This window comes from Macaca fascicularis, chromosome 1 (genome assembly GCF_037993035.2).
Source record: "Macaca fascicularis isolate 582-1 chromosome 1, T2T-MFA8v1.1".
In the NCBI taxonomy this organism is placed as follows: domain Eukaryota; kingdom Metazoa; phylum Chordata; class Mammalia; order Primates; family Cercopithecidae; genus Macaca; species Macaca fascicularis.
In genome coordinates, this window is record NC_088375.1 from 149,420,835 (window position 1) to 149,484,622 (window position 63,788).

A 63,788-nucleotide genomic window follows, 5' to 3' on the forward strand; every position below is an offset into this window, starting at 1 on the left:
CAGAAATGTTAGTTTTGCATCACTAGATTCTATACGGGAAGAGATCAGGGAGGGATCAGGGAGCTCTGCCCCAGTCAGCAGCTATCCAAAGAAATGGAATGCCAGTTAGTATCAAGTATATATAGTAGGTTTGAGAAAGACTGAAGTCAGCCCATAGGAACTAGTTAGAAATTCAAAGCACAGGAATTAGAAAAGTTGAATATATGTATCCTTGGCCTTGGTCTTGTGGCTTTCATTGGTCAATGGAATGCAGCAGAAATGACATGCCAGTTCCATGCCTAAGCCTTTAGAGGCATGTCACAGGTAGCCACTGCTCCTTCAGCCAGGCAGCAGAGTGAGGCATGTGTAGCCAAGCTGACCTGTAGTCTGATAGCAGAGCTGCCCCAACTGATCTGCAGACCCATTAGCAAAAAGTACATATTCATTGTTGTATGCCCCTTATATTTTGTGGTTGCTTTTATTATACAGTTATTATTGCACCAATAGCTGACTAATTTACCTTTCTTCTTATCTGTTACTTCAATGGCATGAGGAGCCCAAAATTACCAGGTGATAGTTTCAAATTACAATTCAATGAGATATTTTTGTGTTCCTTGATGGATGCATTGTTTTCATGGGGATTAAGGCCTCTAAGCCAACAGAGCACAAAGTTTCAGGGACAGGAAGCACAAATTCTGTGAGAGAGTTGAGACATGATAATGAGAAGAAACCTCTACCCCCTAATGCTACACTTTGATTCTGGGACTCCTATATTGTTGCTACTGTGATCCCATATCGGTTGCTGATACAAAGCACATACTGCATTTTGTAAAATAGAACATTATCCTTTCACAGGAGGTTGTCTCCCAGTTGGCACCATAACTAAGCCTTCAGGAGGTCATTCAACCATTGCTTACTTTTTTTTCCTTTTGAGACAAGGTCTCGCGCTGTTACCCAGGCTGGAGTGCAGTGGCACGATCTTGGCTCACTGCAGCCTCCGCCTCCCAGGCGTAAGCAATCCTTTCCTCCTCAGCCTCCTGAGTAGCTGGGCCCACAGGCGCACACCACTGCACCCAGCTACTTTCCACCATTTCTAGCAGGTTATCTGCTTCTGGGTGATGGGATAAGTGTTAAGACCATGAAATCTGAGCACATATCCTATGCTATCTGTCTTTTATTGAATTCCTTGAACAGAATCAAAGTTATGACAGAGAATAAGGCATTCTGTAAAGTCCACAGATGATGGTACTGGCAGATGTGCTGTAGGAAGGAAAAGCAAATTTATATTATGAATATGTTTCTAGTCCAGGGAGAACAAATTCCCTCCATGTTGGAAGGGATCCAGAACCATCAACCTGCTACCAAGGTGCTAGGCTCCTCCATATGAAGGCAGCTGTTCTATAGTCTCAGTCTATGGACTATGGACTATAGTCTATGGACTAGGCTGAGGGCAGATTAGACTCTCAGCAGTTGTTAACCAGGTCAGTCTTGTTAAGAAGAAAAACATGCACTTCATTCTACCAAATACTTTCACTGAAGAAATGAAGGAGGAGCAATGGAAGTGGTAAATATTTAGGTAAACATAGTAAACTAGTATTTACCTTTTAAGTTCCTCAAAATATATTTGATGGCTGAAAGGAAAACTTCTGAGGCTGGGCACGGTGGCTCATGCCTGTAATCCCAGCACTTTGGGAGGCCGAGGTGGGCGGATCACCTGAAGTCAGGAGTTTGAGACCTGCCTGGACAACATGGTGAAACGCTATCTCTACTAAAAGTACAAAAATTAGCCGGGCGTGATGGTGGGTGCCTGTAATCCCAGGTATTTGGGAGGCTGAGGCAGGAGAATCACTTGAACCCAGGAGGCGGAGGTTGCAGTGAGCTGAGATTGTGCCATTGCACTCCAGCCTGGGTGGCAAAAGAGAAACTCCACCTCAAAAAAAAAAAAAAAAAAAAGCAAAATTTTAACATTCTCTGACAGGGTTTCAATATACATAGATATAAGATAAGACTATTATAAAGCCGGGAGGGTAAGAGGACCGGTATGTTGGGAGGTTTCTATATTCTACTTGAAGTGGTAAAATACTGATTTTAAGTGGACTGTGGAAAGTTAAGTATGTATATTATTCCCCAAACTAATTTAAAAAAAAAAACTGCATAAAGAGATAGAGTCCAAATTGCCATAAATCAAAATGGAGTATGAAAAATTATTCAAAAACCCCAAAGAATAGAGAAAACAGGAAACAATAACAGAGAGAGAACACACAGAAAACAAATAATAAAAGGGTAGACCTAAATCCAAACATATCAATAATTTTTTTTTTTCTTTTTTTTTTTTTTGAGACAGAATCTTCCTCTGCTGCCCAGGCTGGAGTGAAGTGGTGTGATCACAGCTAACTGCAGTCTCTGCCTCCTGGGCTCAACTGATCCTCCCACCTCAGCCTCCTGAGTAACTGGGGCAACAGGCACAAGCCACAATGCCCAGCTAAGTTTTGTATTTTTTGTAGAGACAGAGTTTCACCATGTTGCCCACACTGGTCTCAAATTCCTGGGCTCAAGTGATCCACCTGCCTCTGCCTCCCAAAGTGTTGGGATTACAGGCGTGAGCCACCACCCCTGGATGAAACATATCAATAATTTTACTACATTTGAATGGATTGCACACTCCAATCAAATTTATTTCTAGTGTCATTTCTCTTTTAGCTGAAGAACTTTATTTAAAGTTCTTTTAGAGCTGGTCTACTGGCAATGAATTATCTTAGTTTTCCTTCCTCTGAGAATATTTTTATTTCACTTTATTCCCGAAAGAGAGCTAGGACAGTATATAATTCTGAGTTTCCAGCTCTTTTCTTTCAACATTTCCTTCCAATCTCCAAGACTCAAATCTGCAGTCATTGAAATCACTGTCCCTCTTATAGGTATGCATCATTTTTTTCTAGCTGCTTTTAAGATTATTTTTCTTCGTCTTTAGTTTTTAGTAAGTTGATTATAATTTCTGGGCATGGATTTCTTTGGCTTTATCTTGTTCAGAGTTCACTGAATTTTTTAAAATCTCTATGTTTATGTCTTCTGCTAAACTTGTGAAGTTTTCAGTCATTATGTCTTCAAATATTTTTTCAGTACCATACTCTTTTTCCTTTTGGAACTCTAATTACATATGTTAGCCTTTGTTTTTTGTTTTGTTGTTGTTGTTGTTGCTGTTTGAGACAGGGTCTCACTCTGTCACTCAGGCTGGAGTGCAGTGGTATGATCACAGCTCACTGCAGCCTCAACCTCCAAGGCTCAAGTGATCCTCCTGCCTCCTGAGCAGCTGGGACTACAGGCACACACCACCATATCCAGCAAATATTTGTATTTTTTCTAGAGATGAGGTTTTCCATGTTGCTCAGGCTGGGAAAGTTAGACTTTTTTTTAGTAACTCACAGGTCCCTAAGGCTGCATTCATTTTTTAAAAGGTATTTTTTTCTCTGTTGTTCAGATTAAAAGCTTTCTCTCTCTCTTTTTTCTTTCTTTCTCTTTCTTTTCTTTCTTTCTTTCCTTTCTTTTTCTTTCTTTCTCTCTCTCTCTTTCCTTTATTTCTTTCTTTTCCTTTCTCTCTCTCCTTCCTTCCTTTTCTTTCTTTACTTTCTTTTTCTTTCTCTCTCTTTCCTTTATTTCTTTCTTTTCCTTTCTCTTTCTCCTTCCTTCCTTCCTTTTCTTTCTTTCTTTCTTTCTTTTTCTTTCTTTCTTTCTTTCTTTCTTTCTTTCTTTCTTTCTTTCTTTCTTTCTTTCTTTCTTTCTTTCTTTCTTTTTCTTTCTTTCTTTCTCTTTTTTTTTCTTTTTCTCTCTTTTTGTTTTTTTTGGACAAAGGTCTCATTATGTTGCCCAGGATGGTCACAAGCTCCTGAGCTTAAATGAGCCTCCCACTTCAGCCTTCCAAAGTGCTGGAATTACAGATGTGAGTCACTGTGCCCAGCCCAGATTGGAAAATTTATATTGACATATCTTTAAGTTCATTGATTCTTTCCTCTGTCATTTCCATCTTTTTTTTTTTTTTTTTTTTTTTTTTTTGAGCCTATTGAGTAAAGGTTTTTGTTTTGTTTTGTTTTGTTTTTTTTGTTTTTTGTTTTTTTTTGGCCATTGTACTTTTCAATTCTAATATTTTCATTTGGTTCTTCTTTATATCTTTTTTTTCCTGAGACTTTCTATTTTTCCATTTGTTTTAAGAGTGTTCACAAGTGTTTGGTAAAGCATTTATATAATAGCTGTTTTAAAGTCTGTCAGATAATTCCAACATCTGTGTTATGTTTGTATTGGTGTCTATTATCATTTCCCAGGCAAGTTAAGATTTTCCTGGTTCCTTGTACTCCAAGTAATTTTTAAATTATTATTATTTGTAGAGATGAGGTCTTGCTATGGTGCCCAGGCTAGTCTTGAACTCCTAACCTCAAGTGACCTCCCACTTAAGTCTTCCAAAGTGCTGGGATTACAGGTATGAGCCATCATGCCTGACTACCTCCAAGTAATTTTGGATTGTCTCTTGGACATATTGAATACCATATTCTGAATCTCTGGGTCTTATTTACATTCTATGGTGAATGTTGATTTTTTTTGGTTTGTTTTTTCAGCAGACAATTAACCTGGTTAGGTTAAGGCTGCAAGTTTCAACCCACTTTCTGTGAGCTGTGGTTCTAATGTCAGCTCAGCTTTTTAAGCCTCTGTTGTGCTATTCAGATCTGTCCCACATATAGGTTATCTGGTGGCCATTTTGGGCCCTGGATGGTGGCACGTTTGTTAGTTTGGTTTTCAAAGTCTTTGGTGTGCTCATTAGAATCAGATTCATGTTTGCAGAGCTCGCTGATGAGTTCAGGAATTCATAATCCATCTCCCCAGTTTCTATAGTTCTTTCCAGTCCCCTGGTGCTCCCTGTTTTTGTTTTTTGGCTACCAAGCTGAGGCTTTAGTTACCCATCTCTGCTGCACCCTCCTATAACTGTGCTTGCATACAGGGCCAAGTAGCAGAAGGATGAAGAGAGAGAAAAAAAAGGCAATGGGGGCCTGCTCCACTCTCTTGGGGCCACAGTTCCACCATTCAGAGACAAAGGTTCCCTTCTCTTAGAGTGTTGGTTCCTGCAGGCTCCTATTGTGGTCCCCACCATCACCCCTACAAGACTGCTTGAGAATTGGAACCCAAGACAGCAGAGAGAAAAAAAAACCCCGAGGACTTCTGTACTTTCTCTGAGCATTAGGAGTTCCTATCCAGCTCTGTAACAGAAACCTAGAGGGTTTCTCCTGGAGCTCTCCCTTTTTGGGCCCCAGTGCCCACTTCCAGGTTTAAGGTTGCATTGCATTCAGGTCAAGAGATACTGGAAGAAAAAGAAAAAAAGAAGTAAACTCATCATCATTTTGGTCATCCATTGACTTCTAATCTTCCACAATCCACCTGCTACTATTCACTTTCAGAGTCTTCAAATAGGTGTGGTGCTGCATGCATTATGTCCACATTTTATAATTAGAAATGTAACACTCAAAACCCAGAACCAGAACACCCAAAACCTTGGTTTGCTTTTTGGCTTTGCAGTTATTTTATATTGTATTTGTTATGACTGCATTCTGGGGAGAAGTATCCAGACTTGTGGGTGTATGTTCGCTTTTTATTAAGAAATTTTATCTGAAAAAGAATAAATTTTGTTTCTCCTTGTCTATAATATGTTTCTCTTGTTTCTCCTTGTCTATAATATGTGAACCAAATATAACTGTGATTCATGTATTAAATACGCATTTATTTAATTTACTTCTAGGGTAAACAGAGACATAAAACTTCTCATGCCTCGGGGCAGTCTTGACTCAGGCATTGAACTCTGTTACAAGCTTTGTTCCCTTTTTATTTGAACAATCTTCAGGCACTTAATTATGAGGTTGCTGACTGGCGTGCATGGTGAAAAAAAAGTTTTCAGGTTAGTGAGCCTATTCTACATTTAAAGAAAAACATTTACCACCAATGTAATTTCACAGAGATCCTGGTAGAAATGACATTCCTACTGGGTCATTTGATGTTTTCATTGTAAAATAAGTTTTTAACTTTTTTCTTCCTCACATGTTACATCCAATATACTAGCAAGTACCAATGCTGTTTACAATAAAATATCACACTCTAAGATAATTGTTGTGTATTACCAGAATATTATTTTAGTACTACTTATCAAGTTGAAATATTGAAAAACATGGTTTCCAGCAACTACTCTTCACATGAAGTTGAAAACAATTCCATTTTAATAATTGTGGCTGTGGGAGTGGTTACATGAGATTTTTCTTCTTGTTTATCTTTGCTTTTCTATGTTTTTAAGTTATCTTTTTTTTAAAAGAAAGCATCACTTTCATCAGAAAAAACATGCTTTACAAATGAGGATACTTGTACTAGAAGCTTGGACAACTAGGGTTGCATCCTCCTCAAACCTGAATAAACATGACTAAAATGGCTTGTCCCTTCTGGGTCTCAGCTATCTCATCTGAATGTGGTTACGATCATCTCTATTCTGCTTATTTATTTCCAAAGGTTTTAGGTAAGAATCAGACTAAGAGGTAAAGTAAAAACAGTTTACTACTCATAAAATTCTGTGCAAATATGAGGTTCCTGCTGATACTGAGATTATAATGATGCAAAATAAGGCAAGAGGGAAGTTTTATCATTACCATAGACCTTAACCCTTTTCGTAATTAGGCTAATGGTAGATTATTTAAAATTATGATATTATGCATTCCTTTCTTCTGGAAACAATTTTTGTGTGTTGTTCCCTGAAGATCAGAGGTCGAACGCTGGCAACCAGCACGTGTGTTTGGTTGACCCACCCAGAGTTAGCCTATGTAGTATATTTTAAAATGTGAAACTCACTTCCTTAGCCAAAGTGGGGAAGAAAGGAACACAGGAAAAGGGTGAGGGAATGATTCTTTGTAGTTCTCCATTCTTTCAGCTGAGAAAGTACTTACTCTTTTTTACTAAGTCCTCTGGTTATGTCTAGATTTGAACACTCATTGACAGGACCTACCTGGCCCCAGCAGGCACTGAGTTTGGAACCCTGTTGTAGATGTGTAAAATCAAGTTGTCTTTGCATGAATTCTACATTAGATTTTTCTTTTCAGAGCAATTACTGAGCTTCTATAGGGTACTGACCTCTCCAGTGACCATCACAGTGTTGCTGATGACTCTACAGGCTCCTCTTATCTCTTAATTAAGAAGCCACTGTATTTATTTGTTTAATATGTAGACTTGAGGACTCTATTAAAAAACTAGAATATAGCAAGTGAAAGCATTTCTGACAGTGATTATGCAATGAAACATAGCTTTCAAGCTGCTCTTCTCTTGGAAAATTGTCATGTTTCTTTCTTTCTTTTTTTTTTTTTTTTTTTTCTTGAGACAGAGTCTTGCTCCGTTGCCCAGGCTGGAGTGCAGTGGTGCCAGTGCATCCAAGAACACCTGGGCTCAACTAGTGATTCCCCCAGCCACAGCCTCCCAAGTAGCTGGGACTGCAGGTGCACACCAAAATGCTAATGTGTTTGTTTGTTTGTTTTATGTTGTGTAGGGACAGAGTCTCGCTACGTTTGCTAGGCTGGTCTTGAACTCCTGGGCTCAAGCTGTCCTGCCTTGGCCTCTCAAAGTGGTGGGATTACAGGCATGAGCCACTGCACCTGGCCTATGCTTCATCTCAAATGAGTCAGAGATGGTGATTTTGTCTACTCTGATGACAAAATAGATAGTTCTATTCGTCATCTTGAATTCAGTGTTAGTGTGTGAAATAACTTTGTTAACTCTTGGATGACTTGTTTAGTAAAAATGCTAAGAAGGTGACAGGAACGTGACTCGAGACTGATGTCCAGACTTTAAAAGATAGGAAGAGGCATGCAGTGGCTGGGCCCAATGGATTCAATGAATAACACATGATGTCAGCCTTCAAGGAAAGTATACTAATGCAGAAAAGAATTTGACAATTACTGTCTTGTCTTGTGATGAGTAATTGGAGGGAGAACTCTTCAGAGCAAAGAAACTATCCTAAATTCCTGATGTGATTTATCAGTATTTATCTCAAATATACAAAAAAGCGAAATCTATCACTGCTTTGATAACCTTTTAAAAACATGTTACCTTAAAAACTTGCTTGTTTTGAAAGAATATACTTTCTTTTTTTTTGAGACAGAGTCTCGCTCTGTTGCCCAGGCTGGAGTGCAATAACACAATTTTGGTTCACTGAAACCTCTGCCTCCTGGGTTCAAGTGATTCTCCTGCCTCAGCCTCCCGAGTAGCTGGGATTACAGGCGCCTGCCACCATGCCCAGCTATTTTTTTTTTATTTTTAATAGAGACGGGGTTTCACCAGGTTAGCCAGGACTGTCTTGAACTCCTGACCTAAGAATTCACTTGAAATACGTTTCTTGGAATGTATCGTTTCTACACTGAATGGACTTATCTGGCCTTGTATACACTATGTCTCACTTTCTTGTGTGTGCCATAATTGCGTGCATGCACTACACTTTAAAACAGCAACTGAGGGCCGGGCATGGTGGCTCACACCTGTAATCCCAGCACTTTGGGAAGCCGAGGCGGGCGGATCATGAGGTCAGAAGGTTGAGACCATTCTGGCTAACATGGTGAAACCCCATCTCTACTAAAAATACAAAAAATTAGCCAGGCGTGGTGGCAGGTGCCTGTAGTCCCAGCTACTCGAGAGGCTGAGGCAGGAGAATGGCGTGAACCAGTTGCAGTGAGCCGAGATCGCGCCACTGCACACCAGCCTGGACAACAGAGTGAAACTCCATCTCAAAACAAAAACAAAAACAAAAACACCAAAAAACAGCAACTGGGATAAAATCGAGGTGTTTCTACAGTAAAATTATAGAGTCATTAATAATTGTATGTGTTCTTATGAAAATGAGGCTGGTAGGAAAATAACTGATTTTTTATGGTAAAAATAATCCAGCTTCCTCTGGACCACCAAAAACAGTTAATAAATATGTGTGTACCTACAGTTCCCTCTTTACATATAATTGAATTGTTGGAAGATAATTTTAATCAGGAAAGAAGTTAACGGGTAGTTTTGGTTTGTGTTTTTCCCCTTAATTGGTTTTCTGCTGTTTCTAAAATGTTACATAATATATAGCTCCTTACCCTCTACCTTAGGGAAAATTGTCCAGTAAAAGAATACAAAAGGCTAAAGATGTGTTTACTTACCTATATTTTTCAGTGTAATTATGGTTTTTCCAGGTAATTTTTTGCTTATAAGGGTAATGTTCTTTGGTTTTGTTTACATGAAAGAACCATGAGTTTCCAGCAGGAAATGAAAGTAGGCTGTTATTTCTAAATGCTGAAAAACGTTTTTGTTTTCTTGGTGGAAGTGAGAGATTGAGGGGGCCAGAAGTCTTGTTTAATTTTGTAAGTCTGTATATGAATTCTTTGGTAGTTGATAGAGAAAAGTGAACTTTAAGAAGTCATTTGTATTCATTTGTTGAGTAGATAATTGGTCCTCCATATCTGTGGGTTCTGCATCCATGAATTCAACCAACCTCAGATTTAAAATATTTTCAAAAAAATTTCCACAAAGTTCCAAAAACCAAAACTCAAATTTGCCATCCACTGAGTACTGTGTTGAATCCACTTGAATGAAGTGATACGTAGGCATTGTATTAGGTATTATAAGTAATCTGGAGATGATTTATAGTAGACAGAAGGATGTGCCTAGGTTACATGAAAATGCTATGCCATTTTATATAAGGGATTTGAGCATCTGTGAATTTTGGTATCTGAGTGGGATTCTAGAACCAATCCACCCAGGATACTGAACGAAAAACTCTATAGAATCAAAGGTTTTATGAAAAACCAGCATTTGGAAATGTGACAGTATTTCTGACAACAATTACCCAATGAAGTATCTTTCAAGCTATTTGTATCTCCAATATTCTCTTAAAAGTTCCAATAAAACATTTTCTTTTTTGTTAAGATTTTCCATGAATATTAGTTGGGAGGAGAGCTAATGACAAAAAGGCAGGGAGTTTCGCCAGCCTGGCCAATGTGGTGAAACCCTGTCTCTACTACTCTACTAGAAAAATACAAAAATCGGCTGGGTGTGGTGGCAGGCACCTATAGTCCTAGCTACTCAAGAGGTTGAAGCAGGAGAATTGCTTGAACCCTGGAGGCAGAAGTTGCAGTGAGCCGACATCGTGCCACTGCACTCCAGCCTGGGTAAGAGAGCGAGACTCCATCTCAAAATACTACTACTACTACTACTACTACTACTACTACTACTACTACTACTAATAATAATAATGCAAGAAAATAGTCCTCTTTTTAAAAATTGAGATAAAATTTGCATACTATAAAATTCACCATGTTAAAGTCTAGCATATTGACAAGTTTGTGCAATAATTGTCACAATCTAATTCCAGAGCATTTTCATCACGCTAGGAAGAAACCCCATGTCCTTTAGAAATCATTCATTATTTCCTTCTTCCCCCAGCCTTGAGCAGCTACTAATCTACTTTCTGCCTCTACGGATGTGCCGATCTGGACAGTTCATATAAATGGAATCATACTATGTGATCTTTTGTGTCTGGCCTCTTTCACTTAGTGTAATGTTTTTGTTTTTTATTTTTTTGAGACAGGGTCTTGCTCTGTCATCCAGGCTGGAGGGCAGTGGCACAATCTAGCCTCACTGAAGCCTCAACCACCGACACTCAGGTGATCCTCCCACCTCAGCCTCCCGAGTAGCTGGGACTACAGGCACAGGCCATATCTCTAGCTAATTCTTTGTATTTTTTATAAAGACAGAATCCCACTATGTTGCCAAGGTTGGTCTCGAACTTCACTTGCCTTGGCCTCGAAAAATGCTGGGATTACAGGCGTGAGCCACCAGGCTTGGCTGGAACATAATGTTTTCAAGGTTCATCTACCTTGATTGTTACCTCTTTTAATTTTCTTAACAACACCCTGTGAAACAATGGCAAACCAATTTTACCATGAAGGAAATGGAAACATATATTTACTTGTTCTTGGGCACAACAATCACACTTTCATTCAACAAACATATATGGGGCACCTATGCCTGACAGAAATATTCTGCAAAGTGAGGTTCTGGCATTTAGAAGGTGGCAATACCACAAATAAATGGACATCCAATATAATGTTAAATAGTAATAAGTATAATAAAGAAAAATAAAGCAAAATGAGGTGGCTAGGAAATGCAAAGGGTATTATTTTAGATGGTGGGGGAGTCAGGGAAGGTCTCTCTGAGGAGATAACATTTGAAATGAGACCTGAATGGAAGGAGGTAGTAGGTCATGAAGAAATCATTTCAGGCAGAGGAAACAGCAGATGCAAAGGTCTTGAGGCAGGAGTGCATTTAGTGAGCAATGAGGAAGCCAGTGTGAATGGATGGCAGTGAGAGGAGAGGGGTGAGGAGAGAGGTAGAAGCAGCCAGAGATTTGGCCTCGGTTAGGGGCAGGGGCAGCCCTATTGTAACAGGGCAGCAGGCACATGGCAGAGTATCAGAGTACAGATAAAACATGCTGGTAGAGCTGGTGGTGGAAGGATAAGGAAACTCTCTCCTGAGTGTCTATCTCAGTGTAACAAGAAGAAGAGTGATAACTGAGAGTGAGGAGAGGGTGGTGGTGTCAGAAACTTGAGAAGAGAGTGAATGGACCAGGGATATTTGGTGAAGTTATCTAGCAACACCTGGGGACTCTTTGTGATGTGATTTTCTTCAGCCACATTTAAGCCTTCCAAGTGCCAATGCAGAGTATGAAGGAAAATCAGTTTCAACCAGGGCTGAGGTTGTGCCAAGTGAGTAGGACAATGGGAGAGACAACAGGCTGGGTGCAGTGGCTCACGCCTGTAATTCCAGCATTTTGGGAGGCAGAAGAGGGAGGATCACTTGAGGACAGAAGTTCGAGACCAACCTGGGATATATAGTGAGACCCCATCTCTACAAAAAGGCAAAACGAAGACTTCTATCAAGAGGGACAACAGAGCATGGTGATATATGCAAGGGAGTGATTCCACAAGGACCATGCAATCTCAACAGAGAAAGCAGGGAGGAAAGGACAGAAGGGGAATGATAAAGACTGTAGGTTAGTGGGATGGAGTTAATGGAGTCTGACTGCCAGAGGGAGGGAGCTGGAAAATAGGAAGTGATATTTTGAGAGTTTGTAGTTATTGGTTATGACAAAGTCTAAAGTAAGACTCTAGGACGGTGTGGCTGAGGTGGGTGGAGGTTAAGATTATTAGAGAAGAGAAACTTAAGAAAATAAGAGACCAGGGTACTGGATGGACCCTTTTGTGAATAATGAAATCACCAAGAGGATGACAAGAAAAATGGTGAAGAAAAGGAAATAATGAGGGAGACACTAGAATGAATGGAGGGAAGTTCGTGGATAACTACAAAAAGCAGATGACTATAAACAGCAAAAAGCAGTAGTATCGTTTAATGTCATGTATTTCAAAAGAGCTGCAGACTTTTAGAAAAGGGGAATAATGGTCTGGAATTAGCAAAGATGAGCAAGAGTTCATTTCCCTGATCAGTGGTTTTGGTGTATATGACTGATAAAGTTAGGATTTAAACTAGTTCTGTCTGATTTCCAGTCATTTCCATTATACCACCTCAGGTCTGGATTGGAATTATAGTTCTTGGACCTAGATTTCAACATTCTCTTACCATCTCTGCATTTGGCTGCCCTCAAAGTTGTGTTGCTTTAAACAGTTGCCAGGATCTATTATAAAAGTCTGATTCATGTTAAGATTTTAAAAATATATTCTGGAAAATTTCAAACATGTACAGAAAACAATCCCCCATGTAGCCATCACCCAATTTCAACACTTACCAGCCCAAAACTCACCCTCATTCTTCCACATCCTCAGTCTCCTTCCTCTGCAATTACTTTGAAAAAAATCCCTGGCTTTATATCTTATCATCCATATTTCAACATTTACCTCTAAAAGATAAAGTGCTATTTGTCAAAAAAATCACATCTAAAATTACAATAATTCTTCAATATAATCAAATATCGAGTTCAAATCTTCCTGTTTTTTTTAAACAGATGTTTGTTCAGATCAGACTCCAAATAAAGTCCATTCACTACAATTGGTTAATATGTTGAAGAAACTGTGGCCTTCGTCCTGTAGCTTCCCACAGTCTGGGTTTTGTTGATTGCATCCCCATGGTGTTATTTAACATGCTTCTTTGTTTTCTATAATTCCTGGAAATTGGTAATCAAATCTTGAGACTGGTCAGACACAGGTTTTATTTTTCTAAGAACTCTAACATGAATAAAATCATAGGTGGTGGTGTATACTTGATCAGAGGTCAGGTCAGGTTGTCTGTCTCTGTGATGTTAGAAGCCACTGGTGATTTTTGCCTAGATCCATTATTTCAAAATGGCAACCTTGTATCAATTTTTCTTCATTTATTAGATTGACAACTTTGAAACAGAGCAAGTTCCCTTCATGAACTAATTTGTTACCCTGAAGTCCAATGATGTGATTTAGGAAAGGGCAGCCTACACTTTCCCTTTTCTCACTGCCTATTTACTTTGGAAACAGGCTTATCTGAGTGCATATTTTGTCTTTAATGTATTTAAAGCTTGTCCTATGTTTAAAACCAAAGTGCATTTCAGAATGCACTTTTGCACTGTGGTGTAATATGAATAGATTTATCATTAAATGGAAATAAAGGATTTAGTTCTAACACCCTTGAGTTGGACTGTACTGAGAAGCATTAAAATGTTTAACAAGCAGCTTCCCAATGTTCAGATGCATTTCACAAAAGCTCATAAACTATTAAACTCTTTTCTGAAAGGTGACCAACTAAATAATTTATAAAAACAAAGGTTCAAGCCAGTGCAAGGATTATTACATCAACTGTCTAGTCTCTTTTTCTATTCAAAGAAATAACACAGGAGTGTAGTATCTATGGAATCAGACAGATGGGATTTGAATTCTTCTTTACTTGCTATGGTGAGCTTGGGCAAGTTACTCTATAATCCCAAATATATTAATATAATAAGAGATTCTGAAATATCAGTGACTATTCTAAAGCATACATTTCTAAAACATCAGAAATACATGTGCATTTAGCAAAAGCAAAAGTCTCTTTTTTACAACTTTGTTTTTCTTTGCATTTTGAGGCAGAGTGTTGTTCTGTCACCCAGGCTGCAGTGCAGTGGCACCATCTTGGCTCACTGCAACCTCTACCTCCTGGGCTCAAGTGAATCTCGTGACTCGCCCTCCTAAGTAGCTGGGGTTACAGGTGTGAGCCATCACGCCCAGCTAATTTTTGTAATTTTAGTAGAGATACGGTTTCTATGCTGGCCAGGCTGGTCTCGAACTCCCAGCTTCAAGTGATCCACCCACCTTAGCCTCCCAAAGAGCTGGGATTACAGGCATGAGTCACCAGACCCAGCCTATCTTTTTTATTACTTTGGTTGGGGTGGGGATGGGTTAAGCAATATTGCAAACTGCCAGATATTATTAATTATGAAACAGTAAAAATTGCTGTACTGAGAACATGTCATCCTTGATTCTCAGTGCAGTGTTAGTGTGGTCAGCTTTAGACTGAAGTACATTTTACTTCATACTAACGGAGTTGCATGGCAGACCAGGGAGGTCTACTCCAGGGCATCCCTTTAAGGCAGTTTAGGGAGAGAGTACTAGACAAATGGTAGAGCTAAATTTGCCTTTGGTTCTGCTAAGAGTATAATGGAAGACTGAACATCAGTGAGACAGATATGCACTCTAAATTGACTAGAAAACAACCATAACACAACTAAACACTTCCCTTCCATTACTGTTAAATCTAGCCCTCTGCCTCAACTTGCCCTGCTTTTTTCCCCCTTCTCCCAGATTGAGTCAGTGCTACTACATCCTTAGTTTAGATCCCTGCCTTACTGGAGCCCTGTTATCTCATAGTTGTTGTATCTTTTGTGACAGTGCCAACACATAGTTGTTAATTCATGGGGCATCAAAATGATTTCCAAGTCACTAAGAAACAAACATAAACACTGAAAAATGATTCCCATCCCCTAATTTTCATGGGAATCTATGAATTAGAAAGATATGAAAATTGAGATAAGTAGGGGAACAGTATACAAATTGTTAAAAAAGATTTTACAAAGTATAGTTTATGTTCATATCTTGTCATTACCTTAATTATATTAGGCATAATATAAGTTTTGTGGGCACTGTCTCTTTAGAATTACATTTTTACCAACTTTTTATTGATGTGTAATGCACATACAGAAAAGTGGAATTTACATTATTAAGGTCTTTAAATAGTGTCACATGGCCATGACTGCCTTATTAATTTCTGTTGTGATGCAAAATATGATTAAAATTGTGAATTCATGTGTTAGAACATTCTCAACTTTAAAGTAGCATTAAGTTCAGTTGTGGTATGCTGCATCAAACTTAGTTCTGAGTAACGCCTAGAACAATGCACAGTATTTTATATTGGCCAATAACCAATGTTTTATAACTCCTGAACAAGTGGATAAACTGAATTCAGTATGAAGTTCAATCTAGATCTTCAAGGTTATATTTTTCTACTCATATATATCTATCTGCATATAGATATATATGCAGCGAATAGTGTTCTTAACAACTATGTTAACTACAAAGAATAAAAAGATTTTGCAACAGAGTTGGAATGGAAACAATTTCTGAGATAGAGATCAAATTGTGTTTAGAGAACCATTATTGGCAACTTTGCTATCGGTCATTTCCTGTGGGAATATTTCACTGGGACATAGTTTTATGCTCTGACTATTCATTAAATAGCCTGGGGCCCATGGAATGAAAATATTGTAGAACTATAAATATCAATATATGCAAATTATAGTGTAACATTTCATCACATTTCATTGCATTTTCTTAGATACGAATTAAGATTATTTAACAAACTGTGTCTCTTACTCATCGCAGAAAGAATTTTAAAACAACACTAATATAGCATGGTCTAGTGGAGAGTTAGGCAATAGACTGGAACTAAAGCCACTTGTTCTAAATTAAAATTGATACTAATTCAAAAATGTTTATTCATCATGTACAATATATAAGATGCTAAATTTATACTCCTGTAAAGAATATAAAAGTCAATTATAAACAGTTTCCACCCTTAGGGAGTTTATGAATTTTCTTGTGAAGGAGAAAGAGCATGTATACAAATTGTATAAAACAAAAAACAGTAACTATACTATGAGTGGGTGGGAGTAAAGTACTATTGAAGTTTAGAAGAACTTGAGTTCCTGTCTGGAGATCCAAGATGACTTCATAAAGAATGTGGTTGAGCCAAGTTTTATTATTTTATTTTTATTTTTTTGAGACAGAGTCTCCCTCAGTCATCCAGGCTGGAATGAAGGGGCGTGATCTCGGTTCACTACAGCTTCAACCTCACAGGTTCAAGCGATCCTCCCACCGCGGCCTCTAGAGTAGCTAGGACCAGAGGTGCACACCACCACATCTGGCCCTTTTTTTTGTTTGTTTTGTTTTTGTTTTCGTTTCTCATAGAGACCAGGTTGTGCCATGTTGTCCAGACTGGTCTTGAACTCCTGGGCTCAAGCAATCTGCCCATCTCGGCCTCTCAAAGTGCTAAGATTACAGGCATGAGCCACCCCATCTGTCCTAGAACAGAGTTTTATAGAGTGGGTAAGATTTCTGCAAATCTTCTCTCTTATCTGCAAATCTCAGATGCAGATACAATTATTCCAGGAAGCGGAGACTAGGTACTAATAAAAGTAGTATAGTCAAAGCACATTCAGAGATTGGAGCCGTTGGACAACAAAACTGACATAGGAAAATATACTGCAGCTGGGAATAAGGTAAATTAAGGCAAAATTACTTCATTTTATTCAGTAATGCAAGCATTTATTTCTTCAACAAATTTTTCTTAAGTATTTGAGTATCTACTAAGTGCAGGTACTGTGCTAGGTGTTAGTACATTTGTAACTCAGAAAAAGGCCCTTTCTACTATGTAAACACTAAAAAAAGTAACTCAAATCAGGGATGATAGCACGACTGATTCTTGTCAATCACTGAATCAATTAATCTCTGGCAATGAGGGGTACTTTAGTTTGCAACTGCTACCCAGAACCTGGAATTTAATGTTTTTGGGAGATGGCTGGTATTTCCAGATTACACTGTGTCTCAATTTCAATTCAATTGCTTCTCAACTCACTATTTAAATTAAAATGAAGTGTTAGCTTTTTTATATCAGAAAGCTGCAAACCTGATAGTCTTGTAGGTAGGGTGATGGGGGACATTATGTTCGTGGCTTCATTTTACAAGTTTTGGCTGATGTAAGAATTAATTTTGTTAGTATGCATTAATTGAAAGAAATAAGGAAAAACAGATTTAAAAGCGACATCGGTGGGTGGGTTTTGCTTTGTTTTTAATAAAAGGACTCTTATAGAAAAGGAATCGCTGCAAATTTCTTTTAAATAGCTAGCTCTCTGGGCAATTAAAATGATTGATACATTTCTAGAACACACACACCGAGATACACCTGCACTCATACTTTGTCCGTCAAAACAATCTTTGTTTTCTCTCAAGCTAGGACTTGCTATGCCTAAGACACACCTCGTGCAGGGGTGGCGGTGAAGGTGCTGGGGTGACAGCCAGGAGGGCACTTTCCCTTTCTCCGGCTCCCTAACCAAAACTTTGCAGGCACCAGCCCAGACTCATGTTCCCGCTCGTTCTTCTTTCCTCTGCCTCAACTCTCTCCGCACCCTTCGCGCTCTGTGCGCCCACCCCTGCTTCCGTCGGTCAGCTTCAGCCGACCTACTACCCACCTCCCGGCCTGCGACCTCAGCCTCCACCTGCACCACTCGCCCACCCCGGGAACCCACCTCTGCGGCCCCCGGCCTGCGCGTCCCGTCGCGGCCCGGGGCTCCGGGGCCCTCCCCCACGCCTTCCCGCGGCAGAGTTATGCCAAGTATGTGAGGAGCCGGCGAGGGCCAGCGCCGGTCATGGGGAGCCGCCGCCGCCTCCGCCTCCGCGAGCGCGGTTTTCTCCGCAGCGGGTCTCCGACCTCTCCCCACGGCTGGGGTGAGCCTCGCGGCTAAGGCAGAGGAGATGGCGGACCCTCTGAGGAGGACGCTGTCCAGGCTCCGGGGAAGGCGGGGTCCCCGCGGCGCCGGGGGGCTAGGGCTCCGGGCAGCAGCGGCAGCTGCGGTGGCGGCCTCTTCGGCAGCCGCAGGAGACGCCTGGGGTGCCGCAGACACCCCCCAACGTGAGCACGCCGGGGGAGCCGGGCCGAGCCTACAGCAGCCCCCGCCGTCACCTGCGGCGTGGGGTCCCGGCGCGCGGGTCCCCAGAGGGCACCCGGAGCAGTCGGGGGCCCTCGGGACTCGGCCGCGCTGCGGGCAGGAGGCCGCCCCCTGGAGCCATGCCTCTCTGCACGCCCCCGAGGGCTCCGAGGGCAGCGGAGAGGAGGAAGTGGACGAGGACGAAGACGACTACGACGCCGACTACTACGAAAACCTGCCCGGCGGCTCGCAGCCTGCGCCCGAGCCTGAGGGGGCGGAGGCGGAACGGCGTCCCCCGCCTCCCCCAGCGGCGGGCTCCTCCCTGGGGGCGGAGGGCGGCCGCCTGGAGACAGGCAGGCTGCGGACCCAGTTGCGAGAGGCCTATTATCTGCTGATCCAGGCCATGCACGACCTGCCCCCTGACTCGGGCGCGCGGCGGGGCGGCGGGGGCTTGGCGGATCACGGCTTCCCCGCGGGAGCCCGGGCTCCGGGCCAGCCGCCTTCCCGCGGCGCTGCGGACCGCCGAGCCTGTCCCCGAGACGGGGAGAGGCGAGGCGGCGGACGGCCTCTGCAGCAGGTGTCCCCGCCCCGGTCGCCTCAGAGGGAGTCGGGGGGAGGCCAGCTGCGGACTCCTCGGATGCGGCTGTCCTGCAGCAGAAGCCTCGAGAGCCTCCGGGTGGGTGCCAAGCCGCTTCCCTTCCAGCGGTGGCCAAGCGACAGCTGGATCAGGTGCGGCGGGCACGGGGACTGGGACGAGCCCCCGCCACGTGGAGGCAGGATGGACGGCTGGAGTGGGGACCGCGCCCGGGCGGCTGCACCCACCGGCCTCCAGCCTCCAGGCTCCAAGGACCACGGCTGCTCCTCGGGAAGCCCTTTCAGGGATCCAGCGGGGTCCTCTGTGATACGCAGCGGCAAAGGAGACCGCCGGGAAGGCCCCTCCTTCCTCAAGCCGCCTGCAGTGACAGTCAAGAAGCTGCAGAAGTGGATGTACAAAGGGCGTCTGCTGTCCCTGGGAATGAAGGGTCGTGCCCGTGGGACGGCCCCCAAAGTCACAGGAACGCAGGCAGCCTCCCCAAATGTGGGCGCTTTGAAAGTGCGTGAAAACAGTGTCCTGTCGGTGCCCCCAGACCAAAGGATTACGCTGACAGGTAGGATACTTTGCGATCAAATAGCTAGCACCGCGAGCTTTACTGTTTATCGACTGGGCTTCTGTCTTAAAAGCCAAGAAAAAGGTATGTTTTTGCAGACAGGTACGTTACCGGGCCAAAGTAAGTGTCATGTAAGTGGCAGCTTAAAGTAATTTCGAGGTTACTTAATATAATGCATTTACTCGTTTTGCTTTTTGTTTTGTTTTTTAATCAGACAGTGGCATGAAGAATTGGGGTTGTGTTTCTTCTCGAAAAACCAGTGTGCCTATTCCCTAAGTATTAGTGAATGAGTAAAGGTTAAGTTTAACACACTTTTAGTAGGTTTACAGATGGGAGGTACTGTCTTGATTTTTTATTCTTTGTAGCTCTAGGCAAATCCATAGACTTTTGTGGAGTTTGTGAATTTGAATTTGATTCAACGTAGATTTTATAGGCTTCATAAACTGTCATTTTACTCATTACAACTTTTTTTTGTCTGGCCCAGGCACGCACACACATGCATACATACACACAACCAAAACCCCAAACAAATCAAACAAAAAAAACCTACTATAAGTAGAATTTTTTAGTCAGGTAGTATTTCATATACACCATCTCTCCACCTGCCTACCTTCACCAAAGAAACCCCAACAAAGTAAGTAATCTTTTTATTGTGAAAAATCAAGGACACTAACATTTTCATCAAAAGAAAAATGTCCCTCAGGTACTTTTTTTTGTTTTAAAAGCAGTCATTTGCAAACTTAAAATCTATTTATATGAGAAGTAAATTAGTTTTTTAAAAAGTATATTGATCCTTATAATAGGATTATGCTCCCTATTTTGTATGTGCATGATTTTTAACTATCACTGAAGGTTTAGGTTATCAGTGCTAGAAACCTGTGAATTATGTTGTAAATATCAAAATATCTTTCCTGAAAGGAGTATAATATCTTCAAAGTGAGCCAAAACAACATGGTCTTTTGAATACTCTTACATATAAAAATTTTTAGTGAGCATAAAGACTTATAAGTCAGGAATAATTTTGAAAACCTTAAATTCTGAAATGTAAAAGGTATTCACAGTACTTGGCTGTTTCTCTGTTAGTAATTACAAATCATACAGGACTGGATTTATACACATTAACTTTGTTTAACCAATAAACACACAACAGTGGGGAGAAACAAAGTTCACAAAACTTCTTATCAAACAATGAAGACAAATCAAATGATTCATTCAAAGTGTGTGCCAACTTGCAAAGTTTTTTCCTGTCTATACAGCGCTAATACATACCTGTCAAATTTTATTCTCAAGGTTAAATATTCCATTTCACTTGAACAAGAGGATAGTAGAATATAAATTCTTTAAGAGAGGTGTACTTTATACTAAGTTCATATTCAACATGCATTTCCAGGAGTAAAGTAATTTGTAATCATTTATTATATTTTATTGCCACAATATTTATACCTCCTCGACTTTGGCTTAGTTTTAACTCTTGGTACCATAGTTGAATTTCATCCATAACAAAAAAGAGTCAAATATTTTTCACCCTTTTGTTGCAGTGCTAAAACATTTACCATGTGATGGCTTTTAATGCCCTCAGTAGTAAACATTCAAGGATTTTTAAAGTAATAAATATAGTTCCTTTAAGAATGAATTTGATTTTTGCATTAAGCAACTAAATGAAACTGCTTAGAAATTAAAATGAAACAGAATTATATGATAGTATTTTAGATATTTTATGAGAAATCTAAGCCAAAGCTACCATAATCTCTGGTTTAAACAACTCTCAGATGTTCCTTCCTTTTAAATCACTAATTCATCTTTCAGGAGAGATGAAAATAATTTGTGCAGTGTTTACGTATCTAGTATAGATTTGGAGAGCTTTTTAAAAAATTATTTTTAATAAAGTGTAGTTGGTCTTATTAAGACCATTCTGGATACATTAGGTGGTTCTCATATAATTTTTATAGCCCCAAAATGGAGATATGCTGTCATTTAATAACAACAACAAGAAAAAGAACAGAGAGATTAAGCAGTTTGCCCAAGATCACTCAATTGGTACCTGTATATGGATTCAGACTACTATGTGGATTCAAACTCAAGGTGTCATGAGTTTGAAAAAAGCCCCTATTTATATAAGATCAGAGACTCGAGAGTTCTTTAAAGGTCTGATCCAATTAATTCTATTAAATTGCTTGGATTGAGGATATGGGTGAATTTCAACAAGGCATAAGGGGTAAGTAACTTCCTCAAAGTTGCAAAGAAGATGGGAGACTCTTAGGCTAGGTTTAAGGATATTTTAAAAAGTAATTGCTGTATCCATTTTAAACTTTTACCTTTAAATATTTACTTATTTCAAATTGATGTTACTTGACTTCTACTTTTAAATCACGTTTTCTGCAAAACTTACTTGGAGCGGTCTAGATGAACCAGTACATTCTTGTTTATGTAAAGATGTTAAATATCCGAAATGGTTTATAGCACATTTTTCTGTACAATATTATTCATAGGACATTTTCTGTCAAAATAAAATTATATTTAGAATTTGTAATACCGAATAATTATTCAGTGAAATGGAGATACTTAATCTATATAGGTATTGTGAAAATTTTTGAGACTATATGACAAATGGAAACACAAATGATTTTCTATTTTGATTTCTGGCTCCTACTAAGAACTTTTGATAGTATTATAATGCCAAATGATTTGATGCAGTTAAGTATGTAGTGTTCACAGATTGGCCGATTTGTTCTTAATTGAGATGATGATTTAAGAAATCTAAAGTCATTACACATAGTAAAAATTGTCAAGTTTCTGCAAGCCTTAAAATTACAAAGGAATCTTAATGTGTTTGCCAACTATACATCATTATAAATCTTTATAAATAAGTTTTAATTAGCATATCGTTTTCAGAAACAAATTCAAAAGCACCTTTTATTGCTTTAAAAAATAATTAGCCTACTTTGACTCCACTTTTCCTGCTACATGGTCTGTGAAAGAAAAAACTTGACTGTATTACTTAGTATTTTGTCTAAAATTTTTAGACAATTATTTTAAGGTAGTATTAATTAGTTTGGTATGATCTTTAACCATCTTAAAGTGAAGTTGACACTATGACTTGATTCCCACCTACTTTTCTCAAGTATTTGTAAACTCTGATTTTTTTATCTTTATGAATTATATAATCTTTATGAGTTTTTCCAACAACTTTTTTCTGTATTGGCCCACTTCAAGATGGGTAGCAATAGGTATATAGTTTTTTTTCAGTCGTCTAGTTTTAAATCTCTGCCTGAGAGATTCTGCTGTTGTGGTGCTAGAAAGCAAGTGCAGTTGCTTTTTTTTTTTTTTTTTTTTTCTTTCCTTTTTTCTGGAAGAGTGCCATGGAACATTGGAGTTGCTGGTGGCTGGAAAACTTTGAGAATTACAAATTCAGCAGAAAATAGTGGTGTGTTGATTTGAAAGTCCTACATTTCTAGACCAGTGGCTCCCAAGAAATGTTGTGTTTATTTTTTAAGAAGGCTGTTTGCTAGACCTTTGCCACTCAAAAATGTGGTTCACTGTTTTAGAGCAGTGCTTTTCAAACTTAGTGTCCATATGAATTCCCTGGAAATTTTGTTGAAATGCAGATTCTATAGGTGTAGGGTGGCTGAGATTCTGCTTCTAGTGTAGATGCTGCTTTCTGGTGGACAATACTTTTGAATAGTAAGCTTCTAGAGCTCTCACATCCCTGAAGTTTTTTTTAAAAAAATTCTACCTTATTCTGATACTTGGTACTTAAACTACCTCTATTAGAGCAAAGCAGTTGGGCTCTTTTTGCTTCAGTTTTATGTATATGAATTAATGTACTTACTACTTATATATTACAAATTTGAGCAGTTCCCTCCATATTGGTCTCATCTTGCACTAACAAATATTAGTGAGATTTTGGAATCTGCAAGAGAGGAGGCCATATAGTACAATGGTTAACAGAATAGAGATTCTGGGTTTCTGGTCAGACTACCACTTACCAGACTTGTGACCTTGGATAAGTTACTCAACCTTGTGTAGCCTCAGTCCTCAGGTTGCTGTGAGGATGAAAAAAGATAATCCATTTGGTACTGTACCTGGTACTTACTTATTATCAAGGGGAAGGCAACCAGGCTTTGTGAGAATGCTGCTTTGCCTCAGATCATTAGGATTCTAGATGGAGAGTGAAAAGATCGAAGTTGAGGAGTACTGCCTTAGGAGCACTGGGAATTGAGCTAGAGGACACCTTTTTGGGGTATTTATTTATTCTGCTCATCTTTTGTGCTTCTTTCTCTTGCTGCTCCCTGTTACTTTTGTGGAACTGAAAACAGTCTCAGAGTTTTCTTCTCTACTTTCCCCTCTCAAAAGCTAACACACAGCTTTTTTTTTTTCTTTAGGGTTTTTATTGCTAGTCACAAGGGAAGAAAAATAAAAGAAAAAAGATGTTTCTTTCCTTTTCATTCTATCCCTCTCCCCCTTTAGATTTGTCCAGGAAAGATAAAGATACACACACACATAAACACAAACAGAAACTTAAGACTTAAGTTTATTCTAGTAATTTCATTTGGACTGCCAAGTTTGTAAGCAGGGGATACTTGTACTCATTTAGAAACAGGATTTTAATAAATATTAAAATGTTTAATGCTTTTAAAACATAGATTAAAACATCTAATACAGTGTTCATAAGATACTTTTATTTGGGATTTTTAAAAAGATGTAAGGAAAAGCAGGAGATTATTTCTGCAGAATTTTTAAAATGATGAAAGATGTCTCTAGAGAGACATCACTAGAGAGATCTAGTACCTAGAGAGACATCTTTCATCATTTAAAATTTTTTTTTTTTTTTTTTTTTTTAGATGGAGTGTAGCTCTGTCACCCAGGCTGGTGTGCAGTGGTGTGATCTTGGCTCACTGCAAGCTCCCCCTCTCGGGTTCACACCATTCTCCTGCCTCAGCCTCCCGAGTGGCTGGGACTACAGGCGCCCATCACCATGCCCGGCTAATTTTTTGTATTTTTAGTAGAGACAGGGTTTCACGGTGTTAGCCAGGATGGTCTCGATCTGCTAACCTCGTGATCCATCCGCCTATGCCTCCCAAGGTACTGGGATTACAGGCATGAGCCACCGTGCCTGGCCAGTACTACACATTTTCAGTGAGGGTTGAAATATACAATTTATTGGAAAATTTGCTGATGCATTTGAGCTGGGCGCACTAGTTAAATGTTCAGTAATAGTAAGTAATCTAGATTTATTATGAAATAATAGTTGAGAAAACAGATTTGACTTGGGTAGTTCACCACTGTGTGGAATATTTTTCTGAGTGAAAAACTTTTAATTGCCACTTCTGTTTTCTCTTACAGATTCAAAGTAAAACAACTTTAATTAGAATCTGAAAATTATCTCATAACATGCATAGTTGCAAGAGACTAAGGACTTTTTTGCCTTGTAACTTTGCATACTTATTTTTATATTTTTACTTGGACCTTCTTTCTTTTTTTTTTTGAGACGGAGTCTCGCTCTGTCGCCCGGGCTAGAGTGCAGTGGCCGGATCTCAGCTCACTGCAAGCTCCATCTCCTGGGTTCACGCCATTCTCCTGCCTCAGCCTCCCGAGTAGCTAGGACTACAGGTGCCTGCCACCTCGCCCGGCTAGTTTTTTTTTTTGTATTTTTTAGTAGAGACGGGGTTTCACCATGTTAGCCAGGATGGTCTCGATCTCCTGACCTCGTGATCCGCCCATCTCGGCCTCCCAAAGTGCTGGGATTACAGGCTTGAGCCACGCGCCTGGCTGGACCTTCTTTCAATGTGTGTGTGTGTGTGTGTGTGTGTGTGTGTGTGTGTGTGTAATGTATATGTTATATTTTTATATATATAATATATTTTATTATATATTGTATATATTTTACATATAATATATAGGCAACAGTGAGACCCTGTCTCTTCAAAAAAATTTATAATTTGTAAATAATATATATTTTACATATATATGAAGCTAAAACTCCTAAATTTATGCTAATATGGTTAAACATTAATTATTGCATTAAATGGGAGGGAAGATTGCAAATAGCTTTCCATATCTATGAATTTACATTCATATGGATCCATTTAATTTAAGTGAGATAAAAATGTTTTAAATAATTTATAAATAATTGCTCAAGTAAAGTTTATTATCTTGAATAATGTGTTGATTAATTCAGTTTAATAAATTTATTTGGCCTTTGTAATATTATATATTTATAATACATAACATAAATTGTAATAACGTGCCATTTATCTATAAGTTTAAAGTTCAGCATCATTTATTTTAAAATATTCGGCAATAGCAGAGTGAATGGATTCAAGCTTTTGTGGTTTGTAATTTCATTGAAAATAGTGGCTAGACATGGTGGCTCACATCATAATTCCAGCACTTTGGAGGCGGGGAAGCAGTAGGATCACGTGAGCCTGGGAGTTCCAGACCAGCCTAGGCAACATAGTGAGACCCTGTCTCTACCAAAAGAAAAAAAATTAGTCAGTTGTGGTGGTGCAAGCCTGTAGTCCTAGCTTCTGGGGTGGCTGAGGTGGGAGGATCACTTGAACCTGGGAGGTTGAGGTTGCCGCAAGCCATAATAGTGCCACTGTGCTCCAGCGTGGATGACAGAGTGAGACCCCATCTAGTAAAAAAAAAAAATTCCTTTTAATATTATACTTTCATTAAATGATTATATCAATGGAAGTATCAACTTGCTTAAATATGGGATACTGGTAGCTTTATTTTTCTCATTGCAGTTCCTTGCAAAGTAGTAGAAGCACGTTTAAAGACTCATTTATAGTGTACGTCGGAAAACTACACTAAGACTTAAAATAATGAATGTGTCTAGCTATATAAAAATTTGGAATTTCTAAGAGATGTCTGAGAAAAAGATAAAATAAGATGTGGCTCATAGCCATTATGAGTAATGTAATTTTATACTGTTTGCTTCAAATTTAAATTGGGTCAAACTATAATATCCTGTGATGGTCTGAAATACTGTCAAGTAATACTGGATTTGAACTTAAATGTGAAATAGATTTAGATTTCAGTGCACCTGGCAAAATCATGTGATCACTGAAAACCCAGAAAGCCCAGTGAATGCTGAGTATGTTTTGATTTTTCAGTTGTTAATTTTAAGTGTAATGGAGATAGAACCAAAGAAAGACTCTTGAATTTCCCTTATAGTAGGCTAGGTATATCACCACAAACTTTGGAGTCAGAATGAGTTTGAGTGCTGCCTTTCCCATTTACCAACAAGGTGCTCTTGAAGAAGTTATTTGACGTTTTTGAATAGAACTTTATAGTTTTTCAAGTATTTTGAACATTATTTCACTTAGTCCTTACCAGCAACCACTTTAATTTATAAGATAAATTGAGATGAATACCCCCATGTTCAGAGAGGGTTGCCTGCTTCTGTACTGTTTGTGGGTAGCATGGTATGGGTAGCATGGTGTGGTTTGTGGGTAGCATGGTGAACGGAGCATGGGTTTTAAGGTTAGATAGGCTTAAATTTGAATCCTGGGCTAGCGGCTTGACCATATTTCTCTTATTCTTTGAGGCTGATGATGGTAATCATACCTGTTTCATAGGATTGTTCTAGAGGTTAAATGAGGTTGGGGGCCTCCTTACTGCTTTCTCTCTCATGCCTGCCGCATAATAGTCACTCATTTGTGGAGTAAATCAATGCCTGGCATAGTAGGTATTCATGGGAGCTTCTTTCCCTTCTGATTTCTAGTCTAATTCCTGCATCTGGAATTGAATGTGACTTGCAATTTGTGTTTAAGATTTATTTATTTATTTATTACAAATCTGCTTGTTTGGGTACATGTTTAGGATTTTTTTGAAAGAAAAATTAATTAATTTTTATTTTTTTTTTTTAAGAGACAGGGTCTCACTCTGTTGCCCAGGCTAGAGCACAATCATAGCTCACAGTGGCACAATCATAGCTCACTGCAGCCTCACATTCCTGGGCTCAGGCAGTCTTCCCAACTTAGCCTGCAAAGTAGCTAGGATGACAGGTGTGTGCCACCACACCTGGCTAATTTTTAAATTTGTTGTAGAGATAGGGTCTTGCCATGTTGCCCAGGCTGGACATTCAGATTTTGCCATGTTGCCCAGGCTGGACATTTAGATTTCTTTAGAAGGGAGGTTATTGAAAACCTTGATTACACATAAATCTGATTTTTTGGTTGTTATTAAGCTCCTTGTAGCTTAGTGTGTTTTATCACTCTATTTTTAGACCATTATTATTTTTATTTTTTAATTTTTTTAAGAGATGGAGTCTCGCTGTGTTGCCCAGGCTAGAGTGCAGTGGCGCGATCTCAACTCTCTGCAAGCTTGGCCTCCCGGGTTCACGCCATTCTCCTGCCTCAGCCTCCCAAGTAGCTGGGACTACAGGTGCCCGTCACCACGCCTGGCTAATTTTTATATTTTTAAAGTAGAAATGGGGTTTCACCGTGTTAGCCAGGATGGTCTCGATCTCCTGACTTTGTGATCTGCCTACCTCGGCCTCCCAAAGTACTGGGATTGTAGGTGTGAGCCACCGCGCCCGGCCTAGACCATTATATTTTACTTGCTGTGCCAATAAGATGAGTTGACCATATAATTCCATAATTTAGAAACCTGAGATGATCTTAGATTTTTACAAATGTGGTTTTAATTATGTATGGTGAATTATTATTCTGATGATAGTTATATACTTAGCTTATGGATTGTCATTGAAGCCTGCTTTACAACTCTGGAAACACAAAATATTTTCCTCTTTATATGAAATTAATGTTATGTATACATTTGTAGAGTCTTACTTAAGATATGCATATATCTAAGCATTTGAGGTCTCCCATTGGACTATGAATTTCTTTTTTTTTTTGAGACAGAGTCTCACTCTGTTGCCCAGGCTGGAGTGCAGTGGTGGGATCTCAGCTCACCATAACCTCCGCCTCCTGGGTTCAAGCTATTCTCCTGCCTCAGCCTCCTGAGTAGCTGGGACTACAGGCGCGTGCCACCATGACCAGCTAATTTTCGTATTTTTAATAGAAACGGGGTTTCACTACGTTGGTCAGGCTGGTCTCAAACTCCTGACCTCGTGATCCACCCACCTGGGCCTCCCAAAGTGCTGGGATTACAGGCATGAGCCATCGTGCAGGGCTTGGACTGTGAATTTCTTAAGGGAAGGGATTGTTTTGTTCATTCTTATTTCCCTGCTGCTTAAGTTTGTGCCTGGCCAAAAGAAATAATAGCTGTGTAGTGCATATTGTGAGACAGCATACCTGCTTCTAATCTGGGGTCTTCTGAAGGGATTTTTGTTTTTAGTTCTGCCCTAGATATTTAGAACTTAAACCCTACATAAAGTGCTATTGTGTTATATGGATAGGAAGCCAATGTTATGTTGACATTTTAATGTCAGTAAGGCATACTTTGTTAGGTTTGAAAGTTAATCTTTGTGTGAAAAGGTAGGAGGAATATTATATTTTTAAGGACTTCTGGTCCTTGTAATAATGAATGGAAACGTATTCAAATATTGATTAGAGGTATGCTATGTATAAAGCATTCTATATAAGCTTTTTATAAGGTATGTTTTACTTAGGGTAAGGCTTTGTTAGCACTGTAGTTTTTAAAAAGGCAGTCTTCGAGTTTGTATATCCTTTTTCTTAGAATTCTTTGACACATACTAGCAGTTTGATTTCTAAATAATATAAATCATATTTATATGTAAAATTCAATTTTTTTCTAGTTCAATTTTAGTCTCTGTGATTGTTGTTACTTTTTGTTTAAAAAAATTTTTTTAAATAACTGGGCTGAAGTGACGTGTCTTTCTGATATACCAGACATTGTATTCTACCTTCTATTCTATCTTTGCAACAGATTTATTTGAAAATGCCTATGGGTCTTCAATGAAGAGAAGAGAACTTGAAGATCTGAAGGATAATATTGAATTCAGAGGTCATAAGCCACTTAACAGCATCACTGTTTCAAAGAAACGCAATTGGCTATATCAGAGTACTCTGAGATCTCTTAATCTGGAAGAAGAAAATAAGAAATGCCAAGATAGAAGTCATTTATCCATCTCACCTGTGTCTCTACCTAAACATCAGCTATCACAGTCTTTCCTCAAATCATCTAAAGAGTACTGTACATATGTGGTATGTAACGCTAGAAACTCTTCATTATCGAAAAACTGTGCTTTAGATTTTAATGAGGAAAATGATGCAGATGATGAAGGAGAAATATGGTACAACCCCATTCCTGAGGATGATGACCTTGGTATGTCAAGTGCCTTGAGGTTTGGTGAGGTTGACTCTGCTGTTCTGAAGCTCCCTGCTGTCAATTTAAGCATGTTGTCTGGCAGTGACCTGATGAAAGCAGAACAGCATACTGAAGACTCGCTGTGCTCTTCCGAACATACAGGTGATATTCAGAGCACATGGTCAAATGGAATGAATCCTATGGATCCTGCCCGTTCCACAGAATTTGTGCAGCAGTACAAGCAAAGGCTAGGACACAAGACACAAGAAGGTATAATGGTAGAGGACAGTCCTATGTTGAAATCTTTTGCAGGTAAAAATGATCATATATCTGTCTTTTCTTTCTTCTTCCATTTTTCAATTATTTGATAGTAGCTAAAACTAAATATAAAAGATGTTTGTTATACTTTTTCTTGTGAATATATTTTCATGAAAATAAAACTTAAAAAGGTTTATAAACATTTTAACGTACATGCTGGTTTAATTATTACTATCACAGACTTGATCTTTGTTTTATTTTATTTTTTAAGAAAAGGTCTCACTGTGCCACCCAGGCTAGAGTGCAGTGGCACAATCATGGCACACCGCAGCCTTGATGTCCAGGCTCAGGTGATCCTCCCACCATAGCCTCCTGAGTAGCTAGGACTATAGGTGCCTGCCACCATGCCCAGACAATTTTTGTATTCTTTTGTAGAGACAGGGTTTTGCTTTGTTGACCAGGCTGGTCTAGAACTCCTGACCTCAAGCCATCCACCCACCTTGGCCTCCCAAAGTGCTGGGATTATAAGCGTGAACCATTGTGCCTGGCCACAGACTTGACTTTATAGTCCAGTGTGCTTTAATATGCCAATCCTTTGAGATAGTAATTGCTTGTCTATTAGTTGGAAGCAAGAAATCATAGGGAGTTGAAGAAAAAGTAAGTCTTATTTTGCTTCATTCATTCATTCATTCATTCATTTACACCTGGCCTGGCTGCAGCTGAAAAGTTTTATTTTTAGTGTATCAGTGGTCATTAGTTTGTGTTTGTTATGCCTAAGTTTCCTCATGAGCAAAAGAAAGAGAGAAGAGAGAAAGAAATGAGAAGTAGAAGGCCCTTGCAAATAGGTGCTACAGTAGTTATGGAACTGAAAAATGAAGTAATTGAAGTTTTATGTAGATTAAGTTGACCCATGTGAAAATAAGTGCTACAGTAGTTATGGAACTGAAAAAATGAAATAATTGAAGTTTTATGTATATTAGGTTAACCCATTTGAAATTGCAGATATTCAAAAGTTTTTGATCTGCAAAAATTGCCTTTAATTTTCTGATATGCTTCTTTTAGTCCCTGACACAGTACGCAGGAAACAGAACGTAAGGCACATTTGCTTGCAAATATCAAGTGTAGAATAGAAAGCAGTTCTGTTTTATATCAAGTCATTTTAATTTACAGAATTTCAAATGATGCAGAATATTTAAAGATGTGGGGTATAGGAGATGCTGTCAGTGCTTTGTCTTATATCCCTTGGGTTTTATTACTTACTTTTTAAATGGGAGAAGCTTATTTCCAGCCACCAACATCTTCATCTCTGCTTAAGGACTTTCTCTGAAGTCTTAGAGAATCTCTCTGCAGGGCAGCCTGGGCGTGCCTCTCAACCAGTGCCTGACAAGTGCTGGTATAGAACCACCTCAGCTCCCTCAACCCTTGGGCAGAATAATTCTGAGTTCATATTCTATGTTGTTTTCCAGAGTTTTCTCATGAGGTCAAGCTCCAGTTGCCCATAGTGATAGCAGGCTTAATAATTCAGCTTGAATTTTCCGCTGAATTTTCTCAACTCCCTCGCTGTCGTTTCTGTATTTTGCAAATAAACTACTTACATTTGAAACCTTTTCTCAGGGACATAGAAAGGTAGAGTAAATGTATATTAAGAGAAAAAGCAAGTTCCAAAACAATGTGTACTATATGATGGCAATTTTGAAAGAAAAGCTGAAAGCTATCCTGGAAATGTTAAGTGTTTTTTTGTTTATTTGTTTTTATTTTTTTCTGAGTGTTGAGATTGAAGGTAATTAAATTTTTTCTTTGTGCATTTCTAATTATAGGATAATTCTCCAGAGCGAATGTGTGCTTCTTTTGTAGTCCGGACCAGGAGATAAATAAATACTATATAAAATAGTAATTTGGAATGCAGATTGTGATCCGGGTGGAGTGATAGGGAAGGCTATAGTATCACAGTGATGGATATGGAATAGTTCAGAGAAGGCAAGAGAGTGTAAGGATAAAAGCAAAGATAGAAAGTTGGTGTTCATGAAGTGACACACACCTTGATTTAAGTGACTATCCTTAAACTTTTTTTTTTTTAATGTTTGTGGCAAATTGTGAACCCGGAAAGACTAACATTTTTTTAAAAAAATATAACTTAAAAGTATGGTATATCTGCTTTTCTTACTATCTCCTTTTTTACTGTCATTCTTCTCATATATATATAATTAAAATATATTTATAATTATAAAATAAATATTATAAATATTAAATATTTCATTTAATATTGTAAAATATATGATTATAATATATAATTAAAATATTTTTTGGTCAAAAATCCTAAATTGACCAAAGGAAATATATAGACAGTTTATTTATAAGTTGTCTTTTTTTGTTGTTTTATTTTGGTGGAAAAACCATTACCTAAAGTGATCTGTTTCTTAGCAATATTGGCAGAAAGCTCTTGAGAAATTGGCAAAGAAAATGGTTGAATTTCAAAATAATTTTTGATCAGAGAATTGGAAAGCTAATTCATCCTAATACAATTATGACTTGTTTTTTCCTGATTAACTTCCAGATATATATATATATATATATATATATATTTTTTTTTTTTTAAAGACAGGGTTTTGCCGTGTTTTGCAGGGTGGAGCACAATGACACAATCACGGCTTGCTAGCCTCCCAGCCTGGGAAACACTGGACCTTCCCGGCTCAACCAGTCTTCCCACCTTGGCTTCCCTAGTAGCTGGGACTATAGCTCACCACCACACCTGCTAATTTTTTTGTATCTTTGGAGACATGGGGTTTTGCCATGTTGTCCAGGCTGGTCTTGAACTCCCATCTGCCTCAGCCTCCCAAAGTAATGGGATAACAGTGAGCCACCATGACATATATGTATCTTTTATGTAGTTGCAATCATAGTGGACTTTATTTTTTATTTTTGCTATTTTTACTTGGTATCTTCATCTTGCATTGTTACATGTAGAGTAGTATTGTTTCTCAAGCATTGTAGTACAGTATTTAGCTGGGTTGATGTGCCCTAATCTATTTGACTGTTTCCTTAATGTTAGGTGTTGATAGATTGTTTCCGGTGCTGTTGCAGTGATCTTCATAATAATATTTTTTACTTCATTCAGAACAATTACCAGGATCATTACTTGGTGTTTATGGCTAGTAATTATTATTGTTAATTTCTATATTGCATTTTCTACAAAGTTTGCCAGTTTACAAGGCAACTAACAATTGGTTATTCATTTATTCACTAAATATTGAGTTCCTGCTATGTACCAGTTACTGTTCTAGGTGCTGAAGGAGTATGCCAGTTTCACTCGACTCTAGCCTAGTTCATAAATTTATATTTAAAGATTTTTACTTTGTACCTTCTTTTTAAAGATAGTATGTGATTTGATTAGTATAGTTGTAGTTTAATTTTAAGCGACTGTGGAATTTGGTAATATTTTGGCTCTTGGGGTTTATAAAAACAAAGCATTTGGTTTTAATAAATTCAGTCTTATCTGCAGTAGAAGTTGCTATCATGTATAGTATTTCATTTTAATAATTAGTTAAGGACTTCAGTAGAAATTACTTACAATATGTTAAAAAGAGTCAAATTTTTTAATGTGATAATGTATTTAATCTAAAGCAATTTAATATATTGGATAGCTTTTCTAGGCTGTGATAAAATAGACAGATTGATGTTTATAGACTAAAGCAGGACCCTGATTAACTCTAGAATGTTTCAGACTATTAAGCCAGTAGAATTGTACTATAATTTTAGTACAAGGGGATGCTTTATCCAGTTTATCAAACACTCCATTTTCTATTATCTTCTTACTAGAAAAGCCCTGTAGGCATACTTAAAATAGGTTTTTCTCTATAAAGAAACTACTTATTTGTCATTGGGACACATAGGGGTGGAGGGAGAATATTAGTAATTTTTAAAGAAAGATCATTTGTTGATTTTTAAAATGAATAAATACTTTTTCTCATTTTAATTGTGAAATATTGTGTTACATACATTAGTTTTTGATGTGAGGTTATTAGATCTTTCTCTATAAGGAATAGACAAAGTATGAAAAATTAACTTCAATTTTAAATAATTGGGATAATGCAGTATTCTGCTTGAGTATCACGATGGAAGTTGAGCTGAACTTCTAATGAAATCTCCCCATTAAGATGAATAAGAGAAGAATTTCTGCCTATGTGGGAGCTTGTTTAGTTGATGGTTTATAAAATAAGAATAAAAGTAGAAATCAAAACATACTGCTTTATAATATATTTTTCTTTCTTTCTTTTTTTTTCAAGGTTCAGGGATCCTGGCTGCTACAAATAGTACTGAATTGGGAATTATAGAACCATCTTCTCCAAATCCGAGCCCTGTGAAAAAAGGCAGTTCAATTAATTGGTCTTTGCCAGATAAAATAAAATCTCCAAGAACTGTGAGGAAACTTTCCATGAAAATGAAAAAGTTGCCAGAATTTAGCCGAAAGCTAAGTGTTAAGGGAACATTGAATTATATAAACAGTCCAGATAACACTCCTTCTTTGTCTAAATATAACTGCCGAGAAATTCATCATACTGATGTTCTGCCCTCTGGGAACACAACCACAGCTGCTAAGAGAAATGTTATAAGCCGATACCATCTTGATACCAGTGTATCCTCCCAGCACAACTACCAGAAGAAAAACTCTATGAGTTCTAAGTATTCCTGCAAAGGTGGTTACCTTAGTGATGGAGACTCACCTGAACTTATAACTAAAGCTAGCAAACATGGATCTGAAAACAAATTTGGAAGAGGAAAAGAAATAATTTCAAATAGTTGTAGCAAGAATGAAATAGACATTGATGCTTTTAGGCATTATAGCTTTTCTGATCAACCTAAGTGTTCACAGTACATATCTGGGCTCATGAGTGTACATTTCTATGGTGCTGAGGATTTAAAACCACCTCGGATAGATTCAAAAGATGTCTTTTGTGCAATTCAGGTAGATTCAGTAAACAAAGCAAGAACAGCTTTGCTCACATGTCGAACAACATTTTTAGACATGGATCACACTTTCAACATAGAAATTGAAAATGCACAACATTTGAAACTAGTAGTATTCAGTTGGGAACCCACTCCAAGAAAAAATCGAGTTTGTTGTCATGGAACTGTTGTTCTTCCCGCCTTATTTAGAGTGACAAAGACTCATCAATTGGCTGTCAAACTTGAACCTAGAGGTCTTATTTATGTGAAAGTGACTCTTATGGAACAGTGGGAGAATTCTCTTCATGGACTAGACATAAACCAAGAACCAATAATATTTGGAGTTGATATTCAAAAAGTTGTAGAGAAAGAAAATATAGGACTGATGGTACCCCTTCTGATACAGAAATGTATTATGGAAATTGAAAAGAGAGGCTGTCAGGTATTATCTTACTATGGTTCTCTACTACTTCCTTTATTGATTGATTAATTGTAAGTCTTGGGGGAAGGAATTCAAGGTAATGTAAAAAAATCAAATTCAGATATTTTACAATTCCTATTCTTTATTCCATTACTGTTTAGGGTATAATTTTTAAGTTGACTCATGTTGTCCATTATTGAGAGCATGCTAGATGAGTCCACAAATTTATATTGCAACACAGAGCCTCATGGGTCTTATAATTAGAAATCAGGATTGCTTCAAAATGGCATTAAAAGGAAAAGTCAGAGCTGATAAACATAGGCAAAGGATATTAATATCAGGTATAAGTAATTGTTTATACTAATTTTTGTGATACATATTAAGACTAAAAATCATTACATTATTTCTGCTTTAGTACTATCCAAATTTATAATATTGGTTAAAAAGGTAAGTTAAAAGACAATGAGTAAATATTATAAAATCTGAAATATTTAATAAAATTAAGCTTAACATGGAAACTCAAGAAACAACATAAGTTAATGGAATTTTGCATTAAGATGCAGAACACCTGGATTCTGGTTTCTTCTCCATTATTACTTAGCTGTGTCATGTTGGGCAAGTCACTTAATCTCTGTGGGTCTTACTTGCTTGTATCTATAAAAATAGATGGAGTGGTCGGGCATGGTGGCTAACGCCTGTAATCCCAGCACTTTGGGAGGCTGAGGTGGATAGATCACCTGAGGTCAGGAGTTCAAGACCAGCCTGGCCAACATGGTGAAAACTGTCTCTACTAAAAATACAGAAATTAGTTTGGTATGGTGGCACATGCCTGTAATCCCAGCTACTTGGGAGGCTGATGCAGGAGAATCGTTTGAACCACTTTAAGTGCCAAGAAAACATTTTTAGCAGTACTTTTCATTTTTATTTAGAACTGTACTTTTTTTTTTTGAGATGGAGTCTTGCTGTGTCACCCACACTGGAGTGCAGTGGTGCAATCTCAGCTTACTGCGACCTCCACCTCCCGGGTTCAAGCAGTTCTGCCTAAGCCTCCCAGTTAGCTGGGATTACAGGTGCACGCCATCATGCCTGGCTAATTTTTGTATTTTTTTTTAGTAGAGATGGGGTTTCACCATGTTAGCCAGGCTGGTCTGAAACTCCTGACCTTGTGATCTGCCTGCCTCGGCTTCCCAAAGTGCTGGGATTACAGGTGGGAGCCATGGCTCCCGGCCTAGAACTGTACTTTTTAAAGATGTTTTTGTTTTGTCTCACCTGCTTCTTTCTCCTCCACTTGCCCTCCCCTGTCCCCTGCCCCCAGTAGAGAGAGGCTTATCGTGCATGTATAAAGACTGGCATACTGCTTAAATTTTGTTTACCCTTTTAGTCAGGAATTATTCTTCTTTTGTTGGGTTTTTATTGTAAACATGAAAATAGGCTTTGATAGTCATATGCAAAGAGTTTGTGGCATGGGTCTTTGCATCTTCCAAATGCTTTGAATGCTACTCCCACCCATCTCCTGCTTAAAATGGGAAAAATTGCTATGGAGATCATACTCATGGTCTGCCTTTCATAGAGGCATCGAGCATGTACTTCAAGGATTTGATTCAGGATCTCAGCATCTGAAAGTAGGGATATATCCTAAAATATCTTTTCCTTGAAGTACCTGTATTAGATCTTTCTTTCTTTCTTTCTTCATCTTTTAAAAAATTATATTTGTGATTTCAACTTTTGGGGGTAAAATATCCCATTAATTTATTGTGTACTAGTTAAGTAGTACTTCCTTTAAGTTGTTGTAGGCTCATCTTCTTCTCAAGTTTAAGGGATACATCGTTTTTATGGTACTTTATGACACTTACATGTGCTCACACCAGCAGGGCTATGATCAAGTTCGTTTTTTCTATTGTGGTAGCATTTCCTTTGATCCTGTTTAGTATTTTAGTTTCATTTTCTGGACTGTCTGCATTTCTACTGTGTCTTTCTTGAGATGATGTGACCAGTGTAACTCATGCTATTCTCAATGTGGATGCATCATGAATGTGGGTAAGAGTAGGAAATTTGAATTTTTTTCCTAGTGTATTTCTTGGTTTCCCATATTATCTTGATCTTTTCGAATGTAGCAGCACCTTGCATTGTCATGTCTTGGAAATAGTTTTAGGTTCTTTACTATCTTTCAATTAATACATATAGCTTATCATCTCAAATATTTTAGATAATATTTCCCTGTATCTGTTTTGACACTTTCTCATATTGAGACCCACCTTATAATGTATTCTATCAGTTTTTTAATGAGTCAGAAGAGATTAGTGTCATAAGTAAACCTGGAAATTTCATTTATATACTTCTTCCTCTAGATCATTTATTGCATTTTACAGTGATTCCTAGTTCAAATCCTGGAAGATTACTTTTACTTTCTCTCTTTAAATAGTTTCTTTCTCCATAATTCTTCCTTCAATTCAAAGTGACTGAACTTTCTAAATAATCTTAGATGTGGAAGTATGGCTGACAACCACTTATTCTCCTTAAGTTTTTTTGAAGGTTTATTCTTTCAAAGACCTTTGATAGCTTAATTGGGCGTGTTTTGTCTTCACAGAGATCATGTTTATTTCTTCTCGGTAAATTTATAGTGAATAACTTAAGACTCAATATTTAGAACCTGTATAACAGTGTTTAAAGACAAATCTTTTCAATGTAGGTTGGTGGGATGGGTAGTGTCTGTCCATCTTATATAAATTTTGAAGTAGAGGTTTTATTTTACCTTTAATATATTATTTTAAATTTCCTCCATCACTTTATAATCAATTAATTTGACAACAACAAAAAACCCTAGGTTTGCTTCTGTGTCTTCCTGAGAATCTTTTTTCTTAAAAAGCTTTATATACTAGAACCTTATTTCAACTATATTGTTATCTTAAGGATAAAAGAAACTGAGTTTTAAAGAGATTAAATAACTTGCCCAAATTCATGAAGCAAGGAGAGGGGCATTATGACTCTAAAATCCTTGTTCACTGTCTGCGCTGTACTACTTCAGTCTGGAACAAAAGTTGTGAAAGGGCGCACATTCCTGGGGCATGGAGATCTTGATTGAGCATATAAAACTGAAAAGAAGGGATTGCGTTTTGCTTAAGATAGGTAGCCAGCATTACCGAACTGACAGTGTATTGTTTGAATTTAAATGAAAGAATAGGATATTTTTATTAAACTAATCAACATAGTATATAATGAGATTTCAAAAGCTATATTTGAGGTATTTTAAATTAAATTACATCGGAACATATTTGATTGCAAAGTTCATGCTATCTATAATGTAATTATATTTTCCCTTTATCAAATTTACCATAATGTGGCCATAATTTTATTCCTAGGTAGTAGGCCTGTATCGATTATGTGGTTCGGCAGCAGTCAAGAAAGAACTGCGAGAGGCTTTTGAGAGAGATAGCAAAGCTGTTGGTCTGTGTGAAAACCTGTACCCAGATATAAATGTAATAACAGGTAATACATAGATTTTATTTTATGTACTCTTTCTGGAAAGATTACATCTGCAAGAAAGATAACTGAAATACGTTTGTAGCTGAAATTTAATTTGTTTTTCTGAAGTCTTTTCTTCCTTCACAAACATTACTTACTGTATTATTTTCTATGGGAAGGTATTAAGCTATGGTCCCTTGCCCGCCAACAGCTGACATGATGAAGGGAAGTAAGACCTACTTTCAATTAGCTATAGTAGCTAGCAGAAAGAAAAAGGTACCTTCATAGAGGGATAAATAAAATGCCTTGGGAGTTGAGTTTGACTGGTACTTAGGTGATATAGAGGGTATTGACTCTCTGGTTAGAGAATTTAAATTTATTTACTAGCCAGAGGGGATCCATTAGAATTTTTTGAGTAGGGGAGTGATATCATTAGAAATTGTTTTCAGGAATATTAATCTGGCAACTGTATGTGATGAATTGAAATTAGAAGAGACCAGAGGAAGGAAAACCAATTAGAAAGCCTTGGCAATAGTCCAAGCAAAGAGGTAGTAAGAGCTGAAGGGGCTTGTAGCAGTAGAAATAGGAAGAAGTAGAATTGAAAGGAGGTGGAGAAAGAGGGAGCCCAGACAGACGTGACTTTGAGACCTGGTTGATTGGGTACCATTAGCAGAAATAAGATAGCTTCAGGGAGAGCTACTGCTTTTTGTGGGGAAGTGTTGAGAAAGATTATGAATTGGGCTTTGGATATATAGAATTTGAAGTGCTAGTAGGAGATCTAAATGGGTAGATCAAGCAAAGTTGAAACTGCTCATCTGCAGCTAAGAAGAGGATGCAGTAGAATTTGAGGGATCTCTTACTTACCCAAGTGGTGATTATAATTCAGTGTATGGCAATGGAAATATACTTCTATTACCCCTGAAAAATGAGAGTGGAAAGAGAGTCATTGCATATATGTGTAGTTAAAGCGTTGCAATTGTCCATAAAGTTTGAAAAGACAAGAACTTTGGAGGTCTCCCAACTTTGGAGGCAGGCAAAGAAAGAAGAAACACCTAAAGAGATTGAGAGGAAAGGAGTCAGAAAGTTTGGGAAATAAGAGACAACAGAAATTAAGCAAAAGTGTGATACAGTCATTCTATGGAGAGGTTATATGACAAAAGAAAAGGGCCTTTGAATTTGGCCGTTAAGAAATGGCTCATAACCTTACTGGTAACCTTCAGGAGCTACTGGTTTATAATAATTCCATGTTTGTTTTTGTTGTTTTACTTTTTTAATTATTGAAGTTTTCAAGTATGCGAAAGTATAGAGAATACTATGAAAAATCCTGTTTATCACCTGGTTTCCATAATATCAACACATGAACAGACTTGTCTCATTCATCCTCCCATTTGCTTTTTCTCAGCCCTTGATTATTTTGAGAAAATCTCAGACATATCCTTTAATTTATAGATGCTTCAGTGTGTATCTCTAGATCTTCTGTGTATTTTGGTAGTTCTTTCTCCTCTCTACTGACAACCACCATTTTTTTCTTGCTGTAATGGGTTTACTTTTCTCTTATAACTTGCTTTCTTATTTTTACTGACAACTAACTGTCTGGGTGAAAATTTGAGGAAAGTTCATCTTGTACATATTTAAGAGAATTTTGTTGGTGAAAATCCTTACTTTTAGGATTGAGACTTTCTGAATAATTGAGGTTCCTACCCTTTGAGTGCTGAATGACTGTATTTTCTTCAAGTATTTAATATGTAACTCTTAGATAATCAAAACTTTGATTCCAAGCATTTTAATGCTAAGATAAAACAAACTCACTTTTTTCTTATATATTTTAGCAAATCAGAAATAATGGTTCCTTTTAATTTTTATATAGGAAGAGGCATATTTCTACAAAAAATTGAGATGCCTGAAAAAAAATGAAATGTTCTTTCCTTGTTAATGTGTAATTAACAAAATCAGCCAAAGACTCATTTTATGAATCCATGAAAGAGAAAGTTTTATAAATACAAATTTCCAGCAAGTACAGTCTATAAATAGATTTTGTCTTGGTGAAACTTTATCTTATAAATAAAAATTATGTTAAACATGTATAATTTTATAAGATGAAATGAAGGAAGAGTTCCTAGTTTTGGAAATTGGCAGCATATGCAGAAGATATGAACAATAGGTCAATGAATATTGGATTTACAGCATTCTTTCCTAAAATTGAGAGTTTCTGTAATTTGTAAATTGGATATTTCTTGGCTCTATTCTTTGTACTATTCCATTTGTGTAAAGCTGTTTTTCAGAAGAATTTAGAGCTATTTTTTTCTTGATAAAAAGGCAATGAAATGATTTAAGATTTGTCTGCAAAATAATTGCATGACACAAGGTTTTCGTGGCTAAAAATAAAGGGTATTGTTGATTTGAGGAGTTGGCCAGTGACAGTGTTGCTTCATGTGTTTGTTCCTCATGAACTCACATTTCTGAGTAAACTTTGAAAAATAGTTAGTAGTTCGGTAGGTCTAAAAAATGAGAAATTAATGAAGTGAGTGACAGATTTTGTTCACAGTTTAATGTGTTTTTAGTAGTTGGTTTATCTGGAGCATGGCATGAAATACTCCAGACAAACCAGTTTTTTAAAAATCAAGTAGAAAATTTTAGGTATAAAGTCCATTCATAATTCTTTTTTGTTTGCTTTTTGAGAGAGTCTCACGCTATAGCCCAAGCTGGAGTGCAGTGGTGCAACCTCCGCCTCTGGGGCTCAAGCAATTCTTGTGCCTCAGCCTCCCGAATAGCTGGGACTACAGGCACACGCCACTACACCCCGTTTTTTGTATTTTAGTAGAAACAGGGTTTCACCATGTTGCCCAGGGTGGTCTTGAACTCCTGAACTCAGGAGATCCTCCCATCTCAGCCTCCCAAAGTGCTGGGATTACAGGCATAAGCCACTGCTCCCGGCCTATTCCTAATTCTTTAGAGGACTTATTAACAAGGGACAGAAGACTTTTAAAAAGTCAAATATTTATCATTTAGTGATTATTAAAAATAAGTCTTCTGAGGAAGATTACATGTGTCTAGCTACCATGAAATAGACTTCTTGTCAGTGCTACACAATCAGTATCTAGGTTCAGTGCCTGAAAGTTCATTTGACCATGCCTTTTTCTGATTTTAATCCTACCATAGTCATTTTTATCCTATTTGCCGTTTAGGGAAAACTTTATCAGAATATAACTAAATGATCTTGAAAACATTAATATTTTTCTTTTTTGTACATACTATACATTTTTCTACCATACGTGTTATATGTTGTCTGACCTTTGGAACATTAACTTACAAATTGTTTCCATTTTCCTTTACCTAGATTGCATATAGATGTCAAAACTGTGCAAGCACCAAGGAATGCTAAATGTTGAGGAATGGTCATAGACTTAGCAACCCACATATACTGAGATTGTTTATGAGAGCCATTTGGTCTGAGTAACATGTATAGGGTATGACTAAAGTAGGTGATAAGGCCAGAAAGAGTAAGTGAGGTAAGGTGCGGGGTAGGTTAATGGATTTAAAAAAGTAATTTGTAGCTCTACCTTCAGGAAATGTCAGTGATTCAACATTCAAATCTACCTAATCAACTGTATCTTTACTATCTGTATAAGTTTTATATGTGAGAGAATGATTCTTATGTTTGTATACGTGCATATTCGGTCTTCTGGTTCATAGGTCCTAAATGCTTTTGTATTTATTTAGGCTTATTCTGAAGCCCAGAATATGGTTTTTGGTGGTAAATGTTCCATTAGAGCTCTTGAAAAGAATGTGTATTCTGGTGTTTTTGGACGGACTGTGCTGTAACTATCAATAAAGTCAAGTTAATTAATAATGTCCCAGTCTTCTACATCTTTGTTTTCTTTCTACTCGCTGAGGGGAGTATTGAAATCTTCAACTATAATTGTGGTTTTTCTCTATTTTTTCTTCAAACTGTTTTTGTTTCCACCCCACCTACCCAATGCCACTACTTTGCCTTTGAAGATTACAATTAAGCATGTATTAGGCCACTTTACGTTATGTTACAGCTCACTGATAATGTATTTTTTTTTCCAGCTTTTCCCCCACTTTGTTTCATTTTACATTGTTTCTATTGCTCTATCTTCAAGTTATATTAGCCTTGTCTTCTGATATTAATTTCATTCATTGCATTTTTAGTTTCAGACAACCTAGTTTTCACTACTATAAGTTTGATATGGGTTTGTTTTTTCAGTATTTTCCATATCTCTACTTAATATGTTCAGTCTTTATTCTAGCTTCTTGAACATATGAAATACAGTTATAGTAAGTGTTTTCGTGTCCTTTTCTACTGATTCTATTGTGTATGTCTTTTCTGAGTTGGTTTAAATTGATTTGACTCCTCATAGGTTATATTTGCCTCCTCCTTTATATGCCTCGTAATATTTTACTGGACATCAAATGTAAATTTTACCTTCTTGGGTGCTGGATATTTCTGCATTTCTGTATTTATAGCTGTGGTTTGGTATGCAAGTACGTTACTTGCAGAGTTTTTAGTCTTTTAAGCTTTATTAGGCAGAATGTCAACTGCTTTTAAATAAGGCTCTTCTTTGTCTATCTCTTTGATTTTCTACTGAAGCAAAACTCTTCTATATATGTGTACTTATATTAGTTTTCTATGGCTGCCATAACAAAGTACCACCAACTTGGTGGCTGAAACAACAGAAATGTCTTTTCTCACAGTTCTAGAGGCTGGAAGTTCAGAATCAAAGCATTAGCAGGGCCCTGCTCCCCTTGATACCTGCAGGGGAATCCTTCCTTGCATCTTCCTAGTTCTGGTGGTTTGCTGGCAACCTTTGACAGCCCTTTCTTTGCCTGTAGATGCATGACTCCAATACTCCATCTTCACATGGCATTTTCCCTATGTTTCTTCATATCATCTGCTCTCTCTGTGTGTCTTTTTCTGTGTCCTTCATTTTATAAGGACATGTCATATTGGAGTAAGGCCCACCCTAATGACCTCGTTTAACTTGATTACCTCTGCAAAGACTCTTTCCAAATAAGGTCATATTCTGAGGCACTAGGAGTTCAGACTCCAACATGGTTTTTTTTTGGTCAGGGGTGGGGGCCACAATTCAACATAGTGCTGTACCCAAATCCCATGAATTACGAAGTTTTCCGCTCTGGCTGCTTGGAACAAGAGTGATTGCCTGCACCATGAAAACTCCTAGAATTGTTCTTTCTAATCTGTTTGGCTGGTTCTTTCTCCAGCCTTGGGGAATTGCCCCACCTGCCTGTGCTGATTAGTACTCAGATGAACACGTGGGATTTCCAGAGTCGTCTCTAGGCAGCCCTCTACTCTCAAGTGCTCTGTCCTGCAAGGTCTAGCAGCTTTAGCCTCCTTGAATTTCTAACTCCCCTTCAACTGTCGAGCTTTACCTGGGTTTTCATTTCCTTACTGCGACCTGGAAAGTCTCTCCAAGTAGTAAGCTGTGGTTGTTGTGGACACACTTCATTTGGTTCCCATCTCTCAGGGATCTTTGTTCTTTGCTTGATGTCCAATGTCTTGGACATAGTTTTGTCATATATTTTGTCTGGCATTTTCAGTTGTTGCAAGCAGGAAGGTAAATCTAGTCCCTATTGCTCCATCTTGTGTAGAAACACTGGTCTGCCTTTCTACTCTGTATGTGGGTTACTGATTGCAACGAGAAAAAAAAAATCAATATTGTTTGGTACCAGTATTAATCCATGTACTTCAAAGTCATTAGAAGGCTCTGAATGGTGCCTAATAATAATTGTATGTTTTCTTATCAGCTCTCTGTCTCATTCTCTGGAGTGTCTATTTAATATCTTCTCACTCCCCTCAAACCTCATTTCACCCATATCAGTCTTAGCAGACAACCCTGCCTCCTAACTTCACAGAAAAACAGAAGCCATCAGATGGGAACTTGCTCTACTTCTTGTGACCTAGCCTATCAATGTGCCTTCTTTGGCATATATTCTTTCCACTTCTTTTCTGTAATAATAGAGCAATGACCTTCCTTACATCTTGGACAAATTCTAATTCCTTTATGTGTTCTCAGAAGTTTCTTCTTTCTTCTTAGGGACTTTGCTCAATCGATTATATTTCCTCTCTCCTGAACCTTGAAAACCTTTTTACTATCTCCTTTACATTAGCATTGAAATGTTTAAGTGTCTCCTGTCTTTAAAGAAAAATCTCCACTTTGATCTTGTTTCTCCCCTGCCCTCCCCTCTCCTCTATGGTTATCATCTTTTCTCAAAGCCAGATTTCTTGAACAGGTTGTGTGTATTTCTTTGTCTATTTCTTTAATGCCATTTACTTCCTAACCAGCTGCAACCTGACTTCAGTGTCCTTTATTTTCCTGAAACTGTGCTTGCCAAGGTTGCTGACTTCCTTTTCTGGTGAACATTTTTGGGTTCTTAAATTGTCTCTGGATCATTATTTTCTATGCCTGGTTACAAAACCCCATTGCCTAAACATGAGAGGAATTTGTTAAAAATACAGGGACGGGAGCTCTGACCTCTGTGGATTATGATTTAGTAGGGCTGGCATGGGGCTCCAGAATCTGATTTTTTAAAAAAGCCTCAGTGTGCAGCCAATTTTGAAAAACACTGTTCTCTGCAATATTTAACACTATTCTTACCTAACTGTTCTTTGGGTATCATTAGATATCATAGACTCTTTCTTGAAACATTTTTCCTCGACTTCCTTGGCATCACTTTTGCCACTCTCCTCTCGCCCCATCCCCACCTCCTCTCACCATACATACATCTTTTGCCATTCTTCCTTAGTCACCATTGGAAGATCCTCTTTCCTGATGACCCCTGGAAAGTTAATGTTCTTCAGGTTATTTTCTAAACCTTCTCTTAATCACTCTGTATGCCTCCCTGATAATCATTCCCAAAATCCAATTATCTTTAAGTTGATCATTCTTAAATCTGTGTCTAAAGTCATCTCTTTCATCTCTGATTTTTATATCCAGCAGCCTTGAATGTCCCATAGACAGCTTAAGTTCCATATGTTCAAAATGAAACTCTTCTCTTTACCCCCTAAAACATGATTTTCCTCCTGTGTTCTCTATTTGAAGTAATGTCGCTAGTATCTACCTAGATGCTCAAGTTCCAAGCCTAGGAAAGAAACACTCTTATTCCTCCTTTTTCTTCAGAATTGCAAATGCATTTTTTGCTTAGCAGTCCTGTTTTAATAATGTATCCTACAGACATACCTGCATATATACAGAGCGACTATGTGCAAGGTTATTAATTGTAGCATGTTTTGGAAAAACAAAGGATAAGAAACAATTCTAGTGTCCATCTGTAAGAGACTGAATAGATAAGACTATGGGACATCCTTACATTGAACTACTGTAATGTGGCTATAAAAATGATTAAGGAAGCTCTCTATGGCCTGAAAAAATCTCAAGGATATGATGTTAAATGAAAAAACAAGAAACAAAATAGCATATACAGGTTTCTTATTTCTGATTTCTTTGGGTTTTGGAATATTTGCATTATACTTACCAGTTTAGCATCCCTAATCCAAAAATCAAAAATCCAGAATGCTCTAATGAGCATTCCTTTGAGCATCATGTTGGCATTTTAAAAGTTTTGGATTTGAGGGCATTTTGGATTTTTAAACTAAGGATACTCAACCCTCAATGAGGGAGACAAATCATATGTATATTTGCATAAACATTAGAAGGATGCATAAGAAACTAATGAATCATGTTACTATTAAATATTTAAAACTTAGGGCCAGGCACAGTGGCTCATGCCAAGTACTCTGGGAGAATAAGGTGGGAAGATCACTTGAGGTCAGCAATTCAAGACTAACCTGGGAAGTATAGTGAGACCCTGATCTACAAAAAATAAGAAAATTAGCCAGGTGTGGTGGCAACTACCTGTAGTCCTAGCTACTTAAGAGGCTGAGGTGGGAGGATTGCTTGAGCCTAGGAGTTTGAGGTTACCAGTGTACTCCAGCCTGGGTGATTGAGTGAGACCCTGTAACAATTAAAAAAAAAAAAAAATCAGATGCGAAGCTTCCTATAGAATCATGTTTAATTTCAAACTAAGCTAGGCTGAGAGCATGTTCTGAATCAATGTTGTATATATTTAGGTTTTTGGTGTTAGGAAGATCTCCTGTTTTCCCTTGTGATCACATGCCAGCCTTTAGTTAGTATCTTACGTACCTTGCTTATATATAACAACCACTATTCTTTCCAGTTTCCTCTACTGTAAGTAATATCTCTTAGTTCGAAACTACATGTGGAATGTTTGCAATTGACTTTCCTCATTTCCATTATACTGACAAATCTGATGTTTTCTGTTCTTAGCTTTTGGTTTTATTTGTTTGGTTTTAGGAATGATTTTTTCTTCCATTTGATAGTGTAGCATTAGAGATTATCCGGCTATCCAGTATATCTGTTTAAGACACTCCTTCACTGTTAAAGAGGAAATGTATTTATTTTCAAGGGTTTTGGACAATTGGTACTCTTTTATTATCAATTTAAAGTCTAGAAACTCAAAATTTGCATAATTGGAATAATTTATAATTAACATAAATATGCCTTGCTTTCTTAATTTCTGTTTCACATGCATTTAGAGAAGCTTTTTATAGGGGGCAGAATCAATAAGGGTATATGTATCAAGAATAGCTTACTTTATGATTAACAAACCTAACATGTATGGTAACTGAAAATTATGTGTGTACATTTTTAGCATTCTTTCAAAACAAGTCAATTACCAAGGCAACTTAAAAGAATATAAAATGCTAGTATTTTATTATAATTCTTTTTATGTTATTGCTTTTATTGTTTTCAAAATATTGAAAGTTGGTTATAATACTTAAATTTTAAAAATTGACCATAGTTCTTTATTTCACTCTACAGTCCAATCACCAACTGTCTGTGGTTTGTTTGTTTTCTAAAGGTGTTCTTAAGGATTATTTAAGAGAACTCCCTTCTCCTCTGATAACAAAGCAACTTTATGAGGCTGTATTAGGTGCAATGGCAAAAAGTCCTTTGAAAATGTCATCAAATGGTTGTGAGAATGACCCAAGTGACTCTAAGTACACTGTTGACCTGCTGGATTGTCTGCCTGAGATTGAGAAGGTAAGCATTATAGGTATACATTTTTCCTGAAAGCCAGTTAATGAACTATATACCTAGCTCCAGAGCTACAGATAATTTTAGATATTTAACATTTGTGGCACTCATGTATTTAAAAGCTCTGCCATTACTGCCTTTAAACAGCCTAAGTCCGTAAAAGCTTCTTTTTTTTTTTTTTTTTTTTTTTTTTTTTTGAGACGGAGTCTCGCTCTGTAGCCCAGGCTGGAGTGCAGTGGCCGGATCTCAGCTCACTGCAAGCTCCGCCTCCCGGGTTCACGCCATTCTCCGGCCTCAGCCTCCCGAGTAGCTGGGACTACAGGCGCTGCCACCTCGCCCGGCTATTTTTTGTATTTCTTAGTAGAGACGGGGTTTCACCATGTTAGCCAGGATGGTCTCGATCTCCTGACCTCGTGATCCGCCCATCTCGGCCTCCCAAAGTGCTGGGATTACAGGCTTGAGCCACCGCGCCCGGCCCGTAAAAGCTTCTTAAACAGAATAAATCTAGAAAACAATTTTATCTTTTCTGTATGTGATTTTAGCCTAAGCATGAATAAATACTCACTAAAGTTTTTTTAATTGTATTGTTAAAATATTATTACAATATTTGTTCATTATAGTAATATTGAAAAGATACAGAAAAGAAGAATGTAAAATTGCAATCATCAATATCCAGAGGCAGCTATAATTAACATTTTGGTGTGTCTCCTTTTAGTATTTTTTTAGATATGATAACTGTTTTGGTATATATGGCTTAACTTTAAGACAAACAACACCCCCCGCCCCCCGTTTTTTTCCTCCCTATCCTTTCCATTTGCCCCCCTCTCCAAAATCTTCAGACCAGCATCCTCAGGTATGCCTGTAGGAGAGAGAGAGAAGGATAGGTAGGTCTTCAGAACCAGCCTTAGCCTAACTTTACCTGTTGTTCCTTAGAATATAAGAGAAAATAGGAGAAAGATATGACTGGGCTTATCTAGATGAGGCCAAATTTGCCTACTTTTTTTTTTTTTTTTTTTTTTTTTTAATCATGTTGGGGCAGAAAGAGCAAGAATTAGTAGGTAGAAATTGTAAGTCCAGTAACTTTATTTGCAAGTTTACTGTGGTCCCCTGAATGTCCTATGCTCTGTCCAGTTGAATTAACAATTACTCCTCCTTTGGATTAGGGGAAGGGAACAGCTAAAGGGAACAGCTAAGAGAAGCAGAAGGGTGGGGTGAAGTTTAAGGGGGTGGGTGGAAAAAGTAGAGATACTGGTTTCCTAACACTAGGTAAAAAAAAAAAAAATTTTTTTTTGAAGATGGAGTCTCACTCTGTCACCTAGGCTGGAGTGAAGTGGTGTGATCTTGGCTCACTGCAACCTCCACCTTTACAGGTTCAAGCGATTCTCCTACCTCAGCCTCCTGAGTAGCTGGGACTACAGGTGGGCACCACCATGCCCGACTTATTTTTGTATTTTTAGTAGAGATGGGGTTTCGCCATATTGGCCAGGCTGGTCTCAAACTCCTGACCTCAGGTGATCTGCCCGCCTTGGTCTCTCAAAATGCTGGGATTACAGGCATGAGCCACCATGCCCAGCACTAGGTAAAATTATAAGTGCCACTTCTAAGTGAAGAAATGAGTGTTAGAGAATTTAAATCACTTGCTGAAAGTTACATAGCTTTTGTGAATATTATAGTCTATCACATGAATTCAAGTCTTTCTGACCCTAAGGCCCATGCTATTACCATCCTTTCTAAAAAGACTGAGTAAGCCTGGGCTGTATGGTGAAACCCTGTCTCTACAAAAATTACAAAAATTAGCTGGGCACAGTGGCACGTGCCTATGGTCCCAGCTACTTGGGAGGCTGAGGTAGAAGGATGGCTTGAGTTCAGGGAGGGCTACAGTAAGCCAAGATCATGCCACTGCACTCCAGCCTGGGCGATAGAGCCAGGCCTTATCTCAATCAATCAATCAGTCAATCAGTCAATAACTGTATGATATACCATTGAGTGGATGTGACAACATACTTTATCAGTATTCTCTTTTATATATTTAGATTTTGAGTGATTTGTAAATATTTGTACACAGATTTATTTTTAGTTTAGAATTATTTAGAATAGAATCTCAGAAGTGGAATTGCTTATTTAAGTAATATGAACATTTTAAGGCCCTTATATGTTTTCATACTGATTTTCTTTCTTCGTCTTTTTTTTTTTTTCTGTTTTTTTTTGTTTGTTTGTTTTTGAGACAGGGTCTCACTTTGTCTCTCAGGCTGGAGTGCGGTGGTACAAACGCAGCTCACTGCAGCCTCAACCTTCCCTACTCATGTGATCCTCCTGCCTCAGCCCCCCAAGTAGCTGGGACTACAGGCGTGTGCCGTCACCCTCAACTAATTTTTTTTGTATGTTTTGTAGAGACTGGGTTTCATCGTGTTGCCCAGGCTAGTCTCGAACTCTTGAGCTCAAGCAGTCCACCTGCCTTGACCTCCCAAAGTACTGGGATTATAGGCATGAGCCACCATGCCCAGCCAGACTAGTTTTCAAAAGGAACATGACAATTACATTTTTTGGTCCATCTTATTTAGTAGACAAAAAAAATGTGCATTCCTTTGCTTGCTACTGAGATTGAACATATATTTAACCAGGTGTAGTATGTTGTTTGTGTCTGTGTGTGTGTATGATCACAATTATTGCTGGAAATACCCTTAAGAGGCCAATGTATATGGAGTTGTGTTAGGAAATAATTATGAATTAAAAAAAGAAATATTCATATATTTAACTTGTTTTGATTTAAAATGCCATATTCTTCTCTAGCTTTCATTCTCTCTTCATTCCTTCCCTTCACAGTCAAACATTGAAAGGCTGTTTATTCCGGCTGTTATCGCTTCATCACCACTCGTTTTACTACTCAGAACATTGTAATATGGCTTCCTACCTCATCTCTCTGGACTTGTTCTTGCCACAGCTACTAAATGACCTTCTGACCAGCAAATCCATTTGTCACTTTTGGCTCCAGAAATAATGTTATTTTGATTTTTCTTTAAATAAGATTTTTTACCAGCTTAGACAACAAAGTAAGACCCTGTCTACAAAAAAAAAAAAAAAAAAAAAGTTTTTTTTTTTTGAGACAGAGTCTCGCTCTGTCGTCCAGGCTGCAGTGCAATGGCATAATCTTGGCTCACTGAAACCTCTGCCTCCCGGAACAAATGATCCTCCTGCCTCAGCTTCGTGAGTAGCTGGGATTACAGGCGTGTGCCACCACACCCACCTATTTTTTTTGTATTTTCAGTACAGTCGGGGTTTCATCATGTTGACCAGGCTGGTCTCGAACTTCTGACCTCAGATGATTCACCCGCCTCGGCCTCCCAAAGTGCTGGGATTACAGGCGTGAGCCACATGCCTGACCTACAAAAATTTTTAAAAAATTAATGGGTATGGTGTCGCATGCCTGTAGCCTGAGCTACTTGGGAGGCTGAGGTGGGAAGATTGCTTGAGCAGGGAAGGTTGGTGCTGCAGTGAGCTGTGATCATGCCACTGTACTCCAGCCTGGGCAACAGAGTGAGACCCTGTCTCAAAAAAAAAAAAAAAAAAAAAACTAAAGTTTTAAATTGGCATCAATGTCTTCAATACAATTTTGAAGAAAAAATTACTTATTTTGTTAAATGATTGATCATATGCCACTACCTCAAAAAACATCATTTCTTTCCATAATTGTTGAAACCTAAATAACCATTCTACTTTTTGAGCCAATTACCCTTACTAGTTTCTTTAAGGATTAAAAAATATTTTCAGCAATTTTTTTTCTTTCATTTCTAACTGTACTATTCTTAAGGTTTATTTACTGAAAAAAATATATATATATTAGTTAAGAAGCGTATTGGCCTTTTAAAAATGTCTTTCATAATCCAAATCATTATAGAACCTGGCCATGTTCTGGAATGGTTAGCTTCCTAGATTTAAGCATGATAGTGATTACAAGTTACAACTACAGGACTTACCTGTACTTAAAAATGAACATTCTTACCCTAATCCCCTTTGCATCAGAGCCTTTGCTGTTGCCATGTTAGAAGAGACAGAGTTAATGGATGCATTTTCCCAGGGATTCCAGCTGAAATCTGGAGTGCATTCATAAGTATTTTATAAAGAATGTATATTTTAACCATTTAGTGGATTGTGTTGTTGGAACATAATTTTTTTTTTTTTTTGACAGAGTCTCGTTCAGCCACCCAGGCTGGAGTGCTGGGGTATAGTCTTGGCTCACTGCAACCACCATCTCCCGGGTTCAAGTGATTCTCCCATCTCAGCCTCCCGAGTAGCTGGGATCATAGGCAACCACCATCATGCCCGGCTAATTTTTGTATTTTCATAGAGATGGGGTTTCACCATGTTGGCCAGGCTGGTCTTGAACTCCTGACCTCAGGTGATCCTCCTGCCTCGGCCCACCAAAGTGCTGGGATTACAGGCATGAGCCACTGCACCCGGCTGGAACATAATTTAGGTCCCATATAATGTTTCTATTAGAAACTATGTTGTAGGTTCCAAACATCCAATTTATAAGCAAATCTTTGAAAAAAATCTTCTTAAAAGTGACAAGATGTTCATCTGTATTTTCTGCTATAAATTGTGTCCTTGAATTTGCCCCTTTAGGACTATATTAATTGAAATTTAATTTAATTTAGGCAACCCTAAAGATGTTGTTGGATCATTTGAAATTGGTGGCTTCCTATCATGAAGTGAATAAGATGACATGCCAGAATTTGGCTGTGTGCTTTGGACCAGTGTTATTAAGTCAGAAGCAAGAGCCTTCATCACATAACAACAGAGTCTTTACTGATTCAGAAGAACTTGCAAGTGCTTTGGATTTTAAAAAACACATTGAAGTTCTTCATTACTTACTCCAACTCTGGCCAGGTAAATGATTCTATGGAAATATTTTTCACTTTCAATGATAGGGCATTTGAATTAACTAATCATTAAATATGTTCATATATGATTGAAGAAACTCTTCTAGATTTTGCTTTCTCAAAATGTGATTTGATACCTGCCCTTTAGATTTTTTTTCATTTAAATATTTTCTGCCTTTGCTGATGACATCGTAGGCATGTAGATTAATGTGCACATTTTAGATTTGGTAGATCTAGATTTAAATCCTGGTTGTACCACTTATTAGCAATCTGACCTTGGGCTGGTTTCGTAACATCTCAGAGCCTTGTATCATCTTTTGTCATATGGATTTAATAATATGTTTATAGATTTTATATTAGGATTTTAAAAAATTGTATATGTAAAGTGCTCAGCATAGCTCTTGACACATAATAGAGACTCAATAAACACTAATTTATTTACTTTTCTCATTTTTAGTTCAACTGGTATAAAGCAGAATTAATTTTTCTCCTTAAATCAGTTCTTCTTTACGTCTTTAACTGCATTCATGGTCATTAGTCAAATTATCTCAGCTTGAATTGGGAATTATCTTTGACCTTTCCATCTTATCCAATCCTTATTCCAATCAATAACTAAAGACTGACAGTTGTTTTCCTAATTATCTCTGATATAGTTTCAGAGCTAAAAGAAATACGTATTTAATTAGACATTCTGTAAAGGACCCTGCATTTAAATTCCAAAATTTTCTTAGCTTTTAGTAACCCCTGCTACTCTCGCCCCACTGCATGGGACCAAGTGTGAAGTACTTTGGTGCTTCGTGTAGAGCACACTAGTAACCATGCCTGGCCCTGGGGTCAGGCTTGGGTTCAGATCTGGATGGTGACACTTGCCGGCAGGGTGGGCTATGGCAAAAACTTTAACCTCTTCAACTCCCATTTTGCTTTTCTCTAAATAATGCCTGTCTCAGGGTTGTTGTAAAGATTGAGATAAAGCATCTAAGGCAGTGAGCAAAATGTTTAGCACAAAGTGAGCACTCAGTCAATGTCTTCGGTTACTCTTTTGTTGTATTTATATAGACAGAAAGATTAAAGTACAAGGGAATGCTTGAGTTCATCAGTTAAAGTGAATTAAAAATTAAGTTAATAAAAATTTTCCAGCATTTTGGGAGGCTGAGGCAGGTGGATCACAAGGTCAGGAGTTTGAGACCAGCCTGGCCAACATAGTGAAACCCTGCCTCCACGAAAAATACAAAAAAATTAGCGGGGCATGGTGGTGGGCACCTGTAGTCCCAACTACTTGGGAGGCTGAGGCAAGAGAATCGCTTGAACCCAGGAGGCAGAGGTTGCGGTGAGCCAAGATCGCAACACTGCACTCTAGCCTGGATGACAGACACAGTGAGACTCCGTCTCAAAAAAAAAAAAAAAAAAAAAATCAATGTTAAAAGTTGGAAAGTTAAAGCTTTTACTTTCTTTTAAATGCAGGCTTAAAAAATATTCTAATTTATGTTTTAACTGAATTAGAATGTTATTTTAACTATTTTAAAACCCTGAATCAAGATTATCTGGGTAATTGAACTGATTTCAGCATTTGATGCCCAATATAAGGGATCTTTCAGAGTGTCAACTGTGTCTCCTTTTTCTAGAACAGCTTTAATTCTAATAAACACCAAGAATTTGGGAGAAAGCCATCTTGTCATTACCACAAATGAAAACTTGCTTTCCTGGAGATACCATTAAGTTTACTGTCAGTGTCTGAGTTCATTATTATTAATTATTAATCTGTGCTAGAGGTTAAGGTCGTTATATTATTTTATAATAGTAGCCACCTTAGTTTTGGGTTTGGGAGAAAAAACTTAATGTATATCTTGTGTTATAGAAAAAGCAGGTTCGGATTTCAACTTCACTGTATTCTAAAGACAACCTTAAACAGCTGTTCCTAGTGTACAGCACCTTATTCCAAAGATTTGTGTTGTTGGTTTTAAAAATAACTGCTCCTTTTTCTATAACCTGTTATTTTTCTTTAGTTGTAGTTCCTCAGACAAAGAGCAGGGCAGAAAGATGAGAAGAAACAAAAGTTTTACCCTGTCAATCACCTGCTGTTGAATTCAAGAAAAGGCAGAAATCAAGTAGATGAGGTGCACTTACTGGGCCTGAGAAAGTTGATGGTGACATAGAGAATGTGGCAAAGACTAGTAGGCGATAGCATATTAACTCAGCGAATGTCTATCCTATCTCCATGCATTCAATAGAAGGTTTTAGCTTTCCTTGCTATGCATATCTTATTTTTCCATTTGGAAATTCTCCAACTCCAGAGTTAAAAAGAGTTACTCCCTTCCTATTTATTTTCTAAACTTTTTGTTTTGTTTCATGTTATTTTTTGTTTATTAATTTTGGGCAAGAAGATAATTTGCTTTGAGATTTATATTTGAAAAGTCCTATCTTCAAAGTAGTTAGTTAGAACTCTAGCATATCAGCATTAGAAGGTAAAAATCATCCTGCCAATAGTCTTTTAGATTGTCTTCTACTGAACCCTCAGGTTCTCTGGAAGCAGCTTAGAAGCCAGATCAGCAAGGGGTGGGGGAACAAAATGGAAACACACTTCCCTGTTGACCAGAACAGCCTTTTTTTAATCTGTTTTATTATTGAGTTTTTACTAAAATATTTATTTTAGATATTCATTTTCTGTTTTAAGAATACTGAAAATTACTGCTGGTCCCCCTATCACTTTAAAGATGGAGAAATCAATTTAGAGTATAATTCCTAGATCCTTGCTATACCACATTTTCTTTCCTTTGTGGTTTTTTTTTTTTTGGGGGGGGGTGGAGTCTCACTCTGTCGCCCAGGTTGGAGTGCACTGGCGCAATCTTGACTCACTGCAACCTCTGCCTCTTAGGTTCAAGCAGTTCTCCTACCTTAGCCTCCTGAGTGGCTGGGATTACAGGCATGTACCACTGCACCTGGCTAATTTTTGTATTTTTAGTAGAGATGGGGTTTCACCATATTGGCCAGGCTGATCTCAAACTCCTGACTTCAAGTGATCTGCCTGCCTCGGCCTCCCAAAGTGCTGGGATTACAGGCATGAGCCACAACACCTGGCCGCTATACCACATTTTCTATGACAAATATATTTGGGGCAAGTGTTTTGGAAAAGGTATCAATTTTTCTCTTATTTCTTTTTATTTCATCTTTCTTACTAGATTGTAAGTTTGGTGAGGTCGAGGATTATTTTTAACTTTATATTCCCAGGTCCTAGCAGAGTATTTGGCACTAACTAGTCAGTCAGTATATTTTTGTTAAATAAGGTAATTATAGATAAAAGTATAATAAAGTAGTAATTAGAAACAAATCTACTGGTAGAAAACAAGATAAGGAAAAATTAAGTTTCTTAGTACTTATTATATTTTGAATTCTTTTTCAGCAACCTTATAGACTGCATTTTTAATTTTATTCTCTTGAAGGTGGGTAGTCAACAGTGATGGGAAAACCAGAACTTTTGAGGTTAAAATTAGCCATTTTCACCATATATTTAGTTGTAAACCACTCCGACATCAGTAGTCTAAAAAGTCAGTGATGTTGGTTTTTCAGAAATTGAAATTTTTAGTCTAAAAGATATAAAATATCAGTTTAATTGGTTTCTTAATGTTTTCCAAGATAATATACAGAAATAATGTTTCAATATGGTCTTAGGTAAGTAACTGTAAGCAACTGGCAACAAAATGAATCTGGATTTTGTAGGCAAATGTCTGAAAATGCAGGCACAATAGGACAAGTTTTAAGACATAAAGCAAAAATACATGGTTAGATCAGACCAGATAACCTCAAGGCTAGCAGAATATTGTAATTGGTTGGTGAAAACAACAGGCATGACAGTTAAGCACTAAAAAGAACAGGAATAGCACAAAGAATGAGGGGGAAAAAGTAAGGAGATAGTGGTGATAAGTAGCTAGAGGAGGAAAAATATGAATAATTACACAGTGGAAAATTCAGATATCCATTCTGCACTTATATCCGTTGATGGTATGGACCATTCTATATTAATACTAACATTAAAGATCAATTTAAAGTAAACCTTTGTTTTCTAGAAAATTTTAGATCAAGAAATTTTAGCTATCTATAGTGATACATAATAACCATCTTAAAATGCAATAGAAATGTTAAAAACATACCTATGTACAGTTATCAAATATTTCAATAAAATCTAAATTTAAAAAAGTATGGGATCTCTGAAAAATGTTATGAATATCACTTTAAGTGTGGAAAACTAGAACCATATATATGCTTTTATAGTTTTTTAGTTGTTTTATTTTATACAACAACAAACAAGCATTCATTATATGTTGGAGAGTATAAAGTTGGTGTGTTATCACTGATTTATGTTGCTTTGTCTTAGTGAAGGGAAATAGAGATGAAGGGGCACTTATTAATGGAGAATAAACAAGCAGAAAGAGAAAGATATTATGGGTAGTCTTTAATAGCTATGTGTCAGCATTTTAAATTGTCTATTTTATATACAGAATAACCTTAGATAAATATTTTGTTCAACACACAAGAGTAAACCTTAGTTTGTAATGAAGTAATGTGTGTCTCTATGGTAATCGTCTATATGGCTAGCACAATGCATACTCTCAGAAGAAACTAGTCTTAATATGGAAAATGTTATTTGGGATTGTTAAATACCTAATCAGAATGAGAAAATAAAATATCTGTACTATTTCCAGGCAATAAATGAAGATAGTAGATAATGCTGTATAATCAAACTCAGGTAACAAGTGGTCAAATCTAGTATTTGCACATTTTATCAAAGTGAAATTTGGTCTGCTTAGTAAACTATGACTCTGCTGCTAATAGAATTGCAGAAAAGCCCACAAGGGTCAGAACTTACTAGGCTGATCACTTTAGATGCCTTTGCCTCATTTAGATGTTTGCAGATAAAGGAACTTCTTGTTATATTTTGTTTGTACACCAACATGCCTTGCCTGCTTTTTGCTGTAGCTTTTAATTTAGGAGAAGCTAGCAGCTTAGCTATTGTTTGAATTATAGCTAGATAATAATAAACTTGCACAGAAAATTAATTGACATTGGAAATGTGATTTGTTTGGGGACGTTATGATGTAGCATGAATTAGCACCATGGAACGTTATACTGCTTCTATCCTTAATCTACATTATGTCTGGTAATACAAAAATAATTATGGAATGCTTTCTTTTGATAGAGTGCATGTTTGTGTTTCAATGCATGTTTGTAGTTGTTGATTAAATGGCTTATCTTTAACTCTGTTTTTTTTTTAAGTTCAGTTGGATTACTGTCACTAAAGCAAAATTGTTGTTTGTTTCTAGTGCAGCGTTTAACTGTCAAAAAATCAACAGACAGTTTATTCCCAGAGCAGAAGTCTTCTCTGAATTATTTGAGGCAGAAGAAAGAACGACCTCATATGTTAAATTTGAGTGGTACTGATTCATCAGGAGTACTTAGGCCAAGGCAAAACCGATTAGACAGTCCACTTAGCAATCGTTATGCGGGAGACTGGAGCAGCTGTGGGGAAAACTACTTTTTAAATACAAAAGAAAATTTAAATGATGTGGATTATGATGATGTCCCTTCAGAAGAGAGAGAAATTGGAGAAAATTATAGCAAAATGGATGGGCCAGAAGTAATGATTGAACAGCCAATTCCCATGTCCAAAGAGTGTACATTTCAGACATATTTGACAATGCAGACAATTGAGTCTACAGTGGATCGAAAAAACAATCTCAAAGATCTACAAGAAAGTATTGATACTTTGATTGGAAATCTGGAACGTGAACTCAGCAAAAACAAGCTTAATATGAGTTTTTGAGATTGAGGGTTTTTCTGTTTTTTTTTTTTGTAATGTCTTAAAGTTTCAAATCTGTTTTTCTTTGCTTTCTTTTCTTATACCACCCACAGTGATGTTTTCATTTTATTACTCTTGAAATCTTTAATTTCTAATAAGTTTATCTGATTCAATTAAAAACACTATTCATTAATATAATTTTTACTTATCTCCCTAGAAAACTTTTCTGGGGATCAATAAAACTTGGACATCTTGGGCTATTTTACTAAATCTTGCCAAGTCTATGGAGATAACTTTCAAATGCACTTAAGAAGGTTCACATAAGTTATTATCCCCTCAAGGTTTTTCTGCTTTATGGGAACCACTCTTCTGTAGCTGAGACAGATGTTCTTTTTTTGTTGTTTTTTGAGACGGAGTCTCACTCTGTCACCCAGGATGGAGTACACTCGTGCGATCTCAGCTCACTGCAACCTCCACCTCCCCAGTTCAAGTGATTCTCCTGCCACAGCCTCCCGAGTAGCTGTGATGACAGGTGCCCACCACCATGCCCAGCTAATTATTGTATTTTTAGTAAAGACGGGGTTTCACCATGTTGGCCAGGCTAGTCTCAAACTCCTGACCTCAGGCAATCCGCCCACCTTGGCCTCCCGAAGTGCTGGGATTACAGGCGTGAACCACCACACCCGGCCTTTAGATGTTCTTTTAGAGGAACATCACAGCTGCTCAGTCTGATTTGCAGTACGGGTCCTGGTACACTGCTACATCCTTTGGTCACATTTGTAATGCAAATGCTGCTATAAGAAAATCTTTTTATAAATAAAAGTGAAATTATACAAGTATTAATGTATTCTGTATTAACAGTCAGTAATTTAAGCTTATAAAAATTAAATATTTTTATAATCCTGAAACTATGTATATATTTATAAATGCATATATGTATAGATATCAGGATGGGGGAGGGGTTACTGTAGAAGCGCATGTATTTTTAAAGTATATATGTCATGAGACCAAAATTATTATCTTAAAATATTTTTTTCAGGGAGAGAACATTTGAATTAAAGGAGGAATTACATAAAAACACCTGAACAAAAATATTCTAGAAGCATCTGAATAGAAATAATAGACTTTCTTTTCTTTATTCACAGAAAGTCATGATGTCCCCTGTGAAAAGTCATCTTTTACATTTGAAATCCTCTAACTCCTTAAGGGATTAAGTGCCCAGATTTCTGCACTGGTGACTTAGATTTAATAAATCTGCTCCTGTTCTATGCATTTTTATATTCCGCTTTGTTTTAATTATTTATTTGTAGTAGTACATTTATAACATTGACTTTATAATTACCCCATTTGTTTCTAAATAAATTGTCTTGCTAGCTTATTACATGTTTTTGATTTTTAAAAATTAACTTATTTTGGCTAAGTATATATACAGTGTTATAGCAATCACAGTAATGTTTGAAAATGTAAATTTAGAAGGCTTTTGTATTAAATAAAAATGTATTTTTTTAAACTTTTATATCTACAAAATATGTAATTTTAAAATTATAATTAGACTTTAAGTTACTAACTTTTAAGATATGCCAGTCATTGAAAAACTGACTTCCTGATGTTTTTCTGAATATTAAAGTACTTAAACTGTTTCTATGCAATAAATATTGATAAACAATCTTATTTAATTTGAAAACCCATTGTTAAAAAATAAATATTTTTATATGAAATTTTCATTTTTTAAAACTTTGTGTTAACAATTCAGAAGAGAATACCAAGAGAACATATATGCTGAGTAAACAGTCAAAGGAAAGTACTCTTGAATATTTAATAGGAAAGCTGTCTCAGTTTCCTTCCTTTTGTTGCTATATCATGTATGAATTGAATAAATTGTTCCAGAAATGTAAAAATTTTATTAAAATATTATAATCTTCGTGTTATGCTATTAATTATAATGGTTTTAAGGATCACTTATGTTAATATTCCTTTTAAACAAAGGTGTTAAAGTTTTGGACCATCATGTATTATCTATCAATATATGTAATAACATTTATTTGTCCAAAATTTTCCAGAATCTGAAATACTCTAAGGGCCATGCTCGTATTACTGTATTACTATATTATTTTGGGTGAGAATAGTTTTAAAGTTGATCTCTGTGATCTTAGAGAATTCTAATCAGTTTTTTGTTGTCTACACTGAGTTATAGCTATAAACTGCTTTTATGACTCTGCTGTCCCAGAAGTGTTGTATAAGTTTAGATGTCTTTACTTTAAATGGCATTTTACTTCAAATATTTTTTGAGAGTTTTTATACCTGCTTTTTATTATTTCCTAGGATCTTTCTGTAGTGTCAAATGTTGTTCCTTTCTGAGCCTGCCAGCTTTAATTTTTCTTTTCTTTTTCTTTCTTCTTCTTCTTCTTCTTCTTTTTTAAATAGAGACAAGGTCTCTGTATATTGCCAAGGCTGGTCTCAAATTCCTGGGCTCAAGCGATCCACCCACCTCAGCCTCCCAAAGTGCAAGGATTACAGGTGTGAGCCACTATGCCCAGCTTCTAATGTTTTTTAGGATTAAAAACAATTTTAATTTTAGAGCATGTACCTGAATAAAAATTCTAAACAATTCAGATGGATAGAAAATAAAAGTACAAGTGTTTCTGCCTGCCATCCACACCAATTTCACCTCTTAGAGGTAACAGCACGTTTCTTGCTGCTATTTCTTATAATTTAAGCCAAATTTGTTGTTTTATGAATGATAAGCAATTTATCTCACTTCATTCCTTCTCACCATTTTTGGTTTTAGTTCTTCATTAGTTCTCCTTTATAACTTCAGTTAATAATTTTTTTGATCCATTGATTTTAAATATATTTCCCTAACATTGAGGAAATGACCAACCTTGTACTTCCCTTCCAACTCATTACTGTCCTTTACTGCCTAACTTCTCTTAAGTTATACGATTAGTTTATATAATAAGTTTTAATAGATGTATAATGTTTTCCCTTTATATTGTATATTTATTTGTATATTGTATATACCGTATACTGTATATTTATTCTAAAAACTGCAAATCAGTAACTAGCAGTCACACTATGCAAGAGTATGCACAGGTAAACCTGTGATTTATCTCCTTCTATGTATCTATCTTATATCCTTGAGTCTGTGCTGATTTAAGCAGAATGTTTTCACACATAAACGCCAAATGGATTCTTTCATAGCAAGCCGTCAACTTCCCCAAATCATGCCATGTGTCATTTGCTACATAATTGGATCATGGCTTCTGCAGATTTTAATGGTTCCTGGAGTACGTAATTGCTTTTCTTTCTTTCTTTCTTTCTTTTTTTTTTTAAATCTTCAAATAGAGACGGGGTATTGTTATGTTGCCAGGACTGGTCTCAAACTTGTAGGCTCAAGCGATCCTTTCTGCCTCGGCCTCCCAAAGTGCTGGGATTACAGTGTGAGCCACTGCATCCAGCCTGATTTTATTTCTTGACAGAAGAAAAATGCTTGCTTTACTGTAGCTTCTTTTAATCAACTATTGAATTACCAAATTTGTTCAGAGTGCTTTTAGCTCTCATGAGATTCCAGAACTATATTCTCGTCTTTATTTATTTTTCTTTGACAGAATTGACAGGAAGAAAAAAAACATGTTCTCCACTCTAACTCCGAGATCATTTTATGCTTCTTAATCAGCTTCATCAAATTTGGACAAAGTGATTTTTAGCTGTCATCTCGGGATGTATTTCTTTTGTACTCCTTTTGTTGTTGTTTTGCCGCACTCTTTCTTGAATTTGTCTTTTCTGTTTGCTAAAGTATATTTACAGGTGCCTTTTTTTCCCCTAGAAAGGATGCATGGGAGATAAACTAGGAGTCCTTGTGTGTCTGACAAGGCCTTTATTTTTTCCTCACACTTTATTTTTATTGGGCCTGCAGCTCTAGGTTCAAACTCATTTTTCTTGAGAATTTTGAGGGCATTTCACTATTACCTTCAAGCATCCAGTTTTGCAGTAATCTGGGCTAGAAAGATTCAGACCAGGATAGAAACAATAGAGATGGTGAGATATGGTTGGATTCTGAATATATTTTGAAGCAAGAGCTAAAGGAATCTGCCAGTGGACTATGAAAGGAGTAGGGCCTGAGCAGCTGAATGATGGAGCTCCTTCAAATAAGATTGAAATGACTCCATGTTTTTTCAGTGAGTTCCTTCTATTGGGTGTTGGTATTGTTAATACAGTAGTTATTAAAATGTCTTATAATGTCCTGTTAACGATTAGTACTAATGCTTCTGTACTTGGTGATGCTGCTCATAGAGTTACTACTAGAATAAGAAGGCCAGAAGACTTCGTATTTATCTAAGTAAAGTCCCACATAATAACTGTCTAGAAAATTCCAGATTATGTAGCTTTATATGTTGGCGGTCCCTGAAAAGAATTTAGTTTCCAGACCACAGATTGACTTTGATGGTTAGGATTTTATAAATACATCAATTTTTAGGTACTTTGGCATGAAAAAGTTGTATTATGATTAATAATAGCAAGTCTTGATTCGAGGCTTACTCACCTGAGGACTTTGGTACAAAAATGCTCTTTTGCTCTTTTTCCTGACCAATTTTCATTTTGAATGCAATAAGGGCCACATTTGATAAACACTGAAATGCCACAAGTAACATTTCTTGATTGCATTCTGCCTCAGCCAGAAATGGACTTGTTAACTCAGGCAGAAATTGAATTATTGAGAAAATAGTGTATCAGAAGGAAGACTTTTGGGTGCTGAAAGTCTTTTATATTTTCGTCCAGGTGGTGGTTTCATAGGTGTTTACATATCAGGTTGCATCCTTAAGATTTGTGCCCTTTATATGTCATCCCTCTATTTTTTTAATGGGAAAGCTTGAGAAATAGACTTGGAAAATAAACAGAAACTAAGAGGGGCTAGGTCGTCAGAATGACAGCAATCAAGGCTGTGCTTGGTTACGACGCCGCTCTTGCTGTCACTGTCACTAAGCAGCCCCACGTTCTCCCCACTGGAGTGAGTTAGAAAACATCCTCAGTCTGCGTTATTCCTGACAGAGTTCCGGACAGAAGCATGAGTTTGTACTCCAGCTTCCAGAAGGCAGAGAGGAATTAGCTTGCATCCTTTCTTAGAACTTACATAGTAAGTAGATTCTATGACTGCAGAAGGAGATTTGGATGCTGAGCTGGCAAAACAGTGACACACACAACACTTTCCTAGTCTTCCATCTGAACCCTGTTGCTGCAAAATTGGAGTCTTTCTTACCCCGTCCCCCCAGTATATCCCAGCCATCAACAGGTCTGAGTGTTGTGTGTCTGAAACT

General features: G+C 37.4%; 1 protein-coding gene across 6 annotated transcripts; it reads left to right on the forward strand.

The window, feature by feature from the left end:
* The first annotated feature begins 17,906 nt into the window (after positions 1-17,906).
* SYDE2 (synapse defective Rho GTPase homolog 2) lies at positions 17,907-60,410 on the forward strand. Of its 6 annotated transcripts, none has more exons than XM_005542851.5 (8): positions 17,907-19,380; positions 29,239-29,931; positions 34,161-35,263; positions 38,602-38,728; positions 47,627-47,808; positions 52,458-52,689; positions 57,380-57,423; positions 57,998-58,276. In XM_005542851.5, exons 1-7 carry the CDS (start codon positions 18,060-18,062, stop codon positions 57,388-57,390), a joined length of 3,669 nt encoding a protein of 1,222 aa, XP_005542908.2. In that variant the 5' UTR covers positions 17,907-18,059; the 3' UTR covers positions 57,391-57,423; positions 57,998-58,276. The 6 variants fall into 6 exon arrangements, 5 of the variants coding, with proteins under 5 accessions (XP_005542908.2, XP_005542906.2, XP_045223978.1 ...); XM_074002731.1 differs by lacking the exon at positions 57,380-57,423 and having other exon boundaries at positions 19,339-19,380; positions 29,239-29,516; positions 29,782-29,931; positions 57,998-60,410; XM_005542849.5 differs by lacking the exon at positions 57,380-57,423 and having other exon boundaries at positions 57,998-60,410.
* The last annotated feature ends 3,378 nt before the right edge of the window (positions 60,411-63,788 follow it).

Coding starts and splice junctions, on each gene's coding strand:
- SYDE2 (XM_005542849.5), top strand. CDS start 18,060: ATGGCGGACCCTCTGAGGAGGACGCTGTCCAGGCTCCGGGGAAGGCGG. Junction 35,264..38,601: donor TTGAAAAGAGAGGCTGTCAG/GTATTATCTTAC, acceptor TTTTATTCCTAG/GTAGTAGGCCTGTATCGATT. Junction 52,690..57,997: donor CTTACTCCAACTCTGGCCAG/GTAAATGATTCT, acceptor GTTTGTTTCTAG/TGCAGCGTTTAACTGTCAAA.